Here is a 72,089-nt window from a genome sequence, read left to right on the forward strand (position 1 = left end):
TAAACTGGCTGGCCTTTATTCTCCGAGCTTGCCCAGTAGAGGGCACCATCACTCGCTGATTTATCCACACATGACCAGCAGATTCTCACCACTCAGGAACAGGAGGGCAGTTTAGAACTGAGGCTGTGTCTACACTGTGCTGCAGTGTGGGCTGCAGGGTTTGAGTTGCAGCACACACCAAAGTGCTGTAAATTCCCTGGGTGGATGCTGCTGGTGTAAACTAAAAGGCAACCAGCTCACCTTAACATAATCCTCTTCAAACAGGCCTGCGTTAAGACAAACGAGGTGCCTTCTAGTTCATGTTAACAGCACCCCATGTCGCAAGTACAGCGTAGCACTTTGGTGCGCTCTGCAATTCACAGACCCATCATCCGAATTGCAGGGCCATGTAGAGAAGCCCTGGGTGTTGTGGTGCCAAGTACCCCCTGCTGGGGGCTGAATCATAGGCGCCAACTCCGTGGGTGCTCCGGGGCTGGAGCACCCAGGGGGAAAAAGCTAGTGGGTGCTCAGCACCCACCCGCCAATCAGCTGTTCAGCGGGACCTACCAATTCCCACCCATCAGCTTCTCTGCAGGCCTCAGGGCAGAGCGGGGGTGAAGCACCCACCCAGACAGAAGAAAATTCGCACCTGTGGGCTGACTACTCTGACCTCTCACTGAGGGAGGGCACTCAGCACTTTCCAGGATCAGTCCAGTAGCCAGGCAGGAAGCTAGCACAGAGAACTGAGAATAGGTGAGTGTCCCACTCTCAGGAGAGAGCGCATACGGGTGGATGAGTTATTTGTACAAAACAGGATGAAGTCCAGGCTTTGAAACACGTAAGTCTTACCTGTGTGATGGTAGATTTGTAGTGCTTCTTAGTGCAAAAATCTACTCTGCTCTGTGGGTTTTTTCCAGCTATGCAGCACCACACAACCCATCTCAGAACCATCTCTTACAATCCCGAAAAGGCAACACCCACTCCACAAGCATCTGAATAAAAATGCATCCGTGCCAAACTTGGATTAGCTTGATTCGAAATGCAGTTTAGGTTTTGTTTTATTTGTGGATACAAGAGGTTGCTGAGTGTCTTTCTAAAATAGAGACTATAAGAGGGATGTTAAAGATTGAGTTGCTTCATGCAGCTGGACTCTGCCTAAAAAGTGTCAGCTGAAGATGGCAGATACATACTGATACAATGCCAAATACAACACGTGTTGCTGATTAGCAGCAGCATAAACAAACCAGGAAATGATGCTGTCCTTATGCTGGCAATAGCCTGTAATGAAATAAATAGATCATCAGTATCTCTAGCCCTAAGGAATATGTTACAAGGGAGTATGTGGCCTAATGGTTAGTGCACTGGTCTGGAACTAAGGAGGGTTGGGTTCTATTTTTGGGGTTGACCACTAGGCTGCTGGGTGACCTTGGGCAAGTTGCTTCACTGCTCTTTGCCTCAGTTTCCCCATCTGAAAAATGGGGATATCGATACTGACCTCCTTTGTAAAGTGCTTTGAGATCTATTGATGAAAAGCAGGATATAAGAGCTAGGTATTATTGTCCAAGCTAAGAGCTGAGGCCCCATGAAATCTTTTCTGGACCCTGTCTGCCATGATCAGAGCTTTTCCAACTTCAGGTTGCTCCTTGAAACCTGTTTCTGCCAGGAGGTGCTTAAACAACTGTCCTCTCACTGAAAAATCCAAACCAGACGGACGTGCATTACTCTCCGAGTGAGCACATTATTTATATTACAGTAGCACCAGAGTGTGCTACGCACTGCTTAAACAATCCCTGCCCTAAGGGTGTGCTAGGCAAGAAACAAAGGGCGGGAGGGGAAACAGAGACATAGAGACTGGCCCACGGCCAACAGTATGTCAGTGGCAGAGCAAGAGCGGCTTCTGGACTCCTAGCTGAGTGCTCTAGCCATTGGCCACAGCACCATGTATTATCTTCTGACTTCATCTCCTCTTGCCCTTTCCTTAATTTGCCTTGCAAACTCTGCAGCAGCAGGGACTTTGTCTGCTTTTGTAAAGTGCCAGGCACCTCTCTAGTGATACAGTGGTAATTAATTACAGTCAATAATACAAGTCTTAGTAATTCATAGAATAGAAGATGGCTTTTAGACCTCAGGACTCAGGAGGATCAGAGCTTCAACTGGAGATCTTACAGGAAAGCCCAGCTGAAGATGGATTAAAACTGGAATTGTCTGTCTTAGAGAGATGACTGAGAGGGACCTGATAGTGATATATAAAATTAGTGAATAATAGAGAGGACGTAGATGGTGCACTTCTAGTCATCTTGCTCATGATGCAAGATCAAGAAGATACAAAATGGAGAACAGCAAATTCAGAACTGATAAAGACAATTAACTTTTCACATAATTCACATTTAGCCTGTGGAACTCATTGCCACAAGATAGCATTGAGTCCTAAAGGTTAGCAGGATTCAGAAAAAGGAAGAAAACCTTCCATCTTTGGCTGAGTAACTACAGTGATTCTCACTTGCTTGCATGAGTGTGAAGTGTGGTGTCAGGAAGGAGTTTTCACTCAGGCCATGTTGACAGGAACCTCAGGGGATTCCCCTTCTGCTGGAGCACTGAAGAAGGCTACATGAGCAATTTCCTGTGCCTGCAGACGGCAAGCAGCTGTGGATCTCAGTCTGTTTTGTCCTGTCGGCTGGGTGACAGCATCCCTGCCAACAGACAGAAATCCATATTAATGCAAATTGTGCTGCTTGCGTACCTTTGCTGTGGTTACTTATCCAAAGTCCACACATGCCTTACGCATCAGGGACCCTTCTTCTGAATTGCCACTCCAGCAAACCCTTCTGCAGTGAGCGACAAGATATATATGATTCGCCAGCCTTATTCTGGTAAACACGGGAGCCTTCTGCCTAGCACTAGGTCTGTGCACTGCACATGGTGACGTTCTTGCAAAAAGAACCCCCGCTAAGGAATCAGCCTGCAGAGGATTGCATTTACTGGCTGTGTTGAAAGCTTCTACTGTAGTGCTGAGGATAACTGGAATATTTGTTGATCCTGGACTGCTCGCTGAGGATTTGACATCATGCCACATGAGGGGTGGAGGGAACTGGCAAGTACTATAGGACTAAAAAAAACCCTATTGGTTGAAAGAAAAGGGAGCCAGGAAGGGAAGTACCTCAAGCAGGAAACTGGTAATTAGAAGTTGGGAGAGGCTCCAGGGTCCTTCAATTATCGAAGCCACCAGCTTCTTACCCTGTTAATATTTCAGCTCCCAGGAGGACTATGGCTGTGAGTTTTCCAAGAACGTAGAGGAGGAGGATGATAAAGGGGGAGATTGTCACAGGCACAGATGGCAGTTAGGCTCCCAGTCTCCCCTGACTTACCCTGGGATCTGGGTGCTTAGCCGCTGTTTCTGCCCTCGAATCCCCCAGTCAGAAAGTAAGTGGGGAGTCATGCACTTGTGCTTAACATTTGATGTTGTGTAGGACTTGACATGTGCTGGCAGTGGGGTGACCAAATGTCCCGATTTTATAGGGACTGTCCCGATATTTGGGGCTTCTTCTTATATAGGCTCCTATTACCCCCCCACTCCGTGTCCCGATTTTTCACACAGCTGGCAGACACCCACAGTGGATGTATAGGACACGTGTATCATGTACACTGTGTCCCAAAGGACCTATGGGATATAATTTGGGACCTCGTCTCCACCTCTTTGCTTAAGACAATAGAATTTAGCACCCTACGGTGCCAGTCAGTGCATTACCGGAAGGCATTACTCAGATACGACAGCGGTGAGGGTGCTGGAAGAAGTGGTGCAGACTAGAATAGACAAAGACGCTTTTGAAAGCTTCACTGATGAATCTGGTTCATAACGGGGTTGGAAATGAAAGTAACATGTGGTCGTTACAACATCCATGCTTGGGCCTAACTTTTAGGCCAGAGCCAGCCCTGACTGAAGCCGTCCAGCCCTGACCCAAGCCCAAAAGGGGCAGGTCATTTTCCAACCGGACCTGACCCAATGTTTCTCCCCAAACCTAGGTCAGCCCAGACGCTGCCGTCTCTTCCTGCCCATGGAGCCAGCGCTGTGGCAGCCAGGTACCCTGCTCCTGCCATCTGCGGCTCCCTGCCGCACTGTGCCGCGAGTGGCGCTGTGACTCCTCGGCACACGCAGCGCAACAAGGTGGTGGTGGCTGGCCAGAGCAGAGCACGTGGCTGTCCCTGGGCCACCCCATGGGCAGGAGGAGGAGAGCTGAACCTACCCACGCCTGAGAGGGGCCGGTGGTTTTCCCACCCAGACCCGACACTTGTAGTTGGGTCCTGTCAAATTCGGCTTGGGTTGCAGGGCTCTAATCAATGGGCCATAATGGGAGCTGGCTCATAAGAATTTATTTAAAGAAGATAAACTTCCTGTAGGGTTTCTGAACCATCCTCGTGAATTAAATAAATTATGACCCTGCTAAGCAAGTCTACTGAATGCTCTAAAAAACGGTATAGACAAGTGCTCATTCTCTGTTGGATTCTGTAGCCTTTGAGTCACTTCTTTGGAATCTCATTGGTCTCGTGGCTCTTGGACTCTGGGGGAGTTTCTCCAGAAGTGTGGGCCTTGCTTCCTCTGTTAGCAATGGACTCCCAGCTGGCTCTCTAGAGGCGCTGGAAATGCTGATCTGGTGCTGGGGGGAGCTGGGGGAGAGAACTCGATCCTATCCTGCAGTCTGTTCCACGGCTGTCACTCCATTGACTCCAGTGGAGTCACCGTGGTGTAGGTGGGCAGAGAACTGGGCCCTTCACCAGCATTGTTCCCATCATTAATCAGCTGCTGTGTAATAGATCATATTTTCCATCCTAATGAGTACGTTAGGATTACCATTAAGAACAGCTGCACCATGTTGATCCGGGTTGCCAAGCGCGTCCAGTTGGCACAACACATTCTTGGGTGACTTCACTTGAGGCTGACAAATCCGTTCCCAACGTCGTCCTGAAAGGGCAAGTCTTGATTTTGAAACTTATTTTTTTATTTCCCTACCTGCTTGTTCCTAGATGGCTGCGGGAGGGGTCCCAGCAGACCTCCCTGGAAATTCTCATTGCAGCTCAGACGGTCTAAAGCCCAGTCTTGTAGACCCTGGATTTCCCCTTGAGGGTTTCACGCAGATGCAGAGATTTTTTTGCATCTTCACCATCTCAAGGGGCATATATTCAGGTGGCTGTTTTTTATCAGCCACTTCATCATTTAAATCCAAAATACAACGCTACAAGAGGCCAGTATCTTTTGTAAACCCTTAACAGGGATGCAATTTGTTTAATCACAAAGGTACAGGGGATGCTAACGAACCTAAAAGACTAGACAACATGATTAAAACTGGCAAACAGTACAATGTGAAATGACAAGTGTTATCAAACTACATGCTATGGTATGATATCACGGTCGGCTCCAGGCTAAGGAAGCGGGTGCTTGGGGCGGGCAATGGGGCGGCACGTCCGGGTCTTCAGCGGCAATTCGGCGGTGGGTCCCTCAGTTCCTCTCGGCGCGAAGGACCTGCTGTCAAATTGCCACCAAAGAATGAAGCGGCACGGTGGAGCTGCTGCCAAAGTGCCACCGATCGCAGCTTTATCTTTTTATCTTTTTTTTTGTTTTGTTTTTTTCCTTCGCTTCACTGCTTGGGGCAGCAAAAACACTGGAGCCGGCCCTGTATAATATTATACAGGCAGTGCTTTAGGCAGGATTTATTGAGTGTGTTATGGAATCACACACAGACCCCAATGAAGGATCAGATTTTTCCGATTGGTCCAAGACTGCACACTGCCATTGTGCCTGCTAGGAGTGGGTGATCTGGTCCAGATCAGGGAAGGACATCTGCCTCCTTCCACAGCCCTCCATGGACATGGTGGGTCATATTCTCTGCTGCTGTAATTCCATTTAAGTCAATGGCATTACACCAGTGGAGAATTTGGTTCAGAGTGTTGCAAAATGGCAGCAGCTGGGACTTGAAGGCCTGTGGATCAGAGGGGCTCATGCTGGACTTGGCTAACAGGGTGTGTCTGAAATACTGCCTTAGTGGGTGTGATCACAGTTCCTGTTAGTGGCCACTATAGCAGCTTTACTTACAGCAAAGGGAGTTCTTTAGCTCTGGCTACCTACTGAGGTCACTGAGGTAGTATCTGAGTGCTCATGTGCTGAAGGCCGGACTATCCTATGTTCAGTCCCCAGGGATGAACTTGGTATCTGTGCATATGCAACCATGTTTCATCGTGTGAGCATGCCCAGATTTAGGGGAAAGCTTGCATGAGGTCTGAACCTGGTTTCCCTGCCTGTGCTCCATCCACTACATACAGGTGCCTCCTACAAGGCTGAAGTGCCTAGTCAAGCTAAACTCTGAACCTTCACCCGTCACCCCAATGCCCGTGCATGCAGTACAATTGCTTGGCTCATTAGACGCTGTCAGTGGATGAAGCACTCCCTTTAGTACTGCACTTACTCAGGAGCAGCAAATCAAAGGGAAGCTTTTTTAGAGAGAAATATTTATGCTCTCGGAATAACAGTCACAACATCTGCAATCGTTCAGTATTTCTCTATTTAAGAATAAGGTAAATCTCAGAGCTTAAATTGTCCTGACTTTTGCCTAGATTTTTCCATTGCACCTGTTGAAAAGTACCATAATTTTTTATTTTTTTTGCAACAAGCTGCAAAATATCCTGGTGCTTCCTAAGATCTCAGTGTGACAAGACACGGATAAATCACTTTGATAATGTATTACAGCGTCCAACAATAGGACCCCAACCTGATTGGCCTCTACGTACTGCCGCAAGATTCATGTGTAAGGCAATTAGCAAAACAGCTATTCTTAAACAGATCCACTAGAGAGCAGAGAACTCAGTGTGGACCAGAGTGTGGAGGTGAACAAAGCGTTAAAAGCCCTGGCAAAGCAGCTGCTGTTGACCTTCTGCTCTGAGGCACCACTAAACAAAGCTCCTGTTACAGCTGAACTCTAGCACCAACTTCTGCAGCTTAAGGGATCCTCTCAAAAGTTCACGGGCGCTTGTGAATACCTCGGTGTCGATGTGGAACGATCAAAGGTGCATTGGAGAAGTTCTCCATAAAAATCCACTAAGCCACACCATTATCCTCCTTCAAATCTCACCTTAAAACTCACCTCTGCTGCAATACACTCCACAGTGACTATGAGTTGTGTACTGTGACAGCTGCTGCTGATGCTAATCATAATCTTCTCACTGACAGTTCCCTGGTGCTCCTCTGGTCTGTTCCTATCTACCTGTTGTCTCTGTCACAGACTGTGAGCTTTTTAGGGCAGGTACAGTCATTTCAGTAGGAGTATGTATAAGGCCTAGAACAATGATCTCTGACTGGGGCCTTCAGGTGCTGCTGTGATATAACTAACTACAGGATACAAAGAGCTCTGTTAATGAGACATCAATATGATCGTGCCTAGAGATGGGTCCAGACCAGAGCACCAAAACTGCAGCTGAATATCCCAATTTGGCTTAATTCATAACAGGCTGGACAGAAACTACAACTCTTACACCCCTGAATTCTTCGGATAATTGGGTTCAAAGAATTTCCAGATCAGAATGTCACAGTTAGGCTCATAATAATAGGAGATTGGACTCTAACAGGCAAGAGAGGAACTTCCGCATAACACACTTGCGCTCCATTGCCAGACATACCCCATCTAGCCCTGTATTGTGCTGTGCAGAGTGTGACTGTCCGACGAAGTCATCACAGCATTGTGTGTGTTCTCATGTTGCTCTGTCGTCTGATTCGTGAGGCACAAGATTGCAAACAGATGTCACACCGCAATGTGCAGGCTCCCACTGAAGACTTGGCAGGATGCCTGGCCATTTTTTTTTTAATTTGTTTTTTTGCATCTGCCTTCTTCTAAGTGTTTACGATCTTTATTGATAGTTGCTCTTCCGTCAGGTCGGTCCTTGGCTAGATCTTGAAGGTATTGAGATTTATGCTGCCTGAGGTGAGATTCTGCCAAAGGGTGTCTTTGAAGCATTTTTTGTTGATCCCTCCTGTGCTTTCCAAGTATCAGCTCATCATAGAAAAACTTTTTGGGAGTCTCTCATTGCCCATTTCTGATCACATGACCTGTCCCTCTCAGCTGAGCCTTGATGAGCATTGCCTGCAGGCTGGTTGTGTGAACTCTTTCAAGAATGTTAATGTTTGACACTTTGTCTCACCAATGGACCTTCAGAACAGAGCGGAGACTGTGCATGTGACATTTTTCAAGCTGCTTAATGTGTCTGCAGTAAACTGTCCGTGTTTCACACCCATAGAAGGGGGATGCTGCTATCTAGGCTCATTCCCCAGAAGTTCTAATGATGCAGATGAGCTCAAATGGAGATGACCAAATAGGGTGACCAGACAGCAAATGTGAAAAATCGGGACGGGGGTGGGGGGTAATAAAAGCCTATGTAAGAAAAAGACCCAAAAATCAGGACTGTCCCTATAAAATTGGGACATCTGGTCACCCTAGGAGTATCTGATAAGAAATCAGAATAATCAGCATTTACTTTATACGGTGCTTATTGTCTTCCAAGTACATTACAGATATGAATTCACTGCCTTGAGTGGGGTGCATATGAGAAGGAGCTGAAGCTTTTGCTTGGAATTTCCCTGATTCTTATCACAAGTGGACCCAGGTGAAAAACTCAGTTGGGATCAAGGCTGCAAAGTCTGGGGCTAGGAAATATATTCGTGGCAGAGGAGACTTTGTGAGTGCTGTGAACAGTGGGCCAGCCCCCCCCAGCCAGGACACAGGCCACCCTCCCAAGCAATAATTAGGAAAACATCTGTAGTGTTGCCAATATTTGATATTTTTCTTAAAGCCCCAGCTCCTGGAGTTTTGGGAATGCATGAGAATCTCGGCTTGCTGGCTTGCTTGCTTTCTAGCTAGGTAGTTGGCCCTGGTGGTTGCTGAGAAAAACTTGAAAACATGATGCGAGTGTTACCAAAAGGCTCAAAAAGCAGAAATCTACTAGAACCCAACACCTTTTTTTATCTCATGTTTTTTTAGTGGCGTGATTCATGATTTTTTGAATGTTTGGAGTAGATAATCTTATATTATTATCTTTATTTGTATTGCAGTAGCCCCTAAGACTCCCCTGTCATGTCTGTTCCAGGGCTGGCCCTAGACCAAATGATGCCCCAGGCGAGGGGCGTCTTTGGTGCCCCTCCCCTCCATTAAACTTTTGAATACCTTATTTTGTATTGCATTGGTAGCCCATTTCACAACTTTGATGCACGATTTGCACTCATGATTTATCCCTGTCATATAAGATGATAAAATTGCACGCTAGGATCTATAAATCTGTATTTATTCATGCCATAGATAAGTGAATAAAAAAAATTGTTTCCTCTAAGCTTATAGAAACTTTTTAATTTGAAGAATAACTGAAACGTACTAACATGACGAAATTGAACTGTGCACCAACACCGGGTGGACCAGTATTAAGTCGTGTTACAGTAGGTGACAGCCTTAGAATGTTAACCCTAGTCCTTTAGTCCAAAAGGGAGCTTTTCTCGCCTTTGACTTCGCGAACTAAAGCAAAGTATCAGAGATATCCAACGACTGGCCAAAGGCATTTTCAGACAGTAAAATAGCAAGTAATGTGAGTCTCTCTGTCACAATATCGCAGCTGGGCTCTCACTTCACTTCGTTCTTATATCTCACTGACTGACTGGAGATGCCCTGCCCCTTATATACCTGCAAGGGCGTGGCTGACAACATTCTAGGAGGTTCAAGGAAAATGTAGTTCTCGGAAAGTCTGGAAGATTCCACGAGATTCTACAAAGGTCCAGAACATTCTAGAAGCTTAGTGAAAAATGAATCCACATACGGAATACCCAAAACATGGTACTTCAAACATTCTATTTTCCCTTTTGTCTCTAACAACAAAAAGAGTCCCCCAAGCCCACACCCCAGGTGGTCGCCTGGGTTGCCTGCCCCTAAATCCAGCCCTGGTCTGTGCTGCAAACTTCTTTTGGCATAGTTATGTCGGTCAGGGGTGTAAAGAAGGTGTGATCCCTGACTGACACAGCTGTGGCAGTACAAGCCCCTAGTGTAGAGGCAATTACACGGGTACAGCTGCACTTTTACCGATATATCTGGTTTTGCTCGGGGGGTGGGAGAGGCTATGTATCAGTGCAAACTGCAGCTTTACCAGTATAACTGCATCCACACTAGGAGCGCTCTGCTGGTCTAGTATATCAGTATAGCTTATATGGGTAGAGAAGTAGACATAACTTGAGTATAAGACAAAAGGTACAGAGGTAAGGCTGTGGTGGATACACACAAACAGACAGAGGAACACAAGGTGATAGGTTGTCTCTAATATCTGATCCTGATGACATGAATAAAATAACTGTAACTGTGCTGTATTTGGAACTCTCATGAAGTATGAAGGGCAGATCTCTCAAGGTTCATAGGTTCAGTCTGGGTCAGAGAATATTAATAATGCTTAGCTCTTATGTGGTGCTTCTCATCAATAGAGTCGAAGCTCTGTGCCAGTATCACCCATTTTTTACAGCTTGGGAAACTAAGGCACAGAAGTTTTGTTGAGATCATCCAAACATTATCCTTCCAGATGGTGGTATCTGAACCTCTGGTGTCTGCCTAACTAGACAGAAATCTGCATGCAGAGATTCGTGCCAGATTTCAGCTACGTCTGGTTGGCCAATGATTAGAGCAAGTGGCTGAGAAGTGGCACTGCTGAGCTCTGTTCCATTGAGCAGCTGGGCAATATGCTTGGGGTCTGGTTCTTCTGCACCTTACACTTTCTGTCATCATTAACACCTGCTCAGTGTGGCTCTGAAACACTTCCATTCTCCTCTGGCAAATATGGACTTGCTTTGCAGTGATGTAAATGACCATGCAAAGTGCAAGGCAGTGGAAAATCAATCCCTAGGTGCCCCAGCCTCTATTTACCCATCTGTGAAAGTGGTGAATATTTGTCTATTTCCCAGGGGGTCCATGCAAACAAGCTCTTGCAAAGTGCTTTGAGATTAGAGGATGAAAGGCTATTTAAGTGCTGAGTCTTATCGTAGCATGATGGCTCCAGTGTTTCACAGTTTAGGCTTTGCTGATCCATTTTTATCTTCCCACCTCACTGTCTTAGGCTATGAGTCCAGAAAGGAGCTCAGGGAATGCTCGTGCGCTCTCCTACCGACAAAGCTAACACCGCTCACGGGGCTGGAAGTATTTTGTTGGCAAAAGTGCCGATAAAGTACCGACAAAGAGCGTTTAAACACGCTGACTTTAAGCGACTAGGCTGTGTCAACACAGCCTAGTCGCTAAAAGCTGCGTGGTGTAGACAAGCCCTATGTATTTTTCACAGTTGCTATCTGGTCACCCTAGGTGAAAAGGGTGCCCAGGCTGGCAGAACAGAGGAGCTCAGTGGTATTGCACAGACAATCCAGGAAGTTTCTGGAAAGTGTAGGGGACAATTTCCTGGTGCAAGTGCTGGAGGAACCAACTAGGGGAAAAGCTCTTCTTGACCTGCTGCTCACAAACAGGGAAGAAATAGTAGAGGAAGCAATAGTGGATGGGAACCTGGGAGGCAGTGACCATGAGATGGTCGAGTTCAGGATCCTGATACAAGGAAGAAAGGAGAGCAGTAGAACAGAGACCCTGGACTTCAGAAAAGCAGACTTCGACTCCCTCAGGGAACTGATGGGCAATGTCCCCTGGGAGAATAACATGACGGGGAAAGGAGTCGAGGAAAGCTGGCTGTATTTTAAAGAATTCTTATTGAGGTTGCAGGAACAAACCATCCCGATGTGTAGGAAGAAAAGTAAATATGACAGGCGACCAGCTTGGCTTAACAGTGAAATCCTTGGTCGTCTTAAACACAAAAAACCAGCTTACAAGAAGTGGAAGATTGGACAAATAACCAGGGAGGAGTATAAAAGTATTGCTCAGGCATGCAGGAGTGAAATTAGGAAGGCCAAATCACGCTTGGAGTTGCAGCTAGCTGGAGATGTTAGGAGTAACAAGAAGGGTTTCTTCAGGTATGTTAGCAACAAGAAGAAAGTCAAGGAAAGTGTGGGCCCCTTGCTGAATGAGGGAGGGAACCTAGTGACAGAGGATGTGGAGAAAGCTAGTGCACTCAATGCTTTTTTTGCCTCTGTCTTCACAGACAAGGTCAGCTCCCAGACAGCTGCACTCTGCAGCATGGTATGGGAAGGAGGTGACCAGCTCTCTGTGGAGAAAGAAGTAGTTCAGGACTATTTAGAAAAGCTGGATGAGCACAAGTCCATGGGGCCGGATGCGCTGCATCCGAGGGTGCTAAAGGAGTTGGCCGATGAGATTGCAGAGCCATTGGCCATTATCTTTGAAAAATCATGGCGATCGGGGGAGGTCCCAGATAACTGGAAAAAAGCTAATATAGTGCCCATCTTTAAAAAAGGGAAGAAGGAAGATCCAGGGAACTACAGGCCAGTCAGTCTCACCTCAGTCCCTGGAAAAATCATGGAACAGGTCCTCAAGGAATCAATTCTGAACCACTTAAAGGAGGGGAAAGTGATCAGGAACACTCAGCATGGATTCACCAAGGGCAAGTCATGCCTGACTAACCTAATTGCCTTCTATGATGAGGTAACCGGCTCTGTGGATGAGGGGAAAGCAGTGGATGTGCTATTTCTGGACTTTAGCAAAGCTTTTGATACGGTCTCCCACAATATTTTTGCCAGCAAGTTAAAGAAGTATGGGCTGGATGAATGGACAGTAAGGTGGATAGAAAACTGGCTAGATGGTCGGGCTCAACGGGTAGTGATCAATGGTTCCATGTCTAGTTGGCAGCCGGTATCAAGTGGAGTGCCCCAGGGTCGGTGCTGGGGCGGTTTGTTCAATATCTTCATTAACGATCTGGAGGATGGTGTGGACTGCACCCTTAGCAAGTTTGCAGATGACACTAAACTGGGAGGAGTGGTTGATACGCTGGAGGGTAGGGATAGGATACAGAGGGACTTAGACAAATTAGAGGATTGGGCCAAAAGAAATATGATGAGGTTCAACAAGGACAAGTGCAGAGTCCTGCACTTAGGACGGAAGAATCCCATGCACTGCTACAGACTAGGGACCGAATGGCTGGGCAGCAGTTCTGCAGAAAAGGACCTAGGGGTTACGGTGGACAAAAAGCTGAATATGAGTCAACAGTGTGCCCTTGTTGCCAAGAAGGCTAATGGCATTTTGGGTTGTATAAGTAGGGGCATTTCCAGCAGATCGAGGGATGTGATCATTCCCCTCTATTCAGCACTGGTGAGGCCTCATCTGGAGTACTGTGTCCAGTTTTGGGCCCCACACTACAAGAAGGATGTGGATAAATTGGAGAGAGTCCAGCAGAGGGCAACAAAAATGATTAGGGGGCTAGAGCACATGACTTATGAGGAGAGATTGAGGGAACTGAGATTGTTTAGCCTGCAGAAGAGAAGAATGAGGGGGGATTTGATAGCTGCTTTCAACTACCTGAAAGGGGGTTCCAAAGAGGATGGATCTAGACTGTTCTCAGTGGTAGAAGATGACAGAACAAGGAGTAATGGTCTCAAGTTGCAGAGGGGGAGGTTTAGGTTGGACATTAGGAAAAACTTTTTCACTAGTAGGGTGGTGAAGAACTGGAATGGGTTACCTAGGGAGGTGGTGGAATCTCCTTCCTTAGAGGTTTTTAAGGTCAGGCTTGACAAAGCCCTGGCTGGGGTGATTTAGTTGGGTTTGGTCCTGCTTTGAGCTGGGGGTTGGACTAGATGACCTCCTGAGGTCCCTTCCAACCCTGAGATTCTATGATTCTATGATCTCAGCACATCAGGTGGCATCTTGAAGCAGGGCAACCCATTATAGAAGGGTACTGACATAATCACTTTAGGTACCATCCATCTCATGTACATGCCTTCTCTGGGCACTGAACTGAAATGCCAGTCCATACCGGAGTGGAGGGAAAGGTTACTGGTGCATATTGGTAGGTAATGACTCCCTGTCCAAAGCAGGTGGCCAATTAAATTGCTGATTGAGGCACTGCAGGGGTTAAGAAAGGAAGATCTTGGCCTAATGTCCTCCTGCTTTTTTTATTTCATGTGATAGCTTTATACACTTCCTCCCTAAATTAACTAATTAATATCACCTAATCAGTTAATTGAATTAGCTAATTAGATCTCTTAATGGAATTTCTAAAGAACAGATTTAGAACCTGCTAAGGAGTCTTTAATCACTTTTTATCTGGAGAACAGGGCACCCGACATCTCCTGACAGCCAGTGCTTTGTGTTCATTCAGCAACTTACAGCAGTCACTGTTATCAGCAGAACATTTCTGAAAATCACTAGTAAGGCTCCATCCAGCCCCAGAGGTGCTGCTACAATTATCCAGGCTTGAAAGGTCAAGGAGAACCTTCCTTGCTCTAATTTCTGATCATTAGATCTCCCTGAAAATCTCTGGCTATAAAATGTTCGATACAATTTTTTAATGAAATCAGCTTTAGGGGAGAGAACTGCTGAGGTAGCCAATTGCCTTCTGGTATTTGAAACAGTTTGTTAGCCCATGGCATTTTCTCAGCTTGTTGCTGATGGTGTGTTTAAGTGGCAGTGAATGATGGAAAACCACTCCCTCTTCCACTGCTGCAGTGGTACTGACAATGATCAAAGTTTCATAATTTCCTGTCTATCTATATCTGTCACACACGTGTGTAGACTCGGCACCTTCTGCTCTTTAACTCTCCCTAAAGCAGGAGTGTGGCAAGTGAGGATTGTGTGTGCAGAATAAAAATAGCACTGGGAGCGAGCCCGGGGGTATAGAACGCTCAGTGTTTCTTAATAAAGGCACCTGTTAATTCAGAGCAGGGTTTCAAAGATTTCATGCTCTTAGGCCTTATCTACAATACAGAGTTTTGTTGACTAAAGTCAGGTTTCGTCAACAAAACAGTGGAGGTGTCCACACTGCAGTGTTCCTTCTGCTGGCAAGACTGTCCTGCTTTGTCAACAAAATTAAAGCACCTCGACAGGAGGCGTAGAGCTTTTTGCAGCAAAGTTATATCGACAGAGTGTCAGTGTAGATACCGCACTTGGTTATGTCACTGGAAATGGCCTCCAGGAGGTGTCCCACATCACCCATCTGACCACTCTGGTCAGCAGTTCCAACTCCGCTGCCCTGCACCCAGGTACACAAGCATCCTCCCCTCTCCCTTTAAAGGCCCAGGAATTTTTGAAATTCCACTTCCTGTTTGCGCGGCGTGGTGGTGCCACGCAGCAAACGTTCTCCCACTTGGAGAATCTCACCCAGTGTCTCTGCCTCTGTTTGTGGAGCGGGAGCATGGGGCTCACTAAAATGGCTTTCCAAAACATTTCTCTAACATGGCTATGGAATGATTTTCCTTCTCAGTTTAGCTGTAAGCCCTGATGCAGATTGGCATTCTCAGCTGGGTGGATGGCAGCAGCAAAGGAAACAGAGTCTTGGTAGGCACATTTGGTTTGCCTTATTGGATTGGACCATTGGTCTGTTGAGTCTGACCTCCTGCTTCAGGGGGGAGTATAAATACCCTGACAATGTAATTCACCAGTTATGGAAGGAGTGGGGATCAATTCTTGGCCTCTGGGGGCAATCAGCTTGCACCCTGGGGTATGAGATCTGATTGCCTCTGCCTTAGGAGCGTTAAGTACAAGTATTTATGGTCATAAAATCCAGCTACAGTCTTTGACAGCCTGACCTCCTGTGGATTTCACAGCCAGTGTCTTTCGCAGTGATTGTTTTAAGTTCAGCTGCCATTCATTTCATCGAGTGACCCCTTGTTCTCCTTATGGGGACAGTGTAAAGTGGAAGGGTTGATCGATAATGACACTTAGCACTTCTGCAACACTACATTTTCAAAGAGATGTACCGACATTAGTGGATGAATCAATCATTCAGTTTCTACTAGACCCTTCGTAAAATTAAACATAATGGAAGCCTTTACAAGGTCCGCATTTGTCAACCCTCACCTCAGAGATCTCCTACTTTAAGGACTTGTCCGTACTGGTGATTTTCTCCAATGTTAGCCAATAACTGTTACAGCTGCAATGGTGCAAATCCTAGTGTAGACAGACAAAATTGGACTGGTGGAATGGACCTCTGCTTAAAACCACAGTAACCTCAACCAGTGCAAATTATGGCTTTCCTTTTTTACACTGGTGCAGCTACGCTGGGGGCTGGACAGTGACCGCTGAATCCCAAGAACAATCAAGGCATACTGGTAGGAGATAGCTCAAATCCTGTGCAATAAGCATTGCTGACCAGTGGATGATAATTCCCTTTTGTGGCAACTTTTGAGGTTTCAAAATTTGGTTTAGTTCCACATTGTAAACAAAACCATTTGAACGTGCGTGTGTGTGTTTTCATGTTCTGTAGCCTGGTGGCTGGACGCTGGGTTGGGATATAGAAGATCCAGATTCCATGGCTCATCTGTCTCATGAATTTTTCTTCATCCCAGATCATTCTGAATCGGGTGGAGAAGGGACTTGAACCTGATTTCCCATGCCAGTGCCTTAATCCTCAGGCTACAGAGCGTGAAAGAGGTACTTGAGCTGAAATATTTTTTGACAAAGTCTTCGTTGAAACTGAACCATCACCGTGAAACGTTTTGGCTTCAGTGAAACAGCACATTTCACCGAAATCTGATTTGGTCAAAAATGTTCCCATACACTCTAGGAATAAATAGAAGGGACTATCTCATTGTATTTCTGTACTGAGCCAACACATTAGGGCCCTGATCTTGGTTGGAGCCTCTAGGTGCTACTGTAATAAAACTAATTAATAATTAGTCATGAAGATTGGCTTTGGTTTGCTACCTGCCTCAGAAGTAAATATTTACAGTTCGGGGGACATTCTGTAACACACATGTTAGACACATGTCATAGGACCCCCGAGAAGTAGATAAATATTTATCCCTGTTTTACAAGTGGGCAAACTGAAGCATAGAGAAGACTTGCCCAATGTCATACTAGAAGTCATTGGTAGAATAGACGTCTATTCCTAAGGTTCCCAGGTTCATGCTTCCACCACTACATACACTCCTTCCCTCTCACTTTATTACAGGTGACAAAACTTTGTGTGAGAAATCCATCTCATGGGCTGACTTGAACCAGCCGTATGAATTGAAAATCAAACACCAAGATCAAACATTTCCATCACAAATATTCTATCCAGTGGCCATATACAGTACTGGATCTGTCCTATATAGCTCTCAACAAATGTTTGCACCAGTGCCATTCTGACAGCGTGGTCCAATGGAAGTTTCGTTCCTTGCACTATTATTCCGCTTCTTCCTTCCAACAGAGCTGAAATTCTACACCCAGAATATGAACAGAGTAGCAGCCAGAAGTGCCCCAAACGACACATTTTCCTCTACAGCCACTTGCAGAAGAAGCTGAGTCGCTACTCCAGGTAACTGCTATTTCCACTATTGTAATAACACTTCTCCTAACAGCTGCCATTGTAACAATGTAATTATTAGGGCTATATGGCACCCAAGCAGCAACCCTGGTTATAATAACATCAGGTACCCTTCAGACTGCCGGTTTCTTCCTGGTCATGTATCGTTGTTATTACCTGCATATTTATTAAGGGGTTTTGTGTTTGTTTTCAATATCCAGTGGAGCCATCGTAGCATATTGTGGTGTTCCCTCAGTAGCCTTTGATCTTGCTTAAAATATTTGCTCCAGCTACGTCGAATGGATGTTAACTTCAAGACAAAATGAGATGAAATATTTAATGTTAAAATATTGTTGCTGGACATTTAAAGGTTATTGGATGCTGGCCAGAAGAAATAGCTCCATTAACTGTTTTTAATTAAAATACAAATCACATAATTTAGTAAATTATAAGTGTCAAAATATTGCTGGAAGATGAAATATCTGACAATAATATATCACCTTAAGTGCTTCAATTTTCAATGCAAATATTATGGTATAAAATGTTATGTATATTTCCTAAGAAGAAATATGGTAGGGCCAGGCAAAGAGAGCGTGGTGATGTGTGTGGATGGGGAAGTGTGCCGAGGGGGCGGTGGGGAATGCTGGGAAAGTGGGTGTGGTTGTGGGGACAATGCTGGGAATATGGATGGATACTATGGGCTTGTCTACACTGTCCCACAGTTTGGACTAAAGGGACGTGAATAACAGTGTGCACCGAAGTGTAGCACTGTAACCCCCTGTGTGGATGCTGCAGGCACAAATTAAAAGCTTCCTAGTTTGCATTAATGGTAGCCCTCCTCAAACAGGGTTACATTAATGTGAACTAGGAACCTTGTAGTTTGCGTCTGCAGAGTCCACACAGGGAGTTATAGTAAAGCACATTGCTGCACACGGCTATTCACGCTCCATAGTCTGAACTGCAGGGCAGTGCAGGCATAGCCTAAGGTTAAAATACCAACCTCTGGCTTGTGTTCTCTTTTTGATGAGTTAGTTATTTATTTTTTTAATGTTGTTTTCTTTTTCAAAATAACACAAAACCAAGTGCACTGAGCAGGGCATGTTTCCTCCTTACATTGTCGCTCAGAGTTGTGTTGCTGGCCAATGAAAAGTGGTTAGCATTGATCTATTAAGTCATCCCCTGCAATGTATGTTTCTTAGCTATGCCTGTTTCATTAGCAAAGAGGGAAGTTTAATGCAGGTCACAAGTGGTCCATTTTCTGCAGTGTGATTAATTTTGAGCATGTGAAATTTTACTGCTTTCCAAAACTGCATGTGACGGGCTGAATCACAGAAACCCCTTTGGGAGCTGCCAGCTGATGTGCCAAGACTACTCCTGCCCCTGCTTTCCTGCCCTGGCAGCTTGGGACTTCAGTGCCCTGCCTGGTTTGAGCCAGACCCGCTAGCCTGCTGCAAACCCAGACCCAGGTCTGAACCACGTCCCCTAACAGCTGTAGGCTTAAACTGAAAGCAGCTTACAGAAGTGTTCCTGTCTCAGATGCCCAGCTCCCAGTGGGGTCCAAACCCCAAATAAATCCGTTTTACCCTGTATAAATCTTATACAGGATAAACTCATAAATTGTTTGGCCTTTATAACACTGATAGAGAGATATGCACAGCTGTTTGCCCGTTTCCCCCCCCCCCCCAGGTATTAATACATACTCTGGGTTAATTCATAAGTAAAAAGTGATTTTATTAAATACAGAGAGTAGGCTCTAAGTCGTTCCAAGTAGTAACAGACAGAACAAAGTGAATTACCAAGCAAAATAAAACAAACCATGCAAGCCTATGCCTAATCCAGTAAGTAAACTGAATACAGATAAAATCTCACCCTCAGAGATGGTTCAATAGGCTTCTATCACAGACTGGACACCTTCCTAGTCTGGGCACAATCCTTTCCCCTGGTACAGCCCCTGTTCTAGCTCAGGTGGTAGCTAGGGGATTTCTCATGATTGCAGCCTCCTTTGTTCTGTTCCACCCCCTTATATAGCTTTGGCACAAGGCAGGAATCTTTCGTCTCTCTGCTTTCTCCACCCCTCCTTCTAATGGAAAAGCCCCAGGTTTAAGATGGATTCCAGTACCAGGTGACATGGTCACATGTCCTGTGAGACCCCAAGCCTTCATTCTTCCCAGCCTGACTCACAGGAAGGCCTGCAAGCAAAGAGAGTCATCCACAGTCAATTGTCCTGGTTGATGGGAGCCATCAAGATTCCAAACCACCATTAATGGCCCACATTTTGCATAACTACAATAGGCCCTCAGAGTTATAGTTCATATTTCTCGTTTCAGATATAAGAGTGGTACATTTATACAAACAGGATGATCACACTCAGTAGATTGTAACCTTTGTAGTGATACCTTACAAGAGACCTTTTGCATGAAGCATATTCCAGTTACATTATATTCACACTCATTAGCATATTTTCATAAAATCACATAGAGTGCAACGTCACAATATGCATATCCATAAATCCATAGGGCATTGAGCCACTCTCAAAATCCCTTGATTTCCAGGGACAAATCAAAACACAGACATCAATAAGAATCCTTCTATATTTAATCTAAGATCCTGCTTTTTGTTCACACACACCTTAAAACTGTTGAAATGGATCATTAGTACAGGCTGGATCTGGCTTCCTTTTACTTCCCCAGCAAAACCAGAGTGGGAGGGGAGGAAAGGAATTTTTAAAAAGAACTGGAAGAATAGCCTTCTAGCTGGCAGCGCCGACTGGGTCTCCCTCAGGGAAATGAACACATTATATTAACTGTGATACACCAAGCTGCCTTGCGCATATATCACTCTCCAAAATGTTTTTAAAAGTTCATTAACTTCTAGTGGAAAGTTGTGGCTGCGTCAGTTGCCTCGGAGTGGTTCTTGTCGAGTCTCGGCCCTGACAGGGGAATACGTTGTTGATTTAGACGGGTCTATTAGGAAGTGTAGGTCTGCTGGGATATATAAAAGGGAAAGCTTCACTCTTCTGAACATTTCCTTAGTGCCGCACTTTAAACATGGCACGGGGAGGCATGCTCTGAATGCCTTGCTGCTTTGGAACAGTTGGACTTCAGGTTGAATGTTTCAATTTGGTTAGCAGCCTGTAAAAGACACCAATAAAAAGGGAATTTGAGGGGTTGCGGAGAGGGGAAGGATGTGATCCATCCAGAGTTTCTTGTTCTGCTTTTGAGGCTTTGTTTTTAACCAGTAATAGAAATTTCTTGTGTCCACTGGGGACCGTGTGCTGGAAAACGGGATGTGACCCATTTATCGAAGAGATAATTGCTCATTCTTGAAATAAACAATGCACTTTCTTTACATGTAAGAAACGTACATATTAAAAAGGTGAGGAGGGGGAAGGGCAGTGGCGAGATAATCTGCTGCCAGGAGACCCTGTTCCTGACATGCTCTATGGATCCACAGTTTTCCTTCAGCAAGAGGCATTTATTAAAGAAAACAGCGACAACTACAGAAAAATAAATAGGCTTCCACACAGCTTGGGTCTAGCTTTGTTTGCCTTGTTTGTCGGTGTCCGCAGTCGGTGGAATTCTGTGCGGCACATCCAGTGGTTGAATAATATCCTGTAAGGGAACATGGTATTCTAGCTGCCGTGCGTTTCTTTTTCTTGTTGTCAAAGTTTAATTTCCATTTGTGTTCTAAGGCCCAGCTCTCATGTTTCCCCATAGGAAGAAACCACAGTGGAGCTCCAAAGTTAGGTAGAAAAGTGAGGTGCAAGTGTTTCCAACATGCCGTGTTGTCTAGAGGAATGTCTTGCCTTGCCATGGATTGGACATGGGGGAGGGGCCCGCCTAATGCACAGACGTTCTGAGAATCAGTGGGAAATTCTGCAGGCTTTTCCCTGAAGCGGAAGGGTGGCCCAGTGGCCACCACACTGGTGTCCACTTTGTAAGACCTGGGTTCAAGTCCCTCCCCTGCAGACCACCTGTGTGACATTGGGCAAGTGACTTAGTCTCTCTTGGTTCTCACCTCTGCCACTGTCTCATGGGGATAACAGCGGTGCCCATTAAAAAGTACAAGACAATCAGATTCTACAGTGTTGGGGGCCATGTAAGTACCTCAGGTAGTTAGATCTTGGGGGGGGGGGCTGTGACACATACACAGTGGCGCTACATTCTCGCCAGTGCCCACCCACTGGCCAATTGTTCACCAACAGCTTTGCCAATAATCTAGTTTGAACATCCTCTGGGTTTCTCAAAAATAAAATGTCTAAAGTGCCATTGTCCCCCCACCTCAGTCAGCACTTTCTGGTGGATTTACAGAGCCTCGCTCACACCCTTCTCCCGCTGCTGTGGGCTAACCACCCCAGTATGGCACCTCAGGCATGATTGACAGGAGGTGCTGCTCTAAGCAGGTAGACTAATTGTCCATACATAGCTGGAAGCAAACCAGGTTTGTCACCAGCTGTTCACGCAAGACTCTGTCTTCCCTGGAGATTTTCTACAGATCCTGTGACCCAAACCTCAACTGTCTAACCTTTGAATTAGCAACTCACAGGAGCTGCCTGATTTAAGATCTGGTTTTGCTCCTGCTGGCGTCCAGTGGCGTTGTAGAGTGTTGTGTTATGTAGTTAGCAGGCGAGGTAGGATGGATAGAGGGAAGTTTTTAAAAGCTGGTCCAGAATTGAAGGCTGACTTCATAGCTGGCTTGGCCTCTGACAGGCACCCTCTTGGTGTTCTTCCATAGCCTAAATCTTGCATCAGCATAGAACCAGCCCAGGGTTGGATCCCACTCGCACCAACATAACGTTATTGGATGTGATGCAGTGCAATAGCTCTTCCTCTGTACAGGCAGCACACGCCCTTGAAAGTGTTAACTCAAGTTGGCTGCAACTTTTTTGGAACAGAAATAGGCTTTTTCTGAATTCCCCAGCCCCCATTTTATTTGCTAGGAAGGGGTGGGGGTTGGAAGGAAATCCCCCAAAACTTCTCCATTTGAGATTGCTTGGTGGTTTTTTTCCTCCTTACTCTGCCACCCCCACCCCCGCCCTTTTTTAATGGCAAAATGGAAAAAGAGGGGAAATATTCAAGTTCTCCTTTTCTTTAACTGACAAATGGGAAAAACTCAAATTTTTGCTAAACATATTTACCATTTTTAACCAGATTCAGTATTAATATGTGGCAAAAGGAGGCGGCATTTTATTTTTCTCTGTGGTTAATTTGTATCTAATTCAGCCTAATACACACTTAGTTAATATATTAATGCAGATGACTGAACACTGCCTGCTGTTAAGTTTGTTCTTTGGAGACTTTTTTTGCATATTGCCTAGCTGATGTATTCTTGAAGCCCTGCTCACGAGTCTCACTGGAAGGGAGAGATGCGGGAGAGTAAAGGTTTGTTTCATATCCTGTAGGAAATTTTTAAATTACTATTTTGGCAGAGAACAAGTTTGACCAGTTTTCAGTCAACGACTGTAAGGTCATTGCTATCACGAGCCGTAAAGAAGATACAAAAATGAGGTACTGAAGTATAGGGGCTGTGTACTTCTGGTAATTTAACACCACTCTTGTAATCCTATGAGTCACCTGTGACTGCTTTGCAAATGCTGATGCGTTTAGATAAGCGCCACAGAAAACTATCTAAATCAAAGTCCGAGAGCTGTAAACATTGTTGGAGGGGGTGAGGAGGAACTAATCTGGGAGTTGATCCAAGTTTTATCTGATGAGAGGTAAGCAAGGTGTGCCTTCCCCTAGCAGCTCAAGGGTCCTGAGAAATTACCTGCTTCTCACAACTGTGCCAGTGTGCTGATTGCTGCAGCATTGCAATACAGGGCTCCGTCACTCTCCTCCAGATTTTTTGCTCACTTTTGCCAGTGGAGATGAGCTAAATCAGTTTAGAAGAATAAGTCTTAATTCAGATTATGGGTATTCTGGGGCCTATGGGTGGGATGAATATTGCTACCTCTCACGGCAACCACAATCCAGCTGGGTAAAATTCAGCCTGTGCAAAGGAACATAGGATATAGGACTGGACGGGACTTCCAGGGTCATTGTGTCCAGTCCCTTGCTAGTGTAGGCGTCCTGCCATACAGTCCCATTCAGAAGTTTATTGAGCTCCAAAGGGCCAGCGCAAGGTATATGCACCATCAAAATCCCACTTGAGCCACTTTGAATTCTGGATACCACTCTTCTACTTTTCATGTCTAGGATAACTCCCACTCCTCTCTACCAGCAGGTACAGTTTTTATTTTCAGAGCAACATCAAACCCCTTAGAGGGCTAGACGCTAAAAGTGGGGAAATGCTTCCTCTCCAGTTGGGCAGAAGTTTTGGGTAAGGATCCCAAACTGTTTGAACTCTGGCCAGATGAGCAGATATGCATCATGACATCAGCCCCCAAGATCCATGGGCTCCAGGATGCCATCCCCATGGTTCATCTTCACCAAACATTGTGTTAAAATTTGAATGAGGTTTTGATAAAAAATTTTCCACTGAAACTGTTTTTGGGTGGAAAATTGGGTTTTCAGTTCAACAAAGTGTCCGTGAAGACTTTTGATTTCGGTTGAAAAACCTAGACACCTGAAAACTGAAATGTTTTGATTCGGATGTCCCACCATGGTGCCTTGTGTGAGTTGTAGTTTGGTTTCCTCATGTCCCTATTTTCCTCTATAGACTAAGCTCCCCAGTTAGACAGGTCCCGTGATGTGCCATGGCCAAGGATTGTCTTGAGGCAACTTCCTCCCTTCACCATAAGTGGAGACTATGGTGCACACACACACAAAAAAGGGTCCAGCAGACGTGTCACTGACTGGGAATCAGGAAACCTGGGTTCCCAGCTCCATCACTGACCTGTGGCGTGACCTTGCGTCAACCACTTCACCTCACCTAGCTGTGCTTCGGTTTTCCCTTTCACCCTTCGTCTTGTCTGTTGACAGTGTCTCTTGTAACGTGTTTGTCCAACAATGAGCAAAATGGGCCCCTGATCTCAGTTGGGACTTTGGGCTCTACCATAGTTCAAACAATACAGTATCTTACAAAATCTTCACAAGAAAGTTCTTAGTATGTGTGATGGGTTGGATCACAGAAACCCCCTGGGGAACTCCCAACTGATGTGCCAAGACTACTCCTGCCCCTGCATTCCCTGCCAGCTCAGGACTCCCGCACCCTGTCTTACTGAGCCAGACACACCCATCTGCTCCAACACAGACCCAGGGTCTGAATTACTTGCCCCAAAACTGCAGACTTAACTGAAAGCAGCTACAGAAGTGTGCTTGCCTTTAACACTCAGATGCCCAACTCCCAATGGAGTCCAAACCCCAAATAAATCTGTTTTACCCTGTATAAAGCTTATACAGAGAAACTCATAAATTGTTCATCCTCTATAACACTGATAGAGAGAGATGCACAGCTGTTTGCTCCCCCAGGTATTAACACATACTCTGAGTAAATTAATAAATAAAAAGTGATTTTATTAAATACAGAAAGTAGGATTTAAGTGGTTCCAAGTAGTAACAGACAGAACAAAGTGAATTACCAAGCAAAATAAAATAAAACACGCAAGTCTATGTCTAATCAAACTGAATACAGATAAAATCTCACCCTGAAAGATGTTTCAATAAGTCTCTTTCACAGACTGGATGCCTTCCTAGTCTAGGCACAGTCCTTTCCCCTGGTACAGCCCTTGTTCCAGATCAGGTGGTAGCTAGGGGATTCCTCATGATGGCTTCCTCCTTTTCTCTGTCCCACCCACTTATCTATCTTTTGCATAAGGTGGGAATCCTTTGTCCTTCTGGGTCCCCCCCGCCAATGGAAAAGCACCAGGTAAAAGATGGATTCCACTTCAGGTCACATGATCACATGTCACTATAAAGCCTGCTCACAGGTTTAAGCTAGTTTACGCTTAAACCGGTTTTTTAAACACAACCACACACTAACACGCCATTTTTATATCGGTTTATAATAAAGTTCTCTTTTCTCCTTTCTGTACTCCTCCTCCTCCTGAGCGAGCGCGTAGATAAGTATTAACATTGGTATTAGTTGGGGTGAGTGTGTGGTGTGGCCGCAGATCGGGGGCCCACCATCACAGTGCACACTCACCGCTCTGGACTGATCTCTGAACAGCCTGCATTCAGGCCAGGGACAGAAAAGCCCAAGAAAAGATTTTTTTTTTTTTGCCTTTTCCAGAGAGAGCAGCGTCCCATCATGGTGGCGGTGGTGATGCAAAAAAAAAAAAAAAAAAGCTCCAGCAGCATGGATGCGGCGCGTGATCGCTGTAAAAGGGGCAGGCAATCTGTTCTATCAGCGCCCGTTACAGAAGATGAAATTCAAAATCATTTTTACATAGCAGGGCAGCGACGCAGCGCACTGCTGCGTGAATGGAAAAAGAGCCAATGAAAAATCATGGATCATGGACTGGGACTCAAGCTATCCCACAGTTCCCTGCAGTCTCTGAAAAGCATTGCTTTCTTCTTGGCTGAGCAAATGCTTGCTTCTAAAAAAAAAAGTGTGTGTGTGGTGGGTCAGGACATAGCTAGCACCACCCCCCCCCCACCCCCCAGAAGTGAAAGGAAAACAATCCTGCCTTGACTCCTTTAAATCTATGCTGCGATGGTGCAGCACTCAACACCCAACACCAAATGGCTGGCTACTTGGGTGGGTGGCTGATGGTACCCAATGCCATCATCATCATCATCCCTATGGCACAGCACATGGCAGGCACACTGGGCACCATCTGACCATGCTGACTATCATGCGTCCTCAATGCCTGGCCCTAATCCTAATTTTTTCCTGGTAGATTTGTATGTCATGGCTGATAACCATCATCATCATAGCATCATTCATCTCAGGGGCTGAGCTTCATCAGCCCCACCCTTCATGTGTAAAAAATGGACTAGCAGCTGGACAAATCCTCTCCTCCCTCTCCCCTCTCCTCCACACTGTCCCATGTCCTATGTGGACTACTGACACTACTGCCACTCACTTCTGCTCTTTTCTCATTTATACTAACAAGTATTCTGCATTGGACAATGGTATGGGGGACCAGGGGGAAGTATATGAAGAGTGGGAGGAGTGGGGGGGAATGGGGACAGGTGGACCTGTTGCAGCAGCCCTACCAATATTCCTGCAGGATCTGACACAGAGCAGCTCAGCTCTCTGCTTCTCTGATTCTCTCTCTCTCAGTTCTCTGGTTCACACTTTCTTCTTCTATTTGGCAGGACTGATTCTATTTTTAGATATTAAAGGAGAGATTGGGAGGAGAGTCATTTCATTTTTTTTTTTTAAGATTTGCACCTGGAGCTAGGCAGCCATGCACTTAGCACAGCAGCAAAAACAAAAGGACTGCAAAGGACTGGTCATATTATAATTTATGGTATGTATGGTATGGTAGATGGATGGTACAATATGATAAACATATCTCAATCATGCAAAGCAAAAAGCTGTGTGTGACTGCTGGCGCCTCTGTGAGCGCACATAGTACACACACGGTGACAGTCACAAAAGGCGAAAAGGGAGAAGCCATTGCCATGCTATGCATGCTATCAGGCAATCCAGCAAAAAAAAGGCATGAAATGTGTGCTGCTGCTTGTTTTTCCCCAAGGGACTGATGATGGAGTGATTTACCCAGAACCACCAGAATGATTGATTTTTTGATTTCAGGGCATCTCCAACTGGAAATTCAAAGGAAAGGGGGGGGAGGGGGCGGGGGGGATAGCTAGGGAATAGCTACACCCATAGTGCAATGCAGAAATCAGCACGCCTAGCCTCCGAGTGCCACCACACATTTATTTGTGTGTTGTGTGGCGCGCACACTCGATTTTATACAATCTGTTTTGTTAAACCGGTTTATGTAAATTCGGAATAATCCTGTAGTGTAGACGTACCCTAAGACTTCATTACCCACTTGCCAGCACACATGTATACAGGAAGACTGACTGCTAGCTAAAAACGCCAAACTTCAAAGTGCGCAGCGCTGCCGCGCAAGCGCGAAGCCGCCAAGTAGTCAGCGCAGCGCTGGCGAAAGAAAACTCTCAGCAGCGCTGTCTCCCTCCCCACCTGCCTGGGGGCGGGGGGCGCTGGCGCCAGCGCTGCAGCGCTGGGGGGCTGAACTACTGCTGGCGCGCGCGCGCCGCCATTTGCAGTGGTGGTGTGGGGTCACACCACCTGCTGCAGCTGCAAAAATGTAATGTGTGCCAAGCCCTGAGAGGTAAACAGAACCATCCGCAGTCAATTCTCCTGGTTAATGGGAGTCATCAACATTCCAAACCACCATTAATGGCCCACACTTTGCATAACTACAATAGGCCCTCAGAGTTATAGTTCATATTTCTAGTTTCAGATACAAGAGTGGTACATTTATACAAATAGGATGATCACACTCAGTAGGTTATAAGCTTTGAAATGATACCTTACAAGAGACCTTTTGCATGAAGCATATTCCAGTTACATTAGCATATTTTCATAAAATCATATAGAGTGCAACGTTGCAGTATGATACTGACCTCCCTTATAAAGTGCTTTGAGATCTGTAGAGGGAAAACACTGTGTAAGAGCTGGGTATTATTATTATGTATTGTTATGTCACATTTTATGAATCATCATTTCTACTTATTGGAGCTGGTGGGAAATATGGACTTTCCATCCCCTGGAAAATACTGATGTTGCAGCATTTGCTTCCATCCTAAACAGGATGAAAAGATGAAATATCAGAAACTTTTACCTAATGGAAAGTTCCCCCCAAAAAATCTATTTGGACATGTCCAAGTGAAAAGTTTCAACATCTTAGATTGCAACACAATCAAAATCGGAAAAAGGCATCAAAATCCACATTTTCCAGCAATAAAAAAAAATATGCTATTTTGACACAATTGCATGGGGGGATTTTTTCAGTTGACAATTTCTGACCAGTTCTGCTATGTACTGACAACCAACAATGTGTCTGCGATTTGTTCAGAACACATAAGGAGAAAGCACCTTACTACAATGTCGACAAATACTTATTTGAAGATTTAGTTTTGATTTATTTCCTCTGGACTATGCGTTTTGAGAACCAGTGGCGGTATCTGATATTTCCTGATATCTAGTCAGTTTATGGTCAGCGAACAATTATCTGTGTTAATGGGTCTGTGAATCCTTCGATTTATTGGGCAGGATGGTAGTGCTGGTGTGACTGGCACCTGTTTATTTGTTGCGAGTGATGATGAATATCTGATTAATTTAGCCCTTTTTCTTTTTTGCTGTTCGTGGTCTGATCTCGTCTTCCCTAAACCTCTCTCTGCTTTAGTAGGTACTCATGGAATAGCTTGTGCAAGTGTGTTTCAAGCTATGGGTTGTTTGCAAACTCTTTGCTTTAGATATTTGCTATTCATAATGTGTGTTTTTTTCTGCTCTCTGATTTGATGGCTGAAACTTTTCCAACAGAAGATTAGCACATGATGATAGGTATTTTTGGAAGAATAATCATCCATTAAACTTTGGGAATTTAGGACAATTTTCCTGACTGGATTGGCAGCTTTCTGAACATACACAAACATTTAAATAATCTGACACCGTGGGTAACAACTAAGCAAATTTGATGCATTTATTCACAAAAACATTCGGGGAATCACTTTTCTGTAATTCAGCCAGCTCTGAGATGCTGTATTAGACCTTTTAGGTAAAACTTTTGGGAAGAACAGACTAATATGCATTTGTTCCAGCCTTAGATTTTGAAAACGTTTGATTAAAACAGAATTGAATAGCAACATCTGTTCTCTAATGAGCATTTTGACAACCTGGTTTTAAACCCAGACCGTGGAGTGATGTGGACACGTTTGCTTTCATTGCTAATATGCACAGAGGACTCAATCCTGCTTTGGAGTGGTGACACAGAGTAACTGCATAGCACGCTTAAACAGCCAGCTGGGGATCCCCAGCTGGCATATAGATGGGGTAGATGGTCCAACACCATCCCCTCTCAGCCCTCATTATAGGGCATAGAAGGGGGGGGGGTGGCTGTGCTCCAGCAATCCCCAGCTGGTACAAGCTTATTGGCTAGGGGTTGCTGCCAGGTTGTCATTGAGATTGCCTTGAGTCCTTGCCCAAATTGCCACATTGCTTCCGGGGCTGGGGAGCTGCAACAGTTTCTGTGCAGAGACCAGACAGAGGAATTTGGGCTGGGAAGGAGGGTTGTCAAACTGAGATGTCCAGAGATCCAAACTCATTCCTTTTAGTTTGCCTTGTTTCTGGGCCAGCAATTTATTTTGAGGTGAGAATTTGCAAGGGCAGCAGTTGTCCAAACAGCTTGGTGCTTGGTTTTAGATTCCGATGACAGTGGCCCTGTTGATTGCAAATGCAGGAGGTGCAGCAGAGCGATCTCCCAGCATGCTGCCAGTAACAGTGGGACCACAGGGGGTTTCCTGCTAAAATGGAAGTCCCAGCAGCATTTTTATTTCCTCTTATTATTATTATTATTATTGTTATTTTTAGTCTCACTTTGTTTGCATGTTTGAAGGAGTTTTGACGGAGAGGGAATTTCACTGCAGGAGACGAGTGAAGCAACCTCGCCTATGCAAAGTTTCCTGTGCAACATAGCTCAGTGCAGCTAGTTCCCTTCCTAACTAGATTAAAGAAATATATTATGGGGCTTTTTAATTTCCCTGTGTGGAGCTGAGAGATGAAGAGCTGCCACTAGAGAAGTTTGCCAGGGGCAGAGAGTAGATGAGAATGTCAAGTCCAGTGAGGAGCTACACAGAAATACCAGAGCAGCGTTTTTATTCGAAGGGAGTTCTTGTCTTCAGCTTCCACGGCTCCAGGCTGGAGTCTAAAATGAGATCCCCAGGGTCCTACCAACAGGACAACATCTAAAGAGTCGCACTCAATTACAGTCTTAAGGCTCGTTGTCATTCCCACTCATATTGCTCTTTTTGTCATGAGGAGAATGAAATGTCAGGATGTGCCTGTCTGCCATGCGGGGAATTAATTGGATCAGTGCATTGCATTACTCTGGCTAGATCCAATTTCTTATAAGAGGCTTGTGAAAGACCAATACAGGTGGTACAGACATGGGATACATTGTGAGGTTCTGAGCAACAACATGCACATATGTTACTGCTCAGTGGTCAGCATTAAATCTGGGATAGTCTGTGATCATAACACCTATGGAAAAAGCTCCCAGGGGAAGTGGTGGAAACCCCATCTCTTGGCATGAGTAAAACTAGACCCTATAAAAACAAATATGAATAACTATACAAGGAACAATTTTGCACTTACAGGGAGATGGAAGAAATGATCTGATCAGTCTCTGGCTCTTATGAGAATGTACCAGTGTTTGTTTTCAGTTTCCCATTGCTAATGGGACCATCTTCCTCTTCACTCTGCTGTGTTTTCCACCAGCTTCTGGTACTTACAGCAACAAATCAAATGTTTCATCTTCTAGGTCCTGTGTTTGCCTTCCTCAGCTACTCTCATGTCCCCAGAGGAAAGGAGAGAGGGGTGGAATTTTCAAAAGCATATCCATGACTTAGGCTTCTAAATGCCATTTTCAAAACTGCCCTATACACTTAGGAGCCTAAGCATTCTTGAAAGTCAGTGAGACTTAGCTTCCTAAGGGCCCAGGTCACCTTTGAAAATGACACTTTAGAAGCCATTTAAGTCACAGAAGAGCTTTCGAAAATTTTACTCAGGATCTAAATTTTGCTAAATGTAAAGTTAAGGAAACATCTGTATCAATGAGATAGAGCTGGTGGGAAAAAAGGGAAATTATTTTTCTGGGGGAAATTTAAAAAATGTGTGGTTTCTTTCAGATTTTCCAGTGAAAACGTAGGGGTTTTTTTTGTATTAAAAAACCACAAAAACAAAAATCATTTTTTAAAGAACAGTTTTCTGTAAAGATTTCTTGTTTTTGGTAAAATGTTGGAGTTTTGAAAACCAAAGCTAAGTTAGACTCAACCTGCAAACTCATGTGAAAACTACAAACTGCCTTGTCTTCACTAGGATTTTACCTCCTTTTAATTAACTTAAATTGGCCAACATCACACCTTATATGTGAGTGAAGTGCTTAAAGTGAGCAATAGCCAGGTGGGCAAAGGGAAATTCTCTAACTGCAGAAGAGCTAAGGTCCTCTGACAGGAACTGAATGAAGTCACCCGTGTGAGCAGAACTGACAAATATGGTGGAATTTGGCTGGGTTGCAGGTGTGAGTTTAGGGAGGTCATTTAGAAAATGGTTCCTGGTGATCGTCTATGAATGAAAAGACTGAAAAGGAGAATGGGGCAGAAGAAGTCAAATTAAGGAAAGATCGAGAGTAGCTGGGGTGAAATGGATCAGGATTGGATAGTTTCTCCTTTTCCGGAAGAGTGCCTTAGTGCCAATGGATAGGGTGAGAGATAGGAGGAGGGGCCTGGGCTTGGTCACACTGAATGACCAGCTAATTCCCCCAGCCAGGTGTCACCAGTGCATTTAACCTGCTCACACTTTACTGCTGCAAGGTGGGTCATAACATGGGGTCATTCCTTTGCCATAGATCTCATGAGGCAGCCACTGGTACCTCACATTCTCCCTATGATTACATGGCTTACTGTCTGCTTAGCACACCCCGCTGGGTGATTCTCATAGGCCTGAGGAAAAGGTGTGACCAGCTCTGAGTACGGGGGAATGATGTGCAGTTCGCAGCTAGGAAGCTGACTCAGCACTGGATGATCATGTTAAAGAAGGATTTTCTGATTAGGAGACAGCTCTAAATACACACAGTGTAGACATTAATATGAAAAATCTGTGGGCGGATTCTTCAATGGGAGATGACTCAGCAGTGGATCTTTAATGGTGCTAGGCAGATAGGGCTCTCTGCTAAAGCAGCAAAGGACAGCTTCTCAGGTGAGCGAGCTCCAGCCACTACATAACGCTGACATCACTGTATCTGGTAGGGGGGAGAATCTTCAGGACAAGACCAGGTAGCACGTCCTCCCAAGGGACTGGAGACAGGCCTGCCGAGGGCCCCTCAGGACTCCAGACCATCCTGCCCACTGATCCCAGGCCGGGAGTGGGGGTTAGCACGGCGGGAAGTAGGAAGTGATGTGGTAGAGACATTTGCCTACAGTTTCACTGACGGGTGGGGAACTGGGTTAACAGGCTATTGCCAAGGTTACTGTGGGGCGTGTTTTACTTATTCATATAGATAGATGGTCGCTGCATGTTCCCACATTGATGCTGTGTTCCCTTTTCCCCTAATAGTTTTCCTTGTTTCAGACACGTCCAGTGCTTGTGAGTAGGGAGGTATAACCTACTGGAGGCACCATGGGAAGGTAATTTAGTGATCCTAACAGTTCCTGGGGTGGGTTCAAGCCGATGGGGTTTGTTAACTTTAACAGGGACACCTAGCTACGTGAACCCAGCCCTTGCCGCCACTGAGACATCCTAGCCCAAGGGTTACGCATACAAAGCCCAGTGTCTCCCGCCCTCCCCACATGCTTCCAGCCAGGAAATGACCCAGAGTAGACTACAACCCTACAACCACTCCCTTCAAAAGCTGTGCTTCACTGGCTAGCACCTTGGGGCGGGCAGAGACAAGGCTCAGCCCCTCTCCGTCCTTCTCTCCACCCACCTCCTGCGTGCAGCAGATGGGCAGGGAGGCTACACAGAGAGTATGGGAGTGTCTTACTCCCCCTCCATGACTGTGTAGGGAAGGGCCCCAATCAGGCCCCAATGAATAAAGTCTCCTAATACCCCTCTGAGGTAAGCAAGTCGTATCCCCAGCTGGGGAGGTTGAGTTTGGGAGACTAAATGACTTGCCCACGGTCATAGAAGCTGTGCAGGGTTGGGCTCTATATTGCAGGACTCGCTGGTTGTTTTAACCATTTCTCGCTCCCCTCTTTTATGTTGCAACCTGTGATCATTTTGAGCAGCTCAGGCTGTTCCAAGCAAATCGCTGACTTTCCTTTTCTCCTTCAGTCAAAGGCTGGGGAGGCCCACGCACACACACGCACACACACACACCCTAACAACAAAGAAAGCCGACTCAAAGGCTGCTCGGCTCCAGCTGGTAAGTAATTTCGCAATCTGGGATCATAAGCCATCTAATGGCAACTCTTCATGCAATTGGAAAATCGCTGCCTTCAGTAAACTCTCCAGCTGACCGAAAGCTGCAGTGTGTCTCCTTTGCTCTGTTGGCAGGGCTGGGCCTCCATTAGGAAGGCAGGGGTGCTCCTAGATCAATGGCAGGGGAAAGAGCTTCTTTAGTTGCTCCTGCCAACTAATGACTAAAAAGACGAGCGCTGACGCTTGGAACGTTGGATTTCAGCAGGCAGGGAGCCTGCCGCTGGCTCACCTTCAGCCAGCATAACACGGCGAGGGTGATGGGGACGGGCCAAGGACCTGCTATAATACTGTGCTACAATGAGCATATACCTGCTAACAGTTTAATATCTCATGTCATGTCTTAGATGCCTAACCGCCAGAGGAAGATGTAAAACAGCATTCGTCATAATAGCACTGTGGCGGGGCGACGACTCACCAGCGTGGCTCCTCCTGCTGGTCATCTCAGGAATTAGCTCTTTCAGCATACAGCGCCCTCTGCAGGCTGGTGTCTCGCCTGCCGCTGGCTCCATGTCCCCCCAGATCCCAGTGCCCTTCTATGTCAGGGTTCTGCCCCCACAGTCACTCGCAATCTGGGTCTCCCCATCCAGGGGAACCCCCGACCCCCTATCCCCACCCTGCCTCAGTGGCTACTGCCAGTCATCGTCTAGCCCCCGCTCCCTGCGGCAGGCTGCAGTCTATAAACCACTCGTCATCAGCAAGGGGGGTTGGACCAGCTGCCTCTGCCTATATCTGGGCTGCCCCTCTGCAGCCTCAGTATCCTCTTGTGGGCCCTTACCTCGGCCTGCAGCCTGGGGCTTTGCTAGGTTGAAGCTCCCCAGCTCCCTCTGCCCTTCCCCAGCCCTGCTCCACCTCAGGTACCCTCCTCAGCTTCCCAGGCAGCCAGGTAAAGCTAGAGACAGCATCTGTTCTTTCCTCTGGCCCCAGCCCTCTTATAAGGGCCAGCTGGGCCCTGATTAAGCTGCGCACAGCAGTGGCTGCTTTTCTAATCAGCCTAGCTTCCCCCTCACCACAGCTCTTTCCCAGGGCTGTTTTAAGCCCTTCAGGGCAGGAGCAGGGTGACCACCCCGCTACAAGCACCTATTATACCAGGAGCCCAATAGCTACAAGCACCTATTATTATTTGTATTACGGCAGGCTTAGAAGCCTCCACTGAACCCAGGACCCCTTGTACTATAAATGTATACGCACTCTTGTAGCCGTGTTAGTCAATATATAGTAAGACGTGGTCCTGGCCCCAAAGAGTTTACAAGAGGTGGGAGAAAAGAGGTGGGAGAAAAGAGGTGTAATTTTCCCTGTCATACAGCTGAGGCAGAGAGCTGAAGTGACTTGCTCAAGATCACGCAGGGCGTCAAACCAGTGCCGTAACAAGGGCGAGGCGAGCGAGGCACTTGCCTTGGGCCCGCAAAGCTGAGGGGCGCAGAAAAAGATAACATCAGTGCGTTTGTCTACAGGCACAACAACCGTCATCGAGTAATCGAGTTCTAGTTTTCCCAGTGAGCACACGCTTATTATATACTAGGACTTCTCGGATCCGCTTAAAACCCACCAAACGGGGGGAGGGCGCAATTTTATATTCTTGCCTTGGGCACAAAAATAGCGAGTTACGGCTCTGTGTCAAACCCTAACATCAAACCCAGAGCTCCTGACTCCCTTAGATGCAGCCCCAAGAGTGCTGGTAAGGCTTCAACTCGCCTCTCCCTCTGACTCCTCAGCTTGTAAGTTAGGCCAACTTTTACACTCCCTTGCATGCGGGCACAAGTTCTGAGAGACTGAGCATAAGAGAGTCTAACTTATGCCATCGTATGTATCGCTCCTGAATTTTGCCATGTATGAAGATATAAAAAAAGTTTCGGTGTAGCCAAGCAGTGCCTTTTTATAGAGACTTCAGTGGCCACTGAGTAAATGGCAAGCTGGTGTCAAAGCTACCAGAGTTTTCTTATGCCTTTTAGGGGCCCAGTGCTGTGAGGTCCCTTCTGTTCCCATTGTTGGTCAGCACGTCTCAGGATTGGGCCCTATGTGCATTACCTGCTTTGTGTTCTCATGCTGTTGTAGTCCTGCAGAAGCTTCTCTGATGCCAGTGACATTGCTCTGCAAGAGCAGAATCAGGCTCCCTGTAATTTCTCTGCCTGCACTTACATCCTGTTAGTGATTTAAAACACCATGGACCAGATCCTTATTTGGTGTAAATCAGTTAACTGAGTGTAAGCCCAGAGAAGGGAATGGAGCTAAGCTGATTTACACCGGATGAGGATCTGGCAGGTAGCATAAGTAAACATTACAAACACTTGCATGTTTGCACACATCAAGCCAGTTACGGGGCAAGTAACACACTTGTTTGAGCATTACACCAAGATGGCCCAATCACATAAGTAGTTCTTCTGTAGTAAGGTTTGAGCTCCCACTTTTCACTGGCATAAATGACTACACCAGGTGCAAGGTAGCAGTGCAACAGGCCCTATATCTTGGCTTGTGGTGGCTGATGCAATGCAAGCATCTTTAAAGTTGTCCATAAGTTTAATTTAGTGCTGGTGCATTGTTCCAGATGGCCAAGTCTGCTTATGAAACCTCCTCCTCCTTCCTGTGCCCTCCAATGACCTCTGTCTCCTCCTCTGAATCTCTCCTTAAAATCCTCCTCTTCTCCTTTCTTTCCATCGCTGATCAAAGATGACCCTGCTTGCTCCAACCCTCGTGTCTTATCTTCTAATTGTTTTGTGCCTGTCCCATGTAGGCAGAAAGATCTGCAGAGCAAAGTTTTCTTCCCAACAAGTCTGCGTTGTGTAACCCACATTACACATACAGTGGTAGAAGTGAAGGATATTAATATTCACAGCACAGCTGCAGGACAGGCTTCTAATCACTGCACTAACAATGAACCTCAACCCCAACCTGGAAGATCGACCTGGTAAGACAAGAGGTCTGGTCACCGTACAGGCCAGTTTTAAATCCTTGTTCTTCATGGTGAGGTTGCTAATTGTGATGGCGGTTTTCTTATATGGATGTTCATCTACTACCAGAGCTGGTTGAAATTTTGTTCAAAATAATATTTTTCAATGGAAATTTGGAAATTTTTGGAAAATAGAAATTTTTCCCAAAACATTTTGATTTTTCTCAAAACTTTCCATGTTTCAACGAAAACTCCCTTTATTGTGGTGCGGGGGCTGGGTTGTTTTTCTTTTGCCAATTTTGATTGGGCAGCCTAGTCACGAATGGGATTTGGTTTTCAAAATAAACAGATTTCTTAGCATGAACATTTCCAGTTTTTGTTTTAGAAAACTTTTGAAAATGAACAAAATCTGAATTTTTAAAAAATGTCAGGAAATTAAAAAAAAAAAGCTGGACCGTTTGGAAACCCAGCAGAACAAAACCAGCCTTCAAACATTTCAGCACTGGTGCAAATTTTATTTGGATTTTTCTACGAGTGTCAGAGATTTTTAAGACCAGAAGGAACATTAGATCATCTAGTCTGACCTCTTGTGGATCACAGGCCATAGAATTTAATCCAGTTACCCATGTATGGAACCTAGTTGAGTTCTCTCAATTAAGAGCCACAGGTTCATTTCACATAGGTTACCAATGGCAAACTCGGGGTCAGGACCCCGACACAGGCAGTCAGAACCAAGGGTCAGAGCAGGGCAAACCTGAGGCAGGGAGTAGCGGAGGAGCACATAGTCAGGCTCCAGGCCAGGCTTGATACCAAGGGTTGGAGTCAGGTTTCAGGGTGCGAGTCGAAAGGCGAAGTCCAAATCAAGCTAAAGTCAAAGGGAGAAGTTCGGGAGCAAGGAGCAGTCATGGCAGTTACAGGGAATCCACACTATTGCCTGGACGTAGACTGGAACGCCCCTTAGGTTTATATAGGGCAAGGAGCCAATCAGGAGCCATGGGACTGCTGTCCGTCAGACTCCTTGAGGTAGGATTTCCCATGCTCTGTGACCACAGCAGGTCGTTGGCAGTGGAGCGCAAGCTGGTTAGAGCTGGGTTGTAGACCCACAGGGTCTTATGCTCAGGGCCGCAAAACAGCTACTACTGATGCCACTGAAAAAGCTCTTATTGACCAACAGGGCCTGGATTCATGTGTCATTATATAATGCCTGCATCTGTAACTCACTGCATGCATCTGAAGAAGTGGGTTTTTTTACCCATGAAAGCGTACGCCCAAATAAATCTGTTAGTCTTTAAGGTGCCACCGGACTCCTTGTTGTTTTTTTAGGGCCTAGATTGTCCCTCAGTCACTTGCAACATGGTCAGAGTCAGGGCAGTGACCTATCTGTGAAAGGCTTTGTCGTCCCCTCAGCCATCTGCTTTGTAATAGAAAGGAGATGCTGGATTCCAGTCAGTTTTCTCCACTGTCTGTGTACAACGTTTGTTGTCAGAGATGGTTATGTGGCTGCTTTGCAGAGCAACGATGGGCTGCATTGTTACATTTCTCCAAAAATCAGATGCTGACTGCATGGGGCTGAGCGGGGGTATCGTTACCTCTTCTATGATACCATCAGCAAAGCAGCGACCAGAATATGCTCACGTTGTGACAGTAGGGTAAGTCTGGCCAAAGAGGAGATTTATTTTTTTTTGACACATCCAAACCTGTTTGGGAAGCTAACAGCATTTTTGCCCGAGGAAGGAACAATAAAACGTTACACGTAAGGCCAGAATAATGCACAGATTCTAAAAAAATAATAATAATAGTGGCAGTCTGAGGGCGAGATTGTGCTGGGCTTCTGGGAGGGGGAACGTGGATGATTTGCCTCGGAGAACTCTTGAGCTCTTTCTGTGGCTCTGCGCATTGTGCTATTAGGTAGATCCTGGGGCAGTCCAGCAGCTGTGGTCTCAGTCCTGTCACCTCTGATCATAGCAAGGATTGTCGCACGCATGGTAATTAGAAGTGAATCTCCAGGTCTCAGGGGCAGCCCGTCATTCTGCAGAGTGGCCGGGCTACCCCCGAGAATGGGGCGCTAAAGGATAAAAGGACGTAAAATATTGTACCGTGAGCTGTGAAGCTGTGGCTAAGGAGATCGATTAAAGCAGCGTAAAGCCGTGATGTCACATATCTTCACTAGCTGGCTGGTTTAGCTTGGGATAATGGTGCCACTTCTCCGAGGGCAGCTCCACGTGAGGAGAGAGAAGAGAGAGCCACAATGGCGTTAACTTCTAATTTGTTGGCAGGATCACAGACGAAAGTAAACACACCTGCAATCCTGCCCCTAATCTTCTTTCTGTAAACAAGGATACAGAGCCAGACCTTCAGCTAGTGTAAATCTGCCTCATTCAACAGAAATCAATGTTGCGATGCTAACTAAAACCAGCAAGGAATCGGATCCATTGTTTATAGTGTAACCTGTGAACTGGGATGTGCTGCAATCGCGCTGGGAGTGAGGTCATAGAAAAGCAGCATATTGGAGCCAAATCCTGAGCCGCCCTCCTCAGCTTTCACTTATTCTTTATTCAGGCAGGCTCTCATTAAAGTGAGTGTGAGTTTGTCTGAACAGAAATTGAGGGAGCCCCTCAGTATGTGACTTTATGGTTTTGCTGAGTGCTGGGGAAAGGGGGCATGGGAGAGAACATCGACCTTTTCTAGGTCTTCTGCCATTCACCATAAAGATGACATCTCCCATGTCCCCATCACTAAAGGAAAGCAAAGCAGATGGGTGTCAGCTGTAAAGAAGGTATTAATGAGAGGTGGACCAGAAGCCAAAGCAATGAATCTGGGTGCCTTGCATTTTGAGGAAGGTTAGGTCTGAATTGGAATTTTGTGGCTTGGGCGGCCCTATTTCTATAACAAGCCAGGCCCTGGACCTTAAGAACATAAGAATGGCCACACTGAGCCAGAGCAAAGGTCCATCCAGCCCAGTATCCTGTCTGCCGACAGTGGCCAATGCCAGGTGCCCCAGAGGGAATGAACAGAACAGGTGATCATGAAGTGATCCATACCCTGGATAGAGCTTGAGATAATCTTGGACCTTGATCCAATCTCCCCTTGAACTCTGGAAACATTTGATCCTAGATCTAGATCCAGATTTTGTCCCCCAGGTGAGCTCCAGTATGAACAGAAAGTAAAGTTGTGCTGGGTCCAGCTAGATCATATACTGGCCTGAACGTACTTGCGTGGCTTTGTAACACTTCAAGTCTCGGCCTTTATCTATATGTCTTCTTAGTTTGTCATTACGTTTGCACGAGGGCTATGCGGATACAATCTATTAACAGTGAAGTGAATTAGATCGTTGCCTTCGTGTTCCTTTATTCTGTCTGTGCATGAAAGCACGTCGCTCTAATTACCTCGTGTCTCATTCAGTGTGTGCAGCTCCGAAGTGTTTGCAAGCCAGGAGGGGAGCTATAAGCTCATTAAAGCAGGTTATCATGACAAATCAGACGCTGGCAGAGGTGTGTCATGACGACTCCTTCACAGATGTGTTCTTTTGAAACTACAAAAGGGGAAGAAGCCTCTGAAGCCAAAGTTCGAAAGTCTTAAAATAACGGACGCCTGCAGCGAGAACCCTAAGCAGGTGCGGTGTGGCTTGCTGTACTTAGCTCGATGGGCAAGCCACGCTGGCGTGAGGAAGTCTAGACAGAGCCTGGCGTGTGCTTTTTAGAAGCGAACACAACCTTGTCTTCAGTAAATAATAGATAAGTGCTTAGCAACACTGCGGTTTAACACTCATAAAATCGTGTGTTCTTCACTGAAACATTTGCCTCCCTCCTTGACCTTCGCTTCTCTGTGAAATTTTTCAAATGAGCCATAAAGCTTATGCCAAAACAAACAAAATATTTCTACCAGCAGATAAACACCCAGCACACCAGTAAATAAGCGAGCTGCCCCTGGCTGTGGGTCACTTTCTGAAGCCCGGGGGGGGGGGGGGGGTCTGATTCTCACTTCAGCAAAGTCCCGTTTGCATCCCTCTCACAGCATAAAGTGTGCTTTGAATTAGAGCTGGTTGGAAAATTATGCCCTGCCCCCAACAAAGAAATGGGTGGGGAGTGGGAGAATGTGTTTGTTTTCATCAGAAAGTTTTCTTCAAAACTTTCCGGGCTTTTGTCAAAAAACAAACAGAAAAAGAAAAATCCATTTTTGATGCAAATGGGCCTTTCCCGTGAAATTGTACATTTTGCTGAGGAAGAAAAAAATTCCATCCAAAAAAAGAAATGTTCAGAGGGAAATTTTTCTACTAGTTCTACCTTAAAGTGGACAAATAAGCCACCTCTGAATATTCCCCACCCGGGGCTTTGCTGGATAACATACAGGGCTTTGTGCAAGACTTACCCCCAGACCCTAAGGTCGGGTTGGGCACTGCACTCCACTATGGTTAGCCTTGATGTCCTAGGACAGACATGGGCAAACTGCGGCCCGTGGGACCGTCCTGCCCGGCCCCTGAGCTCCCGGCCGGGGAGCCTAGTCCCTGGCCCCTCCTCCGCTGCCCCCCTCCCCCGCAGCTACGCCGCCACATGTGCCGCGCTCTGGCCCGCCACTCCCAGCTCTGGCCAGGTGTCGCGGCTGTGAGCTCCTGCTGCTGGTAAGGGGGCAGGGGGCGGGGGGGTTGGGCCACGGGGGTGGGGGTTCTGGGGAGCTGTCTGGGTGGTGGGGGCAGTTGGATGGGGCGGAAGTTCTGGGGGGGCGGTCTGGGGATGGGGAACAGGGAGGGTTGAGAGTGGGAGTCCTGGGAGGCCTGTCTGGGGGCGGGGGTGTGGATAGGGGTCGGGAGGGCAGTCAGGGGACAGGGAGCTGGGGGGGGGTGGATAAAGGAGTGGGATCCCGGGGAGCAGTTAGGCGCAGGGGGTCCCAGAAGGGGGTGGTCAGGGGACAAGGAGCAGAGGACGGTTGGAATGGGGGTGGGAGTCCCGGGGGCACTGTCAGGGAGCGGGGATGTGGATAGGGGTCGGGAGGGCAGTCAGGGGACAGGGAGCTGGGGTGGGGTGGAGAAAGGAGTGGGATCCCGGGGAGCAGTTAGGCGCTGGGGGTCCCAGAAGGGGGTGGTCAGGGGACAAGGAGCAGAGGACAGTCGGATGGCGGTGGGAATCCCAGGGGCGCTGTCAGGGGGCGGGGGTGTGGATCGGGGTCGGGAGGGCAGTCAGGGAACAGGGAGCAGAGGGCGGTTGGATAGGGAGTGGGAGTCCCGGGGAGGCTGTCAGGAGGCGGGGGTGTTGATAGGGATTAGGGCAGGGGGGTTGGATAGGGGGCGTGGGTCCCGGGAGGGGGTGGTCAGGGGACAAGGAGCAGGGGGGATTGGATGGGTCGGAGGTTCTGAGGGGGGCAGTCAGGGGGCGGGAAGTGGGAGGGAGTGGATAGGGGGTGGGGGCCAGGCTTTTGTGGGGGGGGGCACAGCCTTCCCTACCCATCCCTCCATACAGTTGCGCAACCCTGATGTGGCCCTTGGGCCAAAAAGTTTGCCCACCCCTGCCCTTGGCTCTATGGGGGATCCTGGGAAGCCAAGCACAACCCTGACTTGTCCCAGGGGCTCAGAGCGTCCCCAATAGATCAAGGGCACAAAGGTGGCTTAAAGCCCCTATCGCCCTTCCCCATTCCTGCCTCTGCCCCAAGCACAGGAACTGAGGTTCAGGCCCAGAGTGTTTAAGAAAGTGCAGATCATTCGAAATTTCTTTACTTGTGTCAGAATAAACCCAAATGATCCCTTTTATTATTCGCTGCGGGAGAGACGCTCTTTCTGAGCCATTAATGTTTAATAACCCCAGTGCCTATAACCAGCTAACTGCTGCTGCATGTGCCAGGCCCATCTGGCAAAGGATGATGCCTCCCATGCTGCCAGCAAGACCTGAGTGCGCGCTGGCAGCTCCTTGCTTGCGTACATACACTGGGGTGTGAATCTAAGTCACCAGCAAGGAAATGCACACTGGGAGGGGAGGTTTCTAGTAACAAATGGGTTAATACAGATGCCCGTAAGGAGGGGCGTGCAGGGGCCCAGCCCCCCAATAATTGGTGGGGTCACTGAACTATTCCAGCCCCAGGGCTGCAGCGGGGTCACAGAGATGCTCCAGCCCCGGGGCTGTGGCAGGGTCACGGAGCTGCTCTGGCCCCGGGGTTGCAGCGGGGTCACGGAGTCGCTCTGGCCCCGGGGTTGCAGCGGGGTCACGGAGCCGCTCCGGCCCCAGGGCTGCGGCGGGGTCACGGAGCCGCTCCATCTCCTGGGCCGTGGCGGGGTCATGGAGCCGCTCCGGCCCCAGGGCTACGGCGGAGTCACGGAGCCGCTCCATCCCCTGGGCTGCGGCGGGGTCGTGGAGCTGCTTCGGCCTCGGGGCTGCAGCAAGTAGAGTGAGCTCCTCCGGCCCTGGGGCCACAGTGGGGGCAGAGAACATGCTCCTCCAAAAGTCAAATTTAAATTCCTGCGCACGCCCCTGCCCGTGTCTTTCTCTTCTCTTTACCCAGCAAAGTCCGGATTTTGTTCTCACTATAAATCAAGAGCATCTCCACTGAAGTCTGTGGCGTTGCACCCAGCTGTTTGGAGACTATGTAATCCATTTGTCTTGAACTCTGTATTGTGTCTTCTCTGCATTGCAGTGCAGGTCTTTAGGGCAGCCATAGTTGGGAGCGCCTCCAGAGACCAGGGCTGCCACCGAGTTGAGCAGTGCCGACTCTGTGCCGTAGGAGGCCGTGCTACTCCTGTGCTCTAGCCAGTCCATTACACTGATCAATTAAAATCAAACATGAAATGTGATTGACCAAGCGTGGGCCTCTGCAAATCAAAATGTACCTGGCCATCATTTTGGCAACTTCAGTTAAATATTCTTTTGTGCCACTATTACATGCGTAAACCTATTAACCCCAAGCACAGCACTTCCCAAAAATACTGGATTGTCACCCAGAGGGTCACTTCTCCTCTTCCTCTTTGGTTGTGTGTCTGGGGTTTAATTTCAAACCAATGTCATGTTCATCCATGATCCAAAGCCCTGGAGTCAAAGGGAGTTTTTCCGCTGACTTCACTGGGCGTTGGATTAGGCCCAGTTTGCAGCAGCAGTATCTAGTGGGCGAGAATGAATCCGAGTGGGACTCTAACGCCAGATCTCCATACACATACCTGTATTCTGGTGATGCTGTGAGCCAGATTTGGAGCCAAACTTTGGGGCTCATCTGTAGCTCTTTATATTGGCCCAAACCAAAGACCTGGGTCTGAATAGCCCTGAAATTTGGGGAAGCTTTTATGCAATAAGTTAAGACCATTATAAACTCGTACTCCAGCTGATGTGCCTTGGCAGGAACCCTTGTGTTACCTACACGTCGGCACTGAGAGACTTTGAACGAGGTGGTAGGGATGGTCAAGTCTGCTTGAACTATAGCGTATGGTACTAGAGACAAAAGTTCTGTTTGGCTCTGGCACCGCTTCCAGATCCTATAGGACTCTCTGAGCCAAACTCTGATTTCAGTTATACCAGTTTCAGTGTGGCTCAGACACACCCACCCCTAATTATGAGATTGGCTTAAACATCATGAGATTTTAAAAATAGCAACATCTCGGGGGGTTATTTGCCTTCTGATTCCTGGGCCTTTCAGACGCTCTTAGGTCGTGAAATGAAAGCTCAGTTTTTCACCTGCTGACTTGCCCTTGGTGGGGGCTTTAAACAAAACACCAAGGACCTTAAGACTCGTGGTGAAATCCTGAGAGTTAGCAACACTGCAGTAAAATATTAAATGCAGCCAAACATTCAGCAACGCTTTTGTGTCGGTGACTGGGCCCTGCGAGGGAGGGGGTTTGGTGGTTTGCCTTGGAGATGGGGCACAATTCCTGTGTCCAGTATACACTGTTGGTCCATATGGATTAAGCCAGAAGGTTCTGTTTGTTGCTGGCTGTGAACAGCTGGGATGTTCTGTCTCATGTAGAATAGCTACATGAGACGAGATTGAGAGTGCGTGAGAGCCGGGGAGAGAGGGGGGAGCGGGGGAGGGTGCCCTGCATGTCCCACGTCTCCTCAGGACTGCTGTTTTGAATAGAGTGGAAAACGTTACCCAGTCACTTATTGTGAGTGGAGAGCTGCTTGAGCACTGGAAGAAGGAGCAGTCTGGTCTGGGTATGTAGATTAGAGTCCAGGATTGGGGTGGTGGGTGAGCGGGAGAATTCCCGGAGAGAGGACAAAAGGTAACTTTTCCAACAGAGGAGTCACTGTGTCTGTTCCTCTCCCCACAGTGTTGCAAAACTACCTCCCTGACTAAGGCTCTGGCTTAGCATCAGCACAGCACATGTACGGGACTGGTTCCAAAAACAAAACCCAAGGAGCATCTCCAAATAAAAAAACCTGAAAGAAACGGATTCCCTTCCAAACTCTTCATGCAAAAATGCAGCTTTTTTTTTTTGGAAGGGAGGTGGCGGGGAGGATAAATGGTGCGAGGGGGATGTGAGTCTGTCTGATCCCCTAGGCGAGGACACCGAGATCACGTGCCCCTGCTAGTTGTGAAATGATTTATTGAAAGCTTGAACAAGCAATTGCCAGGCAGGGACTCTTTGTTTCCATGGGACCATAAAAAATGGATGGGAAGTGACTGGGCTGTCTTGTAGCTTGAATGTTTCATTGGCATGTCGTGGAAATCTCCAGAGGATGCCTTGAGGGCATGAGAACTGGTTGATGGAATGTGGTAGCTTGTTAATTTAATAGGCTACAGTGTTTTCCCTTAATATTGTAGATGCAAATCAGAATTGTGTATCAGGTCTAGCATGGGGCTAGTAGGTCCCTGATCTTGCAAGGTGCTGAGCACCCTAGGGTCCCACCAGAAGCACCTTGCAGTATTGGGCCATTAGAGAGAGACTCTATGGTTCATAGAATTAAAGGTGATCCAGTGCTTTAATGGGAAACAGGAAGCAACATTTTTATGGTACGAGAGGTCATTTGTATGGCTCACAGGGTAATCCCAATTCAGATGGCTGGAATAGAGGATCAGAGCAACATGCCTAGCAAACTGCGGGATTGTATGTGGTCAGCGATGGACTTTAGCGGTGATTCTTTTCAGACCCTTAAGACAAAGTGCTCTCAGATTTATTGGGGAATGCTAACACTTCCTATGGAACTTTTAAACCAAGCCATAGAACTGTATGGTAGCAGTATAATTTTCTATTAAATCCCATAAAGTGGTTTTAAAAATTCCATAGCAAGGATCTCATTCTCTGTTAAATTTGTACGTACAATTTTAGATCTTTATTGGTTTGATCTCTATTGAATTTTAGCTAACATTTCCATAAGAGGGTTGAGGAATTTTATATATAAAAAAAACACTGGCCTTTTACAATAAAATGGCCAGGTTGCTTGCTAATCCAGAAATAGTAATGAGCCCTCTCCTGCTCCCATTGAAATCAATGGCAAAACTCCCATTTTGGGAAGTACTGGGTCCAGTAACATGAGCCAGATGCTCAGCTGGAGAACAGCAGCCTAAGTGCATTGAAATCAATGGAGCTCTGCCAATCTAAACCACCTGCAGATCTGGCCCTTTATGTTATACTCTGCCTTCGACCCCAAAGGATTCCTCCAAGGTGCTTTACAAAGCTAGAACTGGATCCTGCAAACTGTAATCACGTGAGTAACCCTTTGTGAGTAGCCCCCCCTGAAGTCAATGAGACTGCAGGGATAAATTGACAATTATGTAGAATTAAGAGATGTGTGACTGGCCCCATAAACTGATATAGAAGCTTCATGCAGCCACCTCTTGTGACAGCGACAGTGCCCAGAAATCTGATAGCATCACAGTCACCCACAGGGGGCGCTATAGGAAAAGTGAACGGTGGTGGTAATTTTTTCCCCAGTCAAGCAGTGTATTTTGAAAGCAGGGATGACCTTAATTTCATCCTCTAGACAAAGGCTGCACGCCTGTGAATGCTATAGACTAATTTGCTGTATTTCAGCTCTGTACAATTCAGCTTTTCATATTGAAATACAAATGCTCTCTTCGCGTTCCTGAAGCGACATTTCACCCCGATGACTTTCCTTGTACCACTCCGTAAACAGAGCAGAAAAGGAGTCCCGCTGGAGCTTTGATCTGAAATACCAAAGACATCTGGAATCTGTGTCCTCAAGCATATATCATTTCATACTTCCTGAGCATTGCGCGCCCGCCCTGCGAAGCTGCAGTGTGACCATGGCTGTGGGCTTTGTGTCTACAATGTTCTGTGTGTGCGCGCTCGACAAAGCTGGCAGTTATGTGCCTGTGCTATTCATTTGTGAAGTGATCTAGTAGCTCTGACCTTGACTCTTTCGCACATCTTTCAGCTTGTTCCTCTATGGGCTGTGGAGAAAGCATCTCTGTTGTTTGACTTTCAATGAGATTGGGTGGATGGGTGGACTGGCCCCATGCCAGTTATTATGCAGCACAGCAACATAGGCACCCGATTTCTTTTTTTTTTCTGTATTCGTTCCCCAGTGGCTTTGCACTTGTGTTCTTCCGTCCATGCCTGTCTCACATTCCCAAAGCTCCGGATTTGGTATCCCACTCTCTGCCCTGGACTGGATCTTCTCCACTCAGTAAGCCCGGTGCTATGAAACAACTGACAAGACTAGATCTCATGGGCTAGGGTATTCTGTCTGCTTGGCAGAGGAAATGGCCGATCTATTATTTTTATAATTTATATGAGGTCTGATCCTGCAGTTCTTTTGAAGGTGCAGCGCCCATTGAAATCAAAGAAAGTTTTGCAAGCAGGTGAATCTCAGTAGGGAGAAAAGGCCTCGTGCATTCAAAAATGTGGGTTCCTTGTTTTGAAAGGAACCCCAGCAGTCCACACTGTGTGCAGCCACCTCTAGGCTGGAGCTTGGGACCCTGAGCATGTAGTGAGAGGCTTTTCTAGAAGAAAGGGAGGGAATGCAATACGAGACAACCTCAGGCTGCAACGTTCCAGCATTAGAAGAGTGGCCCTTGGTTAGATTCATGGATTTTAAGGCCAGAAGGGACCATTATGGTCCTCTAGGCTGACCTCCTGGATACTGCAGGCCATGGGTCTTCACCCAGTCATTCCTGCATCCATACCAGTAACTGGTGGTTGAGCTAGAGTGTATCTCTTTGAAAAGAGAGTCTCCATTTAAAGTCTCCAAGCGATGGACTCTAACACATTCCCTCGGTGATCTGGGTGAGTGGTTAATTACCCTCTGCCTGGACAGAGCACTGCACTAGGACTCAGGCGGCCTGGGCTCTATTTCTGGTTCGGCCGCTGACCTGCTGAGTGACCTTGGACAAGTCACATCGCCTCTCCGTGCCTCAGTTTCCCCATCTGTAAAATACAGGTAAAGGTACTGGCCTCCTTTGCAAAATTCTTCGAGCTCTATTGGTGAAAAGTGCTTTCTGATATTATTTTATTACTATGATTTTCAGTTTTCACTGGCTACAACTCTCAGTCTATTCCAGGTAGGTGAGCACGGTTCAGATAAACCAGGAACTGGGCCAAGGCGGCGGGGAGCGGGGCGGCAGGGGGAGGGCGCTGAGGGGGGCATCCTGGGGGCGTCGTTTGGCCGGTGGAGCCTGCCGGAGGTCCACCGGCCGGAGCGAGGCGCACCGGCGGACCTGCCTGCCGCGGGCCCGTCTTCCGGTCCCGGCCCCGCCCGGTGCGCCCAGCCGCGGGAGCGCGGCAGTCCCCGGTCCCTGGTCCGTCCCCGGCGGGCCGCACGCCGCAGGCCGGAGGGCGAGAGAGCCGCCCATGCCGCCCGCTCCCCCCAGAGAGAGAGGGGCGGGGGACCGAGGAGGGACTGGGAGGGCGGCGCAGCGCGCGCGCGGCTGCTGGGGGCAGCCTACTTTGTAGAGCGCCCCTGGTGAACACGGTTCAGATAAACCAGGAACTGATCGAAGCCCTTACTTGAATCACAAGGGGCCAGATTCTGTTACTCTGATTCACACTGACTAGTCATTCCACTGATTTTAATGAGGCTACTCATGGAACAAAGCGCTACCTAGTCTGAGTCAGTGTCAAAATGTGGCTCAGACTGAACTGACACTGACTTTTCTGAGGTTAGCAAAAGTTACATTCCCTTTGTGTTGTAAAATGGTCGCGCTCTTCCCCACTTCCTCCTTTCAGTGGGAAGCAGAAGTACTAAAATACCAGGCTAAAAAGGCCATTGCCAGGGCATTTCCAGTCTAGCTAAAAGCAGGATGCAAGAGAAACCAGTTTCGAGGGTTTGAAAACCAAAGGGGTGGATTTGAGTGGCCGATAAGCTTCCGAACTGTGTGGGACTCATTCAACTGGAACCAAATTTCTGGACCTTTGGAGATTCCTGTGACGCTTGTCCTACTAAAGGATGAGATTTTAAATGAGAAATACTATACTGATCTGTTTATGAGCGGGGTTTTTAGAAGCGCAGCTCTATCCAGAATATGATTGCTAATAGCTTTGGTCGCATTCGCAGATGCAAAGACAACCCTAACACAAAATATGGTTGTATAACTGTTAAGCTTGTTTAATTACAACCACCAACCCCAATGTGGAAAAAAAAAAGAAATCTGGTTATGTTAAACATGCCACCCAACTAATCAACAGTGTCCTACAGACAGCAGAGTCTTGAGCTGTCACCATTCAACACATTCATCATCTATCATGCTCAGAGAAATGTACCATCAAAACTCTGGTCCTGCAGTGATGTCAGTCTTCATCTCTTTGTTCATTTCTTATCTTCAGGGGTTAGGAAGTAATTTCCCTTCCTAATATACAGCACTATACAATTAACAAGCTCCATAATTGTATCTAGTTCACCTTTCTCTGAAGCATCAGACAGTGACCAATATGGTACAGTGGATACCATATCCGAGGAATTAACCTCCCCTCTGTCCGTATTGTGCCAGGAAAAAGTGATCTTCCAGTGCTTCCCCATGTCCCAGATATATTGTACTATCCCCTTGTGATTTCACGGGCATATAAAAGGACTAGAGCACAGCACAGATACAAGTCTAGGGAACCACAGTGAAACAGTGAATGATGTGATATGAGATAACAGTTCTTACGGTCCACTTCCTGAGGCCACTTGATGTGCTTTCATTACTGTTAAACCGTGTGTTAAAAGCAGTTGGATGTTGCACATGAAGTCCCGGCCTTGAACGCCTGGATACTAGTTTAAGAACATAAGAATGACCATACTAGATCAGACCAATGGTCCATCTATCCTGGTATCCTGTCTGCTGATACTGCCAGGTGCTTCAGAGGGCATGAGTAGAACAGAGCAGTTTATTGAGGTTTAGGGATATCCAGAGCATGGGGCTGCATCCCTGACCATCTTGGCTAATTGCCATTGATGGATCTATCCCCCATGAACTTATCTAATTCTTTTTTAAAGCCAGTTATACTTTTGTCCTTTACAACATCCCCTGGTAATGAGTTCCACAGGTTAACTGTGCGTTGTGTGAATACGTACTTCCTTGTGTTAGTTTTAAGCCTGCTGGGTATTAATTTCATTGGGTGACTCCTGGTTCTTGTGTTATGTGAGTGGGTAAATAACACTTCCTGATTTACTTTCTCCGCACTATTCTTGATTTTATAGACCTCTATCATATCCCCCCTTAGTTGCCTCTTTTCCAAGCTGAACGGTCCCAGTCTTTTTAATTTCTCCTTATATGGAGACTGCTCCTCACCCCTAAACATTTTGTTGCCCTTCTCTGTACCTTTACCAATTCTAATATATCTTTTTTGAGATGGGGGTGACCAGAGCTGCATGCACTATTCAAGATGTGGGCGTATCATGGATTTCTATAGTGGCATTATGATATTTCTGTCTTATTCTCTATCCCTTTCTTAACAGTTTCTAACAGTCGGTTAGCACATTGAGCAGATGTTTTCAGAGAACTATCCATGATGACTCCAAAATCTCTTCTTTGAGTGGCAACAGGTCATTTAGACCCTGTCATTTTGCATGTACTGCGAAGTCAGGCTGTTAGGGCAAAGGGGGAAAGGACACAGTACAAGGAAATGATTTAAAACCTGAGCTGGGAAAACAAGAATCCAGTGGAACAAGCTCTGCTCTTGCACCTTGACTTGTTTGAATCCTAGTTAGAGTCTATCTAAGCTTTACTGCCAGAGGAGCAAACCCTCTGCTTTGCATCCAGCTCTAGTAATTCCAGCGGGTGCTGGGGATTGTCATAGGAAAAGGGGAGAGGAATCCTCTCCCTGAATCTGGGGAGAGGTAAGTGTGCTGCTGAATGGCTGCTTCTCCACCCTAAGCATTGGAATACATTCCTTTGCACTAGCCTTCCCTTCCAGCCCTGAACTCGCTGAATTATTTCCCTGTTGTTGTGGGGGCCTCGGGCGCTGGTGCTCCTCGGTCCCTCCAGCTCTGCCTGGGGCACATAGCAGTCTAGTCTCCTGCAGGGTGTAATATTTTGGTCTCATTTCAGTTGCTGGGTTTAGTGTGTGGTCACTATGATATACAGGAGGTCAGACTAGATGATCTGGTGGTCCCTGCTGGCCTTAAACTCTATGACTAGGGACCTATCAAATTCACGGTCCATTTAGATCAATTTCACGGTCATAGGATTTTAAAAATTGTAAATTTCATGATTTCAGCTATTTAAATCTGAAAGTTAACAGTGTTGTCATTGTGGGGGTCCTGATCCAAAAAGAGTTGGGGGGAAGGGCGGGTCACCAGGTTATTGTAGTGGGGGGTTGCGGTACTGCTACCTTTACTTCTGTGCTGCTGCTGGTAGCGGCGCTGCCTTCAGAGCTGGGCTCCCGGCCAACAGCTGCTGTTCTCCAGCCACCCAGCTCTGAAGGCAGCACAGAAGTAAGGGTGAGAATATCGCAACCCGCCTAAAATAACCTTGTGACCCCCTGTAACTCCCTTTTGGGCCAGGACCCCAATTTTAGAAATGCTGGTCTCCCCTGTGAAATCTGTGTAGTATAGGGTAAAAGCACACAAAAGGCCAGAGTTCACGGGGGGAGACCAGATTTCACGGTCCGTGATGCGTTTTGCATGGCTGTGACTTTGGTCGGACCCTAGCTATGGCTCTTCTCTGTGGGGAAAAGAGCACAGAGGGTTTACACTATAGAGGATCCATCTTTTGGCCTCTGCGACATGATCCAATGGCTGGAAGCTGAAGCTAGACAAATTCAGATTGGAACTAAGGGGTAAATTTTTTAAAGGGAGAGTAACTAACCTTTGGCACAGTTTACCAGGGGTCGTGGTAAATTCTTCATTACTGGCCATTTGGAAATGAAGATAGGGACGTATTTGGACAGGATCTGCTCTAGTTCAAAGGGAATTGTTTGGGGGAAGTTCTCCGGCCTGTGTTACACCGGAGGTCAGACTAGCTGGTCCGTCTGACCTTGGAATCTGTGACGATGAGTCTGATCCAACCACTGCACTGCAAAACTGGGCTGGGCACTGCACACATCGTGCCCGCTCCTCCTTCAGATCTGCAAATCCCACTACCACCTCCTTATGCAGAAGACCCACAGCAGCTCCGGGGTGTTTGTAGGGTCCTACGGAGGTTTGCTCTGAGAGCAGAATTTGCTCCCAAATCTACATTGACTAAGAGCTTGCACAAAGGAACTAGCAAAAGGATGGCTTCACAAACCAATCATTCATTGTATTTATTGAGAGGATGTATTGGCTGGGCCACAGAGAAGCAATGAAAGGTGGGGAAGTAATAGGACGAGTATGTGTGGTGAAGGCTTTGCATGGCATCTAGTCTGTTCTTGCCCTTACACTGATTATGGTGCATTCTGTGTACTACTTTAATATTGACTTGCACGTCTGGAGAAACGTGTTGATCCTGATGTACTTCAATATCCTTCCATGATATGTAGAAATACTAACAGCACCTAGTGACTTCGGGGGCTTTCAGTCAGCCCCTAATAACCACAACACTGACTTTGAACCCTGCTTTGGAGCATGATTGTTGCCTCACTGGCATTGGGACTTCACCTAAGAGCAGAGCGGGGGATCAGTATTTAATGTTAATTAGCTAATATTTGGACGGCGCTTTGGAGTTGTCAGATGTTGTGTCATTATACGTTGTGGGTTGTTATTTGGTAGCAGATTTGGGAAACTGTCTCCAAAACACATACAGTAATTGCTCTTGGATTAGATCATCACATCTACTCCGTAGCAAGCGGATGTCGTGCATTGTAGAAGGAAGCCGCCTCCTGATAACGAAGTAGCATGAGAGGGTAGGAATTATCGGCCCTGACTCCTCATTCACACTGGGTTGACTCCTGTATGATTCCATTGGCTTGAATGGAGTCAGTCCTCCTGCTGTCTGGGTGAAAGGACAATCAGGTCCACTTGCTGGGCCAGATCCAGGCTGGAGCTACACCCATTTATACCAGCTGAGGGTCTGACCTAGTGTCTGCATTTGCAGATGAAGGGGCTGATTCCACCCCTATACACTGTTCTGATGGCTTATGGGGGCAGGGGACAGTACAGGAGCTGCAAATGGGGGAGGGAAAATTCCCCTGCCACAGTAGTTGCATAAGGCTGATGTAAATAGCCCTGCACACACACCCTGACAGTCCCTGGTGTCGATGGCGTGTTGGAACGAGAGGCGGAGTAGCATGGAGCTCAACACTGGGGGGGGGGGCAATTCTGGGTCGCTGGGCAGCCCTGGGAGGGTGCCATAAATTAGAGAGGCCTCATTTATGCCAGGGGCCATGCCAGCCTCAGAGGGTGCCAAGGTGACAGAAATCCTCCTTTTGCCATTGTGGGTGCTCCTTTTCCGAAGGAGAACCCGGTTTGCTGCTGGTCAGAGGAAGGAGGATGGTCTGGTGGCTAAGGCCCTGGCCTGTGTGACCTTAGGCATGTCACAGAATCGCTCTGTGCCTTAGATTGAAAGGGCTATGGAGCAGGGTCTGTCTTTGTACAGTGCCTAGCACAATGGGGTCCCGGTCCACGACTGGGACTCCTTTTGCTCGGTTCCTCCCACACTGTCTCTCTGGCTGACAATGGTGAGCTCTTTGGGGCAGGGGCTGTCCCATATTTGGTATTTGAGCAGCCATTAGCACACCACGGAGGCCGACAGGGGCTACTAGAGTAGCAGTAACAATAGCAGGTGCTTCTTTAACTTACCGCATTGGCCCCTTGCTGTGGCTCTCTGGCATGCAAGGTGCTGTATTAAACACTAACTTGCCAGCAGCTCTGTGCTAAACGGAGCACAGTGTTATTGCAAGGGCAGGGACCATTTCCTCCTATGAGTTTGTACAGCACCTAGCGCAATGGGCCCTTGATCTTGGCTGGGTCTTCTAGGTGCTACTATAATACAAAGAACAATAATGAGCTGCTAGACTATGAGAGAAGCCCAGAGGAGCGGCAGCCCCACTCTAGTGAAGGCTGAGCAGAGCTGACTGTTTTAACAAAGAGGAAAATAAAACAGGCAACAGTGCAGAGTCACCTCTGCTGGCATCACGGGCCACCTGCCACATAGCTCTGAAGTGCTCTGCCAGGGCTAGCTGGAAACCAGCGAGGGGAAAAATAGAACATACTTTGGAGACAAACTCCCTAGGCTTGCCATAGGATTTTCCCCATGCTGGCAGGGGCTCCTCCTGAGAGGTGGAGTCAGTGGGCCATGTGCTCCATCAAACGGAGTATTTGTTTTCTGGCTGGCAGCATTTCTCAAGGTGACAGTGGAGTACTCAGTATAGCCTGCAGCTCATGAAAACCGGAGTGTGTGGTGCCAGGCATGGGGAATGATGATTGCACTCCATGCTAGGCCTTCCAGGCTGGGGGCACTCTGTGACTCCCACCAAGTCAGCGAGCGCTGGGGACGTTCAGCACCTCGCGGAATAGGAACTCGGTCTAGATAGGGAGGATCCTGTCCCGATTTGCCTCTTAACTTCAGCAAGGACGGCCCTGCTGTGAGCAGAGGGGGAAACCAGAGGTGTTGGCATCTGCATAGACTGTGGGTGATTCCAGGGCAGCCTCTCCAGTGGTGATTCCTACAGGAGAGAAGGGGCAGGTGGAACAGAAGGAATGAACACATGAAGGACAGGGGAGGATTTTCCCCAGTAACTGATCCGGTGATAAAGGAAGGGTCTCTTCCCCCTGATGGACCATGTTGACAAGCAGCCAGTCAAGCAAGTTCTCACTCCAGCGCCGGTGTTGGGTTAGCCTCGTTGCTCACAGGACAGATTTAGTCTATCATCTCCCCCTGCCTCCTCTCCTTAAAGTGTGCTCCACACTGAGCTTTTCACTCCATACCTCTCCTGCTGTTCTTATCTTTCTCCCCACTGCTTCTTATGAATGGCTCTGCTTTTTCATATCTTTCGGGTCCTCCGGCTTCTCGGGGAGCTAACCTAGAACTTTGCATTTCTGACTCCCCTCTGTCATTATCATCTCAGACTAAGGCGTTCATCACATCTATTCAGGAGGCTGTGCCATCGCAGTTATGTGCATTGCGTAAGCTCAGAGATAACAGCACACACACACACGCATGCACACACACACAAATGGTTCAAATAATGCTAAAAATCCATTTCTAAACCCACAAAAGCCAGGACATTCAGGGTTAAGACACCTGTTCACTTCTCAACCAGCCTCGTCATTCCTGGACTTGCAAGGGTCACAGATCAGTGCACAAGTTTCCTTACTGTGTTTGCACCAATGATTTTGCATGGTGGGGTGCATTAAAGACAGAGAGGGTGGAAATTGGCCCTCTGAACTGTGCTACTGCCAGACCAAAGAACTCAAAAACCATGAGTCAGACTCCAAAAAATCATGAGATTGGCTTAAAAATCATGCAAGCAGAAAATAAATTGTAGGCTCTTTTTATTTACCCTCTGGTTTCTGAGTCTTTAGAGAATGCATGTTTTCAAGCTTTTCTCTGCAGCCAGGAGGGCTAGAAATGTACTTTTTTAACATGAAAGCTGAGATTCTTTTGTATTCACCTGACTCCCAAGAGCTGGGGCTTTAAGAAAAGCATCAAATATGGAGAGACTTGTGGTCAAATTGCAAGTGTTGACCACACTGGGACTGCCTTGTTTTTTTGTTTTTGGTGGTTTTTGTTCATTTGTGGATTTGTCAGCTCCTTATTGCTACTGGGAAGCAGAGGTTGTGTGCTGAGGGGCTGTGTCAAGATCTGAACCCAGCGGTCAAGCAACGAGGGTCTAATCCTGAGCCACCAAAGTCAATGGAAGCAGGAACAGGTGACTTAAGAGAGGAAAGGGTGATCTTGTGGTTAAGGCACGAGCTGAGGACTCAAAATATCTGGGTTCTAAACTCTGCCACAGACTTCCTGTGTGATCTAGGGCAAGTTACCTAATCTCTGCATTCCTCGGTTCCTTATCTGTAAAATGTGGTTAATACTTCTTTTCTCCCAGCCTTTGCCTGCCTAGTTTATTTAGAGTGTATGTGCTGCTGGGCAGGGATTGTCTCTTCTTGTATGTAAGTACAGCACCAAGCACAAAGGGGCCCTGCCTGAGCCTCTAAACCAGGGGTCGGCAACCTTTCAGAAGTGGTGTGCCGAATCTTCATTTATTCACTCTGATTTAAGGCGTCGCGTGCCCGTAATACATTTTAACGTTTTTAAAAGGTCTCTTTCTATAAGTCTATAATATATAACTAAACTATTGTTGTATGTAGAGTAAATATGTGTTTTTTTAAATGTTTAAGAAGCTTCATTTAAAATTAAATTAAAATGCAGAGCTCCCCAGACCGGTGGCCAGGACCCAGGCAGTGTGAGTGCCGCTGAAATTCAGCTTGCGTGCCGCCTTCAGCACACGTGCCATAGGTTGCCTACCCCTGCGCTAAACTGTGGAAAGCTCAGCAGTTTCCTTTCGCAAGGCATCGAATGAACCGGCCCTCTCTTCTGATCTGCATCTGGGAGCTTTGCACTGTTTAAGCTGTTTACCTTTGAGCCGAATTCAAATGACACCCCCACCTCCAAAATCAAAGCCCAGACTGGGTGACTCATTGAAAACTGCATTCCGTTTCATCACCAGTTTCACATGGTCTCAGTGTGCCCAGCTTCACTCGCGGCTGGAACCAGATTCACCTCAAAGCTCTGCAAACAAATGGGCCAACTTGGGCTGAGACTCGAGGTTATAAAGAAACCTGAAGCCCGGGCAGCTTGGTATAGTTTAGGGGTTACAGGCCTGATCCATAACGCATTTCCAGCAATGGAAAGACTCCCCCTAACTTCAGTGAATGGGCTTTGGGTCAGGGCCTTGGAACACACCTTTCTCACGACTACCAGGGCTCTCCTGGCTGTTACCTTCTGCCCAGCTGAGTTAGACTGGTGTAATCTCTCCGTGCTGCCTCTCGCACCCCTCTGGCCCCCGGTAGCTATGTTAAATAATAGTAACAGAACCTGACCGGGGAGCCTCTCCTTTGTTACTAGTGTCCGAGCAAAGCAAAAAGTGCTGAAAATTTGCTTATTATGGCAGCACATAGGAACCCCCATCAAAGATCAGGGCCCCAGTGTTCCAGACAAATAACCTAAGGATACGTCCATACTACCCGCCCGGGTCAGCGGGTAGCGATCGACTTCTCGGAGTTCGATATATCGCGTCTCATCTAGACGCGATATATCGAACTCCGAACGCGCTCCCGTCGACTCCGGAACTCCACCGCCGTTCACGGCGGTGGCGGAGTCAACGGGGGAGCCGCGGACTTCGATCCTGCGCCGTGAGGACTGGTAAGTACTTCGAACTAAGGTACTTTGCGTACCTTAGTTCGAACCCCCCCCCCACCGAGAGTAGACCAGGCCTAAGAGAGGTCATGATCTAGGTGTCAGAGAGGATGTGGCAGGTGGACAAAACAGACAAGCAGGTGGGAGGGTCACAAAGGGAACAGAGGTCACCAGAATAAAGGAAGTCTCGCTCACCTTCGACATAACCTGTGCCAGATAGGAGGGATTTGTAGGCGTCTCAGCAGAGATGGTCTATCCTGTGCTATTTAGGTTGTTTTCCTGTGCTCACCCTTCCACTGGTGCATTAAGCAACATTACTAACGAGTCACCTGTTGGTTCTCTCACCTTCTGTGGCGGAGGAGAAATGTGGGCAGGGCGGTGCCTTGTTTTGGTATTTTTTAAATATGTAGATCCCTTGCTATGTGTGCACATTACAGGAGGCACCGTCAAAGAAATACACTTAGAGTGGAAGGGGGCGAGGTTTGGGATGGTCCTACATTCCTAGGGGAGTTCATTTCACAGACTTGGAAGAGGCCTCGTGTCTGACGTACTGTGAGGTTTATAGACTGATTGCAGAGCCTGGTCTTGCATACATTTTATCCCATGAGCAGATCACTCTTGTGAGCGAAGATTACTGGTGTAAGGATTGGAAGGATCTGGCCCTTATACTGTAACTATTCACTGGCAATCATAAGACTTCATTGTACACAGAGCGACAGTGCTCAGATGCTATGGTAGCAGGGTTCATATGAATAGACAGAAGGATTCTGACTCAGTACAGAGCATTGTGCCTTCGGGTTTCTGTTTCCGTTCTGGGAGGGAGGTATGAGGCAGAAAACTGTGTGTGTGTAAGGATGATTTAGGACAACCTACTAGGCATGTTCTGCACTTGTCTCTCCTCCAAGGTCTTGGCACCATCATATTTCTCAGTAGAGGAGTCACAGGTGTGAGCCTACAAAGTGATATTCTATCAAATGTGAAAGCCATTTACTTTTTGCTGGCTCTGCAGATTTCCAGTGCCTACAACTGCAGACCTAAAAGTTTATCTTGCTGGATGAATTTATATGGTCCTGTGATAACGGATGGTGTTATATGGCTCTAAGTAGTTACATGAAGCCTCTGTAGGCTAATAAAATGGTATTAATTGTATTGCCAAGGTTGCATTTTAAACATTAAATTATAGATTGCTTGATAGCATCATGAAAACCCAGCCTCATGACGTGACCTAACCATTATCTATTAAAATGGCTAAAGCACCATCTTGCAATCTGCTCTGGCTGATTTAACTCTTTGAGAATGCTGTCTGCCTTAAATTATTTCCTCAGGCACAGAGAGATGGATAAGGGTTGGGGTTGTTTTCCTGCAATGTAATGGATATTTTCCTACATTGCTTCCTACATGCATTTAACCCACATAGCATTCGTTAGCTGGGCGATATCAGGTATTGTACAAATGCATGGCGATTTTTCCCCTCCTCCTCACAAACTGCGCCAAGACTGGAAGAAGCTCCAAGGAGAATAGATGTTCGAGTCCTCAACTGCATCTGTCTCCATGTGCCACTTCAAAGGGGAGGCTTGTTTTGAAATAGGAAGAGGTGGCTTTGGTCTCCTGTCCGAGTGGAACTGGTGGCAAGGTTGGGACCCATCTTCTACTCCTCAGTGAGGGCCAGCGTGTAGCTGCACCTCATACTAGAATCCTTCTCTGAGTTACAAATCCTTCTTTACTCTGCCCTTGCTCCCAGGTTAGGGTGACCAGATGTCCAGATTTTATAGGGAGAGTCCCAATATTCAGGGCTTTTTCTTATATAGGCACCTATTACCTCCCACTGCCTGTCCTGATTTTTCCCACTTGCTATCTGGTCACCCTATCCCAGAGGGAAATAAATCACTGCAGCTACTGTATTTACAAAGCCAAGTTCACTTTCCACCTCTGCTGGCTGTGCTGGGGGCGGGAGGGAGCCAAGCAAGACTCCACTCAGGCCCGATCCTCTTGCTCCATCCACAAGCCCTGCTGTCCCCTTCATATCCATACTCGTGACCCAGGCAGGGCGTGGGGAGAGAGGGACTTACGGCCCCTTACGCCTCTGCGGGGCTGCAGAAGAGGATGTGAGAACCGTATGGAATGGGGGAAGGCCAGGCTTGTGGTGAAGGCACAGGAACCAGGCTATCTCTGTTCTATTTCTGGCCCTGTCACAGACTTCCTGAGAACGACTTCACACAAGTCACTTAAGACAAAATTTTCCAGGGTGGGTGCCTAGAGTTAGGCGCTGAAATCCAACTGAGGCACCTGAATAACTGGCCTGGTTTTCAGAGGTGCTAAGCACTCCGCAGCTGCCCTTGACTCCAGTATAAAACTCAAGCTCCTCATTTTGGTACATGAGCTGAAGCCTTTTGAAACTGATTCTCTTCAAGCAAGACAGTGTGGCCCAGGTGATATGGCCCTGCACTGTGAGTTAGGTGACCTGGCTTCTTTTCCTGGCTTCCCCTTTGACCTGCTCTGTGACATCAGGCAAGCCAGTTCACCCTGATGTGCCTCAGTTTCCCCATATGTAAAATGGGGTAGTGACACTCACTGCTCTTTGAAAGTCGTGCTTTGAGATCAGTGGGTGGGAAGCAGTCTGTAAGAGCCCAATTTAATTATTTGCACCAGTTTTACATTGGGATAACTCCACTTGGCCTTTGCAATTACTCCTGATTTAATGTACCCTGGTGTGAGAGGAGAATCCAGTCCAGTTCTGGAGCCTGATTCTCCACTATTTCCCACCTTGTACCGTCATTGGTGACTGCATCGTGAGTACAGAAGGCTACCGTTTTTATCTGGTAGCGATTTACATCCAATTTGCACAGGTGAAAATGGCAACACAAGGTGCAAGAATCAGGCCTATGATTAACTGGACTGATGGTGACAAGCACTGCACTAAAGCAGGGGTCGCGAATATGTAGCCCCTGGGTCAGATCACGGTCTGTGTCTGAATCTGCAGACAGCCTGAAACATTGAGTCAAAGACACCTGCCCCATTAATCTAATTGGAGGCATTAGCTGTAAAGGCCAAGTCTGACCCCAGTGCCAACGCTAAATTTCCATTGCTGATTCTTTTAGTGGATGGAATGGGGATCACTATGATGCTTTAAGAGACTGCTTGAAGGCCATCTCCCTGAACCCAGGCCACCTGAAAGCCCACTTCCGCCTGGCCCGCTGTCTCTTTGAACCGAAGTATGTGGCAGAGGCGCTAGAGTGACTTCAAAGGGAAGTTTCCAGAACAGGCGCATAGCAACGCTTGTGATGCACTGGACCGAGACATCAATGCAGCCCTCTTCTCTAAATGGAGTAGGGAGTGGGAGTGGGAGCGAAACCGTGAATTGAGAGTTGCTGCAAAGAAGGAAATACAGGGATTAATAAGAGTTTAGTCACTACACCAAGCGGTGTTCTCCCCTTTGATCTCTGTGCTAACCTCCCACTGACAGCAGTAGGGTTTCCGCTATGGATCGAAGGGATTATGCCATCTTGAATTCATACCCCTGCCCACAAATCATAATTAAACATGGAATCCAGCCCGCTCCTCAGAGTGAGTTTGGCACCCCCGCACTAGGGCTTATGCTGGGAAGCAGGCACTAACCAGCAGCTCCCAATGGTAGAACATTAAATGCAATTTGCAGTTATGATGCTGACAAGTTACAGGGTCTCATGCCACTCATGGCTTTAACTGAGATCGTAGCGTGGAAATCCAGGTTCCAGTCTCTTGGAATTATACAAAATAGGTTAAAGGCTAAATCATGCTGTGCAGTGACCTTGTATTTTATACTAATAAAGCTAGTTGGTGTTTTTTTTAATTTCCTATTAAAATAGGTTGCAGTCCCCTGATGGCACTTTGACATTATATCCCCATAATGCCTCTTGTATTATGGAGTGTTAATTTATCTCAGAAGCCAGTGGCAGCTGCTCAAGTTGCATGTGGGAATTTCTTCCCTTTTGTTTTCCTGGAGAATGCTGTACTGAGCTCCGGTTCAAGGCTTGATTTAAGTGGATTTGCATTACAAATTGATGAGATATGTCCTATAAGTGAAATGATTAAACTTGGCGCTTTTGCTGCTTTTGCATTTCGAATTGGCTAATCAGTTCTGATCACCATAACCTACCCCCTTTTGGAGCTGATGCTAAAAAGTCTGTGGGCTTGATTCTGTTCTTACAACGGTGAATATCAGGCGAAACACCATTGAAATCAACTGGGTTACAGTAATGTAAAACTAGTGTAGGATTATCATCCTGTTTCTATTTTCCAGGCCCCCCAAAGGCCCCACTTAGAAGCAGGTCCTTATTGTGCGAGGTGCTGCACGAATACAAAGAAAGACACTGTCCAGGCCCGGAAGAAGAGAGGTCAGAATTAGGCCCGAAGTTCCCGACAAGGCCATAGCAACTCAAAGAACTAAGAGAAGAAATGGCCTTATCGCCAGCAGTAACTGCTGCATCCGAGTCAACAGCCTGGTGCTGTCACAAAAAAGGCAAACATCGTTCTGGATGTATTCATGGCAGTGTGGTATGCAAGACATGGGAGGTAACTGTTCTGCTCTGCTCAGCACCGGGCAGGCCTCAGCTGGAGTACTGGGTCCAGTTTTAAGAAAGATGTGGACAAATTGGAGAGAGCCCAGAGGAGAGCAACCAAAATGATAAGTGGTTTAGAGAAAACATGGCCTATGAGAAAAGCTTGACACAACTGGGCATGTTGAGGCTATGTCTGCACTACAAGCACTGGTGTGTAGGCACTTCCTATGCTGACGGAAGGGACTTTTCTGTCATGTCGTTAATCCGCCTCTCGAAGAAGCTGCAGCAGGGCCCCCCAGAGGATTCAGGGCCCCCGCCGCCGAATTGCTGCTGAAGACCTGGTACTTTGGCAGCGGGTCCCGGGGTGGAAGGACCCCCTGCCACGGGTCTTCGGGGCACTTCGGTGGCGGGTCCCGGAGCAGAAGGACCCCCCACACACACACACGCTGCCGAATTGCCACCGAAGACCCGGAGCGGAAGAAGTTCCGGGGGCCCAGGCCCCACGGGAGTTTTTTGGTGTCCCCAGAGCGAGTGAAGAACCCCGTTCCAGGGCCCCCGAAAAACTCTCATGGGGGCCCCTGCAGGGCCAGGGGCCTGGGGCAAATTGCCCCACTTGCCCCCCCCCACCTCTGGGCGGCCCTGAGCTGCAGCTAGGTCAAGGAAGAATTCTTCCTTCAATCTTACAGATTGACAGTGGGGATTAGGTTGACCTAACTACAGTGCTCAGGGTGTGAAGTTTTTGATGGCCTTGAGCGATGTAATTAGGTTGATCTAATTTTTAAGTGTAGACCAGGCCTTGGTATAGAGATGAGACGGCTGCGGGGGGAGGGGCTGTGATGCCTTTTGAGCGATGTAATTAGGTTGATCTAATTTTTAAGTGTAGACCAGGCCTTGGTATAGAGATGAGACGGCTGCGGGGGGAGGGGCTGTGATCATATATAAATATGTAAAATAAGTTAAAGGTTGTTATAAAGCGGACAGTGATCGATTGTTCTCCATGTCCGCCGAGGGTAGGACAAGGAATAATCACCTTGGTTTGCAGCAAGGGAGATTTAGATTAGGTACTAGGATGCCTTTCTAACTATAAGAACAATTAAGCTCCAGAACAGGTTACCTAGAGTTGTTTTAAGAACAGGTTGGACAAACACCTGTCAGGGATGGTCTAGGTTTACTTAATCTGCCACAGAACAGGGGCTGGCCTAGATGACCTCTTGAGGTCCCTTGCAGCCCTACATTTCTATTGTTCTGATAGCCTGCCACGAACTGATGAGTTAAAATTATAGGGCAATGGCATGCAGCAACTCTTAAACCCAAAGGACAATGAGACTCCATAGGAATTTCCACTCTTCAATCCTCTTAGGCAACATCTATATGCTGGAGTGATGTGACCAGAGGTTACTTTAACAGGGTATTTTCTAGAGATGCCTCTAGACTCTTCAACAACTGCGAGTATCTCACAAAACAAAGTTCTAGATCAAAGCCCTGTCTCCCTAACTTTAAAAGAGCCCCATCCTTTTAATCAAAATTCATGGTCGGACAAACTGCAGATTTGGAATATGGATCCAGATGTTGAACACCTCCAAGATTCACAGGTGTTTGGACCTACAGTCTGGTTAGGCCCGTTTTAGAGACAGTGTCCAGCTGTAGCACTGGGATCCTGAAGCAAAGTCTCCAGCACACAGCTAGAACTTGGCCACAAAGAAGCTTGATGCCATATTACATTCTCCTCCTTTGGGGTTTTGTTACAAATTCAAAGCAAGGACCAGGTTGCTCCAAAGATTCACTGAGGTTTGGGCCTAGATTCTCATTAACCCAGCCCAGTTTATGCTGCTGCTCGCCAATGATTTGAAACTTGTGGTTTTCCCCCGCTTTGGCTAGGATGGTGATGGAACATGGGCGTCTTGCCCTTGGTTTGCTAGGAAGTTTTTGGGTCTGTTCCAAGCAAAATGTGTGCTGGGGGAAGCGAAGATTAATATAAACCTACCTAGATTGAAAATCAAAACCGGTATTTGTACAAAGCATCGAGAAGTGAAACCCCACCAAGCCTTGCACACAGCCTGTCTGGCTGGCTGGGCAGGGCTGGCTCCTTTGGTCATGGATCTTTACAGGGTCTGGCCCATGTCAGTTTTCAAGGAATAGTCTCTCTCTTTGTTCTCAGGATTCTCAGAGCACATCCACACCATCCTTTCCTACTTTCAGAACCCTGGCTGTCTGTGTGCGTCTAGGTCTGTTTCTTTCTTGACTGAGGCTTCTGACCTTAAAAATAATCACAACATTTCCCATTCCCATTTCATCTTTTTGAAAACACAACACACTACCATGCTCAGACTCCTCTATAGACCTAAGGCAATGCCACCTCCCAAATAAGTTTTTCATGTCTAGGCTGGCTTTTAGAAGGTATCTCTCACTGATAGTTTCCATCAACTTGCTGGTGATATGTCTGTGGGTGAGATCTGCATGGTTGGAAGTTTCACTGCCGCTGTCCGTTTATAGCATTGAAGGAGAAAAATCTTTTTGCTTTCATTTAAGATCAACGCCGTCCGACTGTCTACGGCTAGAGTGGGTGGGTGGCTTCTGAGGACTTCGTGAAAGGTTGGTGTTAAGAGGTGTGTGTTTGCATAATCAACAAATTACATGAGCAGCAAGCAAAGTTTACTACTACCGATAGGTGAGCCTCGGAAGATTGAGAAGTTTAGCTTGGAGAAGCATCCAAAACTTCAGATGTTTCTTTAAAGCGTGGCCAAAACTCTTTGGCCTGGAAATTGGGCGAGGAAGTATATTGATATTAGGCTATCTAGCAAGATTTATGGTCCTTCCTGGTTCCACCATTCCAGCCTTTCTCGCAGCACTTTGGTGCTTCTGCTTTTGGATGAAACCAGGAAGTGATGCGGCACGATAAATAGAAGGTTTGGGGTTTTTTAATATAACCACATTTTTTTGAAACAACAATATCAGATTACACTCCAGTTCAGTTTGCATTTGGGAAGTACGGCTGCGTCAGTTTGTATTTTTTTCAAATCTGCACATCAATCCCCAGCTATGACACACAATGTTTTTAGGAAATGAGACTCACTGGTGGGCCACAAGGTTATGGAAGCACTTTATGTAGATCCTCAACTGGGGTCCATTGGCTTAGCTCTCCAGACATCAGGGAACTATAATGATTTATACCAGCTGAGGAGCTGGCCCACAAGTTCATTAATTTAACCACATTTTGCCACCATCCCACATCAGTATTCAGGGTTTCCACTACTTTTTGGTCTTCCCAGGATGTTTCTCTCTCTGAGCGTCTTAAAGTGTTTGCATCACGTGGAGTTCCATCACTGCAGTTAGTTCCTTCATCCCGGAAATATCAAAGACAACATCAGAACACAGAACACAGAACCATTCCATAGATTTGTATTATGCAGTAAGTCAGCTCTGAATATGCCAACTCTGTGAAGATTCTGTGTTCACAGGAACATATCTTCCCGTCTGCTTCCTTTTCCCCCACTGTCCAGCTGCCACCAGGGCTGGGCCAGACTACCCCAAAGAACCTAGCTACTAGCTGCCCGGCCAGTTTCTGACTGCCTGAGTTAGTTGGGGTTCAGTGGGCTGTGTGGTGCTTAGCATGACAATCATTTCAAAGCTAACCTAGAAGTGCTGGATGGTCTCATGGTTAAGGCACTGGCCTAGGACTTAGAAGGGCACCTGGTTTTGTCACAGACTTCCTGTGGGACCTTGGACAAGTCATTTCATTTCTGTCGGTTTAGAATGTGATCTCTTTGGAGCAAGGATCGTCTCTTATTATGTATTTGTACAGTGCCTTGCACAATGGACCCCAAGCTCAACTGGCACCTCTCAATGCTACCATAATATAAATAATTGTCACATCAGATAATTTTTAACATTGTTCCAAGGGCTTCAATAAATGTGTTAGCTCAGTGGTTTGCGCATTGGCTTACTAAACCAAGGGTTGTGAGTTCCATCCTTGAGGGGGCTACTTAGGGATCTGGAGCAAAAATCAGTAAATAGTCCTGCTAGTGAAGGCAGGGGGCTGGACTCAATGACCTTTCAAGATCCCTTCCAGTTCTAGGAGATAGGTATCTCTCCAATTATATAATCATGCAATGTAACTAGCACCCAGCAAGGTCAGTAGATACTGTCATATGACAAGGATATTGACCATTGTCACAAATCATGTGCTACACTGAACTGTTAAAGTCACATGTCTTTCCAGCACTCCCATGAGTCAAGCTTTCCTTACACTCCAGGTCCCCCTCCCTTTTGTTTTTTTAAGAAACGCTCCGTTTTGTCCCTAAAGTACTTAACTGTGTCTCTTTGAGTCATTACAAGCATCCTGCTTTATTCCACTGACCGGAATACGCTGCTTGTCATCTGCTTTCCTTGCCAGTGCTGGAGCTGGCGTGAATTAGACTGAAATGGTTTATGGCAGCAACAGTTTCTGAACCGCGGATCATTCACTTCTATAGTTGCATGTAGGAGGAGAAGGTCCGCACTCCCTTTAACAAAAAAATCGTTTCTCCTAACAAATAAAACTAAATGATGATGTGTAGGGAGAAAAGTGTAAGGTCTCCCTGGGCTTTTCTAAGTATTCTCCATAACAGTCACAAGGAGAAAGCAGCCTGAATTTGCAGGGGAAGCATCTGGAAGGGAGACTTACACCAGATGGTGTTTAAGCATCTGCTACCCAGGTCCATACCTTGCAACACATTTCACTCGTGGGGCGGAAGTTTTCTGACAAGCTGCCAGCCAGAAACATGATGACTGAAAGAAAGAGAGACAGTCCCTGTGTGCACGCGCACACACCCAAACGCACACACACTTTTCTTTTGTCCCAATGAGGGTCCATCCTGAGCAGGGGTTGGCCTGTTTTATGCTTCTCTGGCATAAAGGGATGCAAATTCCCCCCACTGGGAATTGCAAGCCCGGAGCATGGTGTAAGGACCACACTGACGGCCCTGTACTACCACTCTATTGTAGGGTAGGGGCTTGCTAGGGGTGTACTGAGGGCAGGGAAGTATGTGACTGGTGTTCCAGCTAATCTGGGCGGCAGGCTGTGTGCGACACCTGTAAAGTAGAGCAGTCCCCCCCGTCTATAATGCTCTTTATTATTGTAGTTCTGAGGCAGCTGTAGCAAAGAGATGGGCTTTGCATTTTGTGGACAGTTACGGTCCGTAGGCAGCGGCTCTGCCAGGCCAACTGAAAGGGCACCTCCCCCTGGCCAAACCCATAAGTGCTGTGCCACGCTTGTCTCTGCTGGAAGCCACGCTTTGCGTTTCTTACTTATGGCCGTGTTGTCTCCAGTTCTTTATCCGTTGGGACTGAACAAATCCACAGTCCTACCTGAAAGATGGTGCCCGTGCTCCCTTTCTTGGCATATGGTAGCTAGATACAGCTTTCAGCACAGTTGTCATTCATCTCTGAAGTGTCTGTTCACCGGGCTTTTGAATGGTGGTTCATTTCCACCCCAGGTCTGCCATTACTTCACAGCAGGACTATCGAACAGAAAAACAGCCTTTGAAAACAATGCTCCAGGAGGTCAGGAATTTACACCTCGCAGGCAGTGGAACTATCCTGCGGCCTCTCTTTTTTAAGCTGTTGCCTCAGACTCTCTAACTAGAAGCCTGCGTCAAAGCCCACCGCCACCAAGGGTGACTTCAATAGGCTTTGGATAGAGCCCTCTGGTAGGCAGAGCCCCCTGAGCTCATTTGCGCACTCCAGGACATTTTAATTGAGGATTCCGCATGTATATTGCGGCTCCTTGCCTGGTGGGAACAGAGCAGCACAAGGGAAGCAGTGATGTGTGAGAGAAGAAATTAGCCAGGGGATTGAACAGCCTGCTAAATTTCACACCTTCCTAGAGAGGCTCACCTCCCACACGATTGTTGGGGGGAAATTCCAGGAGAAATTCTCACTGAGGTTTCTCTTGCCCAGTGGGGATTCCCTTTCACATTTGAATGAAGAGTCTCCCCCTCCACCTCGCCCATCTAAATCCCACACTATTCTGAAACCTCCTTCCTGCTTGCGTATTCAAAGAGTGGAGGTGGTCTGGATATGGTAGGTGAAGGCAACAATCTGCACTTTACTGCAATGGCTCGGAAGACGGCTGGTGGACTAATTTAATATCACTTGGTCTCCGTTCTTTTAATTATGTCTTTATGGTCTTTTAATTAGCCAGAATCCTACTAATTTAAACCGTCCTTATTTGGAGAGACTTCTGTTCAGCAGCTGCTCTCATTCAGAGCTTGCTGTGGGTTGGAAAAAGGAGCTGGGATGGTATTTCTGCCCTAGGGGCAGATTTTCTTTTTCTCCTGCATCAGCAAAAGGTTGCAAGGCAAACAGGGTTCCTCTGAGCTGGAATAACGTGACTTAAAAATAATTATTTTTGTCCGGTACCTGTTTATTGGGTTCAGGCAATCAAAAGCTATGGTGCTGCTGTTTGCATATAATGTACTCCTGCTTATATTACAAGAAGATGGGGATTAGACATCACAAGGAGGAACCTTACAACAAGCTTCTTTGAAGGATACCACAGATGCCTAGTTATGACGAATCCCCTCAGCAAAGCTACATTTATGGTGCTTTTTCAAGAGAGGAAGGATCGTGTAGTGGTTATGGTGCTGACTTGGGAGATCAGGGTCAGTTTCTTCCTCTGCAAGAGACTTCTTGTGTGATTTTTAAGCAAGCCGCCTAGTGTCTCTTCCTAACAGCACTTCCCTACCTCCCCGGGGTGTTGTGAGGATAATACATTAGGAGGTTGTGAGATGCTTGGATCCTCTGGTAGTAGTAGCAATAGCAGTACTTTGTGCAGGGGGTGTGATTTACAGCTGGAGGAGACATACCTGCTCTAGGTCAGATTGAGCTCAAACCAGAAGTTTAGCCATTGCAATGGGAGGGGCTGGCTGCCCCAAGCATGGCCCTATAGCCTGGGATAGGATCGTGCTCAGGGTGGCTAGCCCCTCCTGTCGCCACGGCCACACTGTTATTGTTAGCATGCTAGCTTGAGCGGAATGAGCACGGGGATGTCTTCTCATGCTGGGAATTACCCCTCCAGCTTAAAGTAGAGACATACCCTTTGATCTAGCCACGCCTGGGCCAAGGCAGGGATGCAGGGGAAGAGGGAACTGTGATGTTCCCCTGGTGTTATCTGGACCACTGATCTGCTAGGTCACTCCAATCCTCGACTCTGGGAGCCAGCCTTACCCTGCTCTGCTGTGAGACTCCCCACTCCTGGGCTGTTCACGCACAGCCTCTAGCATGTATGCTGCTCCCAGCTATGTGAGTGAGCACTTTTGGCCAGCCACTGCTTGGATTGTGCAACCAAATGACACTAGCCAATATCTCCGGTCCCAGACACATCCCTAGGAACCTCCATCTTGCAGTGTCCAGTTATGTCCACCAGACACTGCAAGCTTATATGAGTTTGTCAATTTAGCAAAGAAAATGATATGTACCAAGCTTGTTACCCCAAGGGGAGTCTCTGACGTGCTTCAAACCAAACGCACTGCTTCAGATAGAATAAACAAACACATTTGTTAACTACAAAAGATAGATTTTAAGTGATTACAAGTCAAAGCACAATAAGTCAAATTTGATCAAATGAAATAAAAACAAAACGCATTCCAAGTTGATCTTAACACTTTCAGTGCCCTTACAAACTTAGATACTTCTCACCACAGGCTGGCTGGTTGCCCTTCAGCCAGGCTCTCCCCTTTGATTAGCGCTTCACTCACTTGGTGGTGGTGTCTGTAGATCGAAGTGGAAAAGAGAGAGCATGGAAAAAGTCTCTCCCTTTTATCATAGAATCATAGAAGATTAGGATTGGAAGAGACCTCAGGAAGTCACCTAGTCTAATCCCCTGCTCAAAGCAGGACCAATACCAATTAAATCATCCCAGCCAGGGCTTTGTCAGGCTGGGCCTTAAAAAACTCTAAGGATGGAGATTCCACCACCTCCCTAGGTAACCCATTCCAGTGCTTCACCACCCTCTTAGTGAAATAGTGTTTCCTAATATCCAACCTAGACCTCCCCCACTGCAACTTGAGACCATTGCTTCTTGTTGTGTCATCTGCCACCACTGAGAACAGCCTAGCTCCATCCTCTTTGGAACCCCCCTTCAGGTAGTTGAAGGCTGCTATCAAATCCCCCCTCACGCTTCTCTTCTGCAGACTAAATAAGTCCAGTTCCCTCAGCCTTTCCTTGTAAGTCATGTGCCCCACCCCCTAATCATATTTGTATTATGGTAACTTCTAGGGGAGTGGTTTTCAACCTTTTGTTATTTGCCAACCCCTAAAAAATTTCAAATAGAGGTGCGATAGTTGTTAGTGATGGTAATATAGTATTTAGGCCTGTTTAATAGCCTGAGATAGAATTTTGGGTTTTGTTTGCCCGTTTGGTTTTTGATATTCTTATATCCTCATTAACATAATGTGAACAAAGACACTGTGTGTTGCTTCTGCCTGCAGCCCGATGGGTTTTTTAGTACAATGAGAAAAGATAAGAAATAGCGCTAAAGAGTTGCTGGACGTGGTGGGAGTTTTATATACGGCTGCCTCGACTCCTATCTCAAGACAAGGTCAAGCAACCAGTTGAGAGGGGCGACGGGGATGGGGGGAAGATACAAGAAACACTAAAGCCAAAGAAAAGGTGTCCCTGGTCGGAACACAACCTTACTCCCTACCCCTCCCATGGGGGACAAAAGAGTGGTACCGAAGCCCCCAGACACTAGAGCCTCCAAAATGGAGCATGACCATAAAGTGTAAGGGGTGGTACCAGGGGCAGGCACCAAAGGCAGACGGTGACCCATCTGTTGGGGGATGCTAGCCCCTGGGCCCTCCCGTTGTGCCAAGGCCCTGCCCCTCCCCTTCTGCCCCCCTCCCTCACATGAGCCCAGAGGACCCCACTGCGGCCCCCTGGCCCCAGCACCGAGCGGGCAGGGAGTGAGGCCGGTGCTCTGGGCAGCCGGGCAGCAAGGCCACAGTGCCCCCAGCCCCAGTGCACTGGGCGGCGAGCTCTGGAACACTGGCCGGCAGCGCCCCCAGCCCTGGTGCGCCGGGCAGCGTGGCGCCAGCACCAGCCACCCTGAGTCCCTGTGGGAGGCAGGCCAGCCTGCCCTAGCCAACCTGGGCTAGCCAGGGCAGAACGCCGGGAACCACAGGAGGGGGCCTGGCCTGGGGGCAGAGCGGAGGGGTGGCCACACTAGGCTGTTTGGGGAGGCATAGCCTCCCCCTGCCTATGATACCCACCGCCCATAGCGGGCACTATAGATATAATTAAGCTTACTAAGAAGGAGGCGGGGGGAAATGAAAAGCTCTACCGGTGTACAGAGCGGTGGATTATGCTTGCTTGGTATCCCCAATAAACATTGCGTTGCCTGCGCTTTGGACTCTGGCCTTCTGCTTTCTGTCTGCATGACGAGAACCAAGGGAGGGCAAGGGGAAGCCCTAACAATAGTCCATGGACTCCAGGTTGAAAACTGCTGTCCTAGAGGCTCCAGTCATAGACGTTGCACTAGGCTCTATACAAGAAAACAACGACGACTTCCCCTGCCCTGAGACAATTGCCATCTTCGTGTACGGCAGAAGTCGACAAATGGCTACAATGTGCTTTTCTTTCCTATTAATTCACAACAAATATTACATTTTTGTAACACAACAAATAAATGTGAATTCGTTGTCTAGGGAATTTAGAACGTACCTTTAGGAAAAAAAGTCACAATTATGAGATTAATGGTCATTACTGCTCTGATTGCTGTTTAGTTTTATAACCCAGATAGAGTCACCAAAGTACAGTAGGTGCTCGTTAATTTGCAGACTGGATTGGTGAGCCAGTGAGCAAACACAATTACAATAATCAAGGAAATTTCATCTTGATGGGTTTATTTTCCCAGCCATAGTTTTCATTGTCATTATTTATAGTACAATTTCATGGCATGCCTTTAAACAGACTATAGTAGATTTTCAATATAAGATTAAACAATTGTATAGGAGAACTGGCTATGTCCTCTGCTGCACAGGCACCAACTTTCTTCTTTCCGGGTGGGTGCTCCCCGCCCCTTCACCCCTTCCCACTCCTGCTCCACCCTTTCCCCTGAGCGTGCCCCGCTCTCGCTTCACCTCTTCCCGCTCTGCCCCCTCCCCCGCTTCACCTGCTGCTGAACAGCTGATCAGCGGGTGGCTGGTGGGTGTTGAGCACCCACTGTTTTTTTTTCCATGGGTGCTCCAACTCCAGAGCACCCACCCAGTGGGTGCCTATGCTCTGCTGTGAGATCGTTGCTGGTCATTGGAGAAAGATGGCCAGTTTTTGAAGATGGTAGTTTAGCAAAGCCCAGGTCAATGGAAGGTTCTACACTAAAAATTAAAGGTGAGCCCAAACCATAATCTTGGAGATGGTCGCTGGACAGAGCGAATAGTAGAGCTGGTCAAAATTTTTCCACTGAAAGTTTTTTCAGCGAAAGGCTGGGTTTTTGACAAAATGGAAAATTTTATGAGAAGTGCCTGCTTTCTTAGAAAATTTTTCATTTGTCTGAATTCTTTTTTGTTTTCAGACACAGACTGAAAACATTTTTTGACAAAAAGTCTCAATGTTCTGCAGGGGGGGGAAAGACATTTCCG

Source organism: Mauremys reevesii, linkage group 2 (genome assembly GCF_016161935.1).
Source record: "Mauremys reevesii isolate NIE-2019 linkage group 2, ASM1616193v1, whole genome shotgun sequence".
Lineage (NCBI taxonomy): Eukaryota > Metazoa > Chordata > Testudines > Geoemydidae > Mauremys > Mauremys reevesii.